This window comes from Macrotis lagotis, chromosome 2 (assembly GCF_037893015.1).
Source record: "Macrotis lagotis isolate mMagLag1 chromosome 2, bilby.v1.9.chrom.fasta, whole genome shotgun sequence".
In the NCBI taxonomy this organism is placed as follows: domain Eukaryota; kingdom Metazoa; phylum Chordata; class Mammalia; order Peramelemorphia; family Peramelidae; genus Macrotis; species Macrotis lagotis.
In genome coordinates, this window is record NC_133659.1 from 185,264,677 (window position 1) to 185,325,624 (window position 60,948).

At 38.8% G+C, this 60,948-nt stretch overlaps 2 protein-coding genes across 6 annotated transcripts; one reads left to right on the forward strand and one right to left on the reverse strand.

The window, feature by feature from the left end:
- Nucleotides 1-36,897: 36,897 nt before the first annotated feature.
- On the reverse strand, nucleotides 36,898-60,043 carry TMEM106A (transmembrane protein 106A). 2 transcript variants are annotated; one of them, XM_074223795.1, is made up of 8 exons: nucleotides 59,965-60,043; nucleotides 59,536-59,756; nucleotides 56,161-56,224; nucleotides 53,419-53,572; nucleotides 52,381-52,521; nucleotides 52,224-52,267; nucleotides 51,460-51,513; nucleotides 36,898-50,781 (listed from the first exon to the last, which is right to left on the reverse strand). In XM_074223795.1, the coding sequence occupies exons 2-8, from the start codon at nucleotides 59,744-59,746 to the stop codon at nucleotides 50,661-50,663; spliced, it is 789 nt and encodes a 262-aa protein (XP_074079896.1). In that variant the 5' UTR covers nucleotides 59,747-59,756; nucleotides 59,965-60,043; the 3' UTR covers nucleotides 36,898-50,660. The 2 variants fall into 2 exon arrangements, with proteins under 2 accessions (XP_074079896.1, XP_074079895.1); XM_074223794.1 differs by lacking the exon at nucleotides 59,965-60,043 and having other exon boundaries at nucleotides 59,536-59,869.
- Nucleotides 37,529-48,563, forward strand: CCDC200 (coiled-coil domain containing 200). 4 transcript variants are annotated; one of them, XM_074223791.1, is made up of 5 exons: nucleotides 37,530-37,858; nucleotides 38,460-38,952; nucleotides 40,810-40,874; nucleotides 44,897-45,034; nucleotides 48,377-48,563. In XM_074223791.1, exons 1-5 carry the CDS (start codon nucleotides 37,781-37,783, stop codon nucleotides 48,401-48,403), a joined length of 801 nt encoding a protein of 266 aa, XP_074079892.1. In that variant the 5' UTR covers nucleotides 37,530-37,780; the 3' UTR covers nucleotides 48,404-48,563. The 4 variants fall into 4 exon arrangements, with proteins under 4 accessions (XP_074079891.1, XP_074079892.1, XP_074079894.1 ...); XM_074223793.1 differs by having other exon boundaries at nucleotides 37,532-37,858; nucleotides 44,968-45,034; XM_074223790.1 differs by lacking the exons at nucleotides 44,897-45,034; nucleotides 48,377-48,563 and adding an exon at nucleotides 47,705-47,899 and having other exon boundaries at nucleotides 37,529-37,858.
- Nucleotides 60,044-60,948: the final 905 nt, after the last annotated feature.

Genomic DNA, 60,948 nt, shown 5'->3' on the forward strand with positions numbered 1-60,948 from the left:
CATTCAATCTGGTGACAGACTTATAACAATATACTACTTTAATTGCCTTAATCAAATGATACTGCTATTTTTTAGTTTGGGCACTATTCTCATATTAAATTCAGGGAGTCCAAATCCCCCCCCCCCCAAAAAAACTGATTGACTTCCTTTAAAAACTGATTTCAGAAGGGTACATTACCTTCTCGGAATTTGATTAAAAGTACTGATATAGTTTTCCATTCAGGTGAGATCAAGAATTTTAGACCAGGACACTTATGTAATATTCTTTCTTTTGTTTTTCATTTTGAATCCCAAATTCTCTCCTTATTCCAACTACTCTCCCACCCATTAAGAAGGCAAGCATTGGTATCAATTATATGTTTAAAATAATGCAAAACATATTTCCACGCAAACCATGTCATAAAAAAGCAATAAAAAGTGAAAAAATTATTCTTCAATTGCATTCAAAATTCATCAGTTCTTTCTTTCTGGGGTTATGTAATATTTTTCATCATGAGTCCTTCAGAATTTTCTTAGATCACTGTACAGATCAGAGTTGGTAAGTCTTTCACAGTTGATCATCTTTATAATACTATTGCTATTGTGTACAATGATCTGATTCTTCTCACTTCATTTTGTTCCTATAAGTCTTTCCAGATTTTCCTGAAATCATCTTATCATTTTTATTACATGATGATCATATATTACAAATTCAGTCATTGACTGAAGAATGATTGTTCAGTCATTCCTTAATTGATGGGCATCTCAATTTTCTATTCTTTGCTACCTCAGGACTGATGTAAATATTTATGTACATATAGGTTCTTTTCCTTTGAAAAGACCTAAATGGGGTATTGCTGGATCAAAGTTTTGTGGCCCTTTGAGCACCACTCTTTATTGTTCTCTAGAATGGTTGGACCAGATTATAACTTCAGCAACAGTATTTTTCCATATTCATTCTAGCATTTGTCATTTTCCTTTTCTGTTGTGTTAGCCAATCTGATTAGTATGAGGTGGTACCTCAAAGTTATTTAATTTGTATTTATCTAATTATTAGGAATTAGAGCATTTTTAAATATGATTTGATTATTTTTTTCTAAAAACTGCCTGTTCATATCCTTTGACATTTATCAATTGGGAATAGCACTTATTTTTTATAAATTTGACTCCATTCCCCAAATACATCATGCTATTTTCTCAATATTTCCTAAAAGAAAAGGAGGTATTAGTAGCCCACTTCTCTCTTTTTAAGATATCTAGATCACATCCTTGGACACATAGAGGGCACCAACCAAAGAAATTACAATTTCTCTTTCCTATACTTTATTGTTCAACCCCAACCTTCCTACAATGTCCCCTTCTTTTCACTAGACACTGAACTCTACCCCTAATACTGCTAGTGGATAGTAAGACTTGGTGACATAAGCACAGCTCCTAGGGAAGCTCCCCAGGTGACTTCTTGACAATATTCAAATGCTTCTTTGAGTCCAGTCAGCAGTAACTGCAGCAGTGTCAAATCCACATCTCTATATCTTCCCTGTCAGAATAATAGGAGATAAGTTATCAGAAGTCTGGCTAAAATCCATTCTAGGTTAATTACACTCAGGGTATTGCTGTCACTTGCTAATTTAGAAATCTCATCAAAAAAGGAAATGAAGTTAGCTTAACATGATCTGTTTTTAATAAAGACATGCTGATTCTTTGTCATCTTTGCTTCCTTTTAGTTGTGCACTGACCATCCCTTTAATGAACCCCCCCCCCAATTTTTCTAGAAATCAAAACCAATTCAACTGGCCTATACTTTGCAGATAGTTCTCTTCTCTTTCTGAAAATCAAGGTATTTGCCCACCTTCAAGTTTATGATACTATTTCAGGATCTTCCTAATATTACTGACAGTGATTCAGCAATCACACTTGCTACTTCTTTCACTGCCTGAGGATGTAGTTTATCTGGGCCTAGAGAGTTGATTCCTCAAGGGTAACAATACTCTTTTACTATTTCCTTACTTAGCTTGGTTGTCAACTCCCTGGTAGACATTTTTATTCTGTAATTTCTAGTGTCAAAGTCATTCTCCTTGGCAAAGAAAACAGAAGCAAAAATCAAAACTGAGCAGCTTAGACTGGAGCCAGGTTATAGGGGATTTTATCTTTATTTATTTATTTATTTTTTAGATTTTTGCAAGGCAAATGGGGTTAAGTGGCTTGCCCAAGGCCACACAGCTAGGTAATTATTAAGTGTCTGAGGTCACATTTGAACTCAGGTACTTCTGATTCCAGGGCTGGTGCTCTATCCACTGTGCCACCTAGCCGCCCCTATAGGGGATTTTAAATACCAAGTAGAGGGGTTTATATTTGATCTAGAGACAATAGGGAACCAATGAAGTCCTTGAGCAGGGGAGTGACATTGACAGACTTTCTTTAAGAATACCACTATGTGATAGAGTGGAGAAGAGAGGCAAGAAGCTACTACAATAGTTTAGAGAAAAGAGATAAGGGTCTGAACTAAGGTGGAAGCTATGTGAACTGAGACGATACAGAGGTGAAGATAACTGGGAGAATGAGGAAAGGATTTTTTTTAGGGTTTTTTTTTTTGCAAGGCAAATGGGGTTAAGTGGCTTGCCCAAGGCCACACAGCTAGGTAATTAATTATTAAGTGTCTGAGATAGGATTTGAACCCAGGTAGGAAAGATTCTTAACAGATATATCACTGAAACTGAGCCTTGAGTGGAGGTAGGAATTCCAGAAGTAGAAGGAAGTGAGGAGAGAGAACAGTTTATGAATGAATTGAGCATTGAGTGGAATTCCAGAAGTAAAGGGAAGTGAAGAAAGAAAACAGTCTTCTAGGAGGAGAGTGGGTAAAGAGAAAGAAAGGACTTGATAGTCCAGGAAATCTTCCTTAGTTATAACATAAAACAAGAATCATGCTCCAACAACTAGCATTAACATTGTCCCAATACGACCCTGAATCTCATACTTATGGAAATTATTAGATGTATGTATACACACACACACACACACATATACATATATATATATATAATATAATTTTAGATATTCTGGAAGCTGACAGTACAGACTGTAATCGTCATTAGAATAGAAATCACCTATAGATACATGCCTGCCAACTAACTTCCTATCAAATGACTCAGTGTCAGAAGTTGATTCAATGTAATCAGTGCAAAGGACAATAAAAAAGAAACTTTGTTATCTGCTTTGCCACTGCAGCCCAAGGATTTTGAAACATTTTCCTCTTTTTAAATTTTTCCAGGGGTTATATTTTGAATTTCAATTTATCTTCCTCCTTTCCTCCCAGCCTTGCTTTAGAGAAAACCAACATTTGATATAGAAATATCTGTGGAACCACACAATACTTACTTCCCCATATTAGTTCTTTCTCTGGAGATGGATAGCACTTTCATTTCAAATTCTGGTGAGCCAATAAGAATGGTCATATTGTTCAGAATACCTTAGTTGTTCATGGTTCTTCAAACAAAATTGCAGTCTACAATGTTCTCTTGGTTCTACTCATTTTATTCTGCTTTATTTCATGTAAATCTTTCCATATCTTTCTAAAACCAATCTGGTCATCATTTCTTATGGCACAGTAGAATTCCATCACAATCATATACCACAACTTATTCTATATTCCTCAGGTAATGGGCATCCTTTCAATTTCTAATTCTTTCCACCACAAAGATAGCTGCTTTAAATATTAGCTTTAAATTAGCTATTAAATATTAGAACATATAAATTCTTTTTCATCTTCACTGATCACCTTGTAAAACAGACCTAATAATGGTATTGCTAAGTCAAAACGTAAATGGAGTTCTCTAACTCTTTGGGCATAACTTCAGATTGCTCTCTGAAATGATTTGATCAATTCAAAATTCTATGAACAGTGCATATCAGTGTCCCAATTTTACCACATTCCTTCTAGCATTTGTCATTTATCTTTCATTTTAAGCAAGATAGTATCTCAAGAGTTGTTTTAATTTACATTTCTCTAGTTAATAATGATTTATAACAGTTTTTTATTTAATTATAAGTAATTTCTTCTTCCCAAAACTTGCTTATTCATATCCTCTATTTATCAATTATTAGTTTGACTCTATTTGCTATATATTTGAAATATAAGGCATTTATCCAAGAAACTAGTTATAATTTTTTCCCCACATTTTTCTCCTTTCCTTCCAATCTTGGCTACATGTTTTATTTATACAAACCCTTTTTAATCTACTGTACTAAAAATTATCCATTTTATATCCCACAATGCCCTTTTATAGGTAATATGTTCCATGCTCCCTTAATTTACTTATGTCATTTCTTTTTATATCTAGGCAGTTTATCCACTTTGACCTTGTCTTGGTAAATGGTATAAGAAATTGAACTATATTTAGTTTCTACCAGACTGCTTTTTGAGTTCTTATCTCAAAAGATCTTTGCATTTATCAAATATGAGGTTACTCTAGTCATTTATTACTGTATATCATATACATACTCTTTTACGTTGATCCACCATGGTATTTCTTAGCTAGTACCAGAAAATTTTGATAATTACCATCATATTACCAGTTTAAAACCTGGTACTATAAACTTCCTTATTTTACATTTTTTTCATCAATTCCTTTGATATTCTATTTCATTTTTATAATAAATTTTTATTCATGTACTTACTCATAATTTTTTTTAGTTAAATTAGGATAGCACTGAATAAGTAGTTTAGGTAGAATTGTCATTCTTATTATATTGGCTCAGTCTACCCATGAACAATGAACATTTCTCCAATTATCAAAATGACTTCAGTTTTATAAACAGTGTTTTATAATTATATTCATATAGTTCCTAGATTCATCCTGGCAGGTATAAAAGTTGGCATTTTATATTGTCAATGGTTATTTTAAATGAAATATCTTTTACTATATTTTCTTGCAGAGCTTTTTTGGTAACACAGAAATACTGATGATTTGTGAGAATTTATTTTATATTTTGCTTAGCTAAAATTACTGTTTCAAGAAATTTTTAGTTGAATTCTACAAGTATATCATCCTATCATCTGTAGAAAGAGATGGGTTTTTTTCCTCATTACCCATTCCTATTCCTTTCATTTCCTTTTCTTCTCTTAATTGTTATTATTGTTAGCATTTCTAGCACAATAATGAAAAATAGTGGTGATAATAAGTATCTTGAGGCTGCTTATCTGGTTTATGTGTGAGCTGAACACTAGCCTGATGATGCCCCCTGCTGTCAGACTCAACTCTTTAAGCTCTAGGAGAGAGAGACAAAGTAACACTATTCTCACAGCTCCTGGCTCCCAAGATAGCCCTTCCAAAGAAAGGGCCTCCCAGATGAAATGGGAACTGGAGTAAATCACAAAATGCCTCCTCTACCTCCCCTACAAGCAACTTGAGCAATATTAAATCAGGTAACAGACAACAGTCAATCCAATATTCTAAATCACACTCAATAAGCAGTTAGTAAAAGTGTAAACTAGAAGTATAAAAAAACAAAGGGAAATAATCCCCAATCTCAGGTTTACAATTTACTTGGATAATACAGTATACAAACTGATAAGTTTGGTGACTATGTATCTTTTCAATCTTCTCACATCTACTTGTCTCCTCTCCCTCAAGTCCATCAAGTTCCCAAGCATTTTCCCAAGTTCAATCATTTTCTTTGGCTCTCCTACAAATCTAGAATTCCTCATCATCTTCCATCTCCTGGCTTCCTTTAGTCTTATCTAAAGTCTCTTCTGTAAGACTTTTCTGGTCTTCTTTAATGCTACAACCTCCTCTCTGTTGATTAGCTTCAGTTAATCCTACATATATCTTGTTTGGCTTTTTTTGTTTTGGGGTTGTGGCTTGCCCAAGTTCACACAGTGTTGGCCACTGGATTTGAATTTAGGTCCTCCTGATTCCAGTGCTGATGTTCTGTTCACTTCAATACCTAATTGTCCTCTGTAGTTTATTTGCATGTAATTGTTTGCAAGTCAGCTCCTCCATCAATCTGTGAAGTTTTTTGTTTTTTTGTTTTTTAGTTTTTGCAAGGCAATGGGGTTAAGTGGCTTGCCCAAGGTCACACGGCTAAGTAATTATTAAGTGTCTGAGGTCAAATTTGAACTCAGGTACTCCTGACTCCAAGGCCAGTGCTCTATCCACTGCACCACCTAGCCGCCCCCCTAATCTGTGAAGTTCTTGAAAACAAGATCTATTGGTTAGGGAGATTTTTTTTTTTAGTCTTAAGGGTTTTTTGGTTTTGTTTCATTTTGATATCTCCAGGACTTTGCAAGTATCTGACATGAACTTAATGCTAGTTGGTTGACTCACTGATTTAGCATGGGGGTAGAGTTGAGTACTAGATTTAAGAGCCAGTAAATCCAAGGCTTGAATCTCACCTTAAATATTTACTGGCTGTGTGACCATGAAAGAATTTAATCAATAAGTATATATTACATATGTACCTAATTTATTCCAGGCACTATAATATTGTTGTTGATCAATAGTGATCATTTGTTTTTTTATTTTTTGGAAGGCTATGGGGTTAAATGACTTGTCCAAGGTCACACAGTTAAGTCATTATTTACTGTCTGAGGTCACATTTGAACTCAGGTCCTCCTGACTCCAGGGCCAGTGCTCTATCCACTGCACTACCTAGCTGACCCCAGGACCTGGGTCTTTCCAACTCTAGCCCCAAAGCTCTTATTGTTAGGAAATTAGAACACCATTTGTAAAGAAGACAGCAATCCACAACACATTCAATTTTGATCTGTGCTTATCATGGATGCAAATGTAAAGCCTATATCAGATTGCCTTCTATGGGGGGAGGGGAGGGAAGGGAGGTAGGGAGAAAATTTGTAAAACTCAAAATCTTGCCAAAAAAAAAAAAAGTTTGGCAGAAACCACTATTGTATATAATTGGAAAACAAAATATATATAAAAAAGAAGGCAGAAATCTCTTCTTCCATGATTTTAGTGAGAAAGCCCTGATCAAAACACACACTCTAATCCACATAATGTGAGTTTAAATGGATCACTCACATATGGATGGATGGATATAGGTATAAATTTATAGGTATTTCTTTGACCTCAGAGAAGATCTATGACATCAAGAGGGTAACACTGACTTGCAGGTAAATTGGGTTAGGTGAGAACCTGGCAATGTCCTGGGATGCAGCATCCTTGGTCTTTCTAAATTAAGATTTTTCCATAGCCCCAGAATGCATGAATGTAAAAATCAAAGACAGTTCCATTTTCTTTTGCTCTTGAAAAAATTTTCTGTTGTGACCATGGGGCTACAGGAAAGAAGCAGAGCCACCAGTCTAATTAGCAATACTATCTACAGAGAGTGATTGTCCTCTTTGCTTAGACTGATATTTTGGAGTATATCCTTCACTTCTGTAGTGTAAGTATCTTCTGTCAAAGGGTTGGCACCAGAGCTAAGACCCAGATCCTGAGCAGCCCCCTAGGATTCAAGATAGGAGAGGACTCAGGGCAGTCAGATCTGAAACAATCTATCTGGGATCATTAGCTTCTGTCAGTTATATCAAGTCACAACAAAGAAGGAAGAAAGACACTTCCTATCCTAACCCCCAACAGCATTTCTTTCTCTTTCTAAATTTATTTATTTTGAATTTTACAATTTTTCACTTAAGCTCCCCCACCCCCACAAAAGGTAGTCTGTCAGCCTTTACATTGTTTCCATGGTATACATTGATCTAAGTTAATGAGATGAGAAGGAAATCCTATCCTTAAAGGGAAAAAAATTAAGTATAAGAGATAGCAAAATTACATAATAAGATAATGGTGTTTTTTTTTTTTAAATTGAAGGTGATAGTATTTGGTCTTTGTTCAAACTCCACAATTCTTTCTCTGGATATAGATGGTATTCTCCATCACAGATATCCCCAACTCCAACAGCATTCCTTTACAGAAGTTTCTTCCAATCTAAGACCTGTGAAAAGAGGATCCCAACTCATAACTCCTATCCCTAATTCTTTTACCACCTGGGATCAGAAGGACTGGCAGAAGATGAACATAATTCTACAGAGTAACTCTTTACAAGCATCTCACTTGTTTTCCAAGCACAATAAAAATATGTAAAGCTACAGTGTGAATTCTTTATGAACTGACATGAAAGGCAGAGTATTAATAGCTTAAGAGTGAAAGGAATTTCCCACATTCTATTCAATGGGGCAGCCAGGAGGGGATAAACCATTTAACTATTTCTATAATTCTCATAATTTGAAGTAATGTTTCATTTTTCTTTTCTCTTAGACCAGGGTTTCTTTTTTTTAATTTATTTTTATTAAAGATATTATTTGAGTTTTACAATATTTCCCCCAATCTTGCTTTCCTCGCCCCCCCCATGGAAAGCACTCTGTCACTTGTACTTTGTTTCCATGTTGTACCTTGATCCGAATTGGGTGTGACGAGAGAGAAATCATATCCTTAAAGAAGAGAAGAGAAGTCTAAGAGGTAACAAGATCAGACAATAAAATATCTGTTTTGTTCTAAATTAAAGGGAATAGTCCTTGCACTTTGTTCAAACTCCACAGCTCCTTATCTGGATACAGATGGCACTCTCCTTTGCAGACAGCTCAAAATTGTTCCTGATTGTTTCACTGATGGAATGTGCAAGTCCTTCAAGGTTGAACATCACTCCCATGTTGCTGTTAGGGTGTACTGTGTTTATCTGGTTCTGTTCATCTCACTCAGCATCAGTTCATGCAAATCCCTCCAGGCTTCCCTGAATTCCCATTCCTCCTGGTTTCTAATAGAACAATAGTGTTCCATGACATACATATACCACAGTTTGCTAAGCCATTCCCCAATTGAAGAACATTTACTTGATTTCCAATTCTTTGCCACCACAAATAGGGCTGCTATAAATATTTTTGTACAAGTAATGTTTTTACCCTTTTTCATCATCTCTTCAGGGTATAGACTCAGTAGTGGCATTGCTGGGTCAAAGGGTATGCATATTTTTGTTGCCCTTTGGGCATAGTTCCAAAAAGGTTTCCAGAAGGGTTGGATGAGTTCACAACTCCACCAATAGTGTAATAGTGTCCCAGATTTCCCATAACCCTTCCAACAATGATCATTATCCTTCCTGGTTATATTGGCCAATCTGAGAGGTGTAAGGTGGTACCTCAGAGAAGCTTTAATTTGCATTTCTCTAATAATTAATGATTTAGAGCATTTTTTTCATACGGCTATGGATTGCTTTGATCTCCTCATCTGTAAATTGCCTTTGCATATCCTTTGACCATTTGTCAATTGGGGAATGGCTTTTTGTTTTAAAAATATGACTCAGTTCTCTGTATATTTTAGAAATGAGTCCTTTGTCAGAATCATTAGTTGTAAAGATTGTTTCCCAATTTACTACATTTCTTTTGATCTTGGTTACATTGGTTTTATCTGTGTAAAAGCTTTTTAATTTAATGTAATTGAAATCATCTTAATTGGTTTTTGGTGATGTTCTACAACTCTTCCTTAGTCATAAATTGCTCCCCTTTCCATAGATCTGACAGGTAAACTAGTCCTTGATCTTCTAATTTGCTTATAGTATTTTTTTTTTATGTCTATGTCCTGTAACTATTTGGATCTTATCTTGGTAAAGGGTGTGAGGTGTTGGTCTAAGTTTCTGCCATACTAATTTCCAATTATCCCAGCAATTTTTATCAAAGAGGGAGTTTTTATCCCAATGGCCAGACTCTTTGGGTTAGACCAGGGTTTCTTAACCATTTTTTGTATCATGGACTGCTTTTGACAGTCTGGTGAAGTCTGTGGGCTTTCTCAAAATAATGGTTTAAAATGCATAAAACAACATGAATAGGATTACAAAGGAAATCAACTATATTGAAATAAAGTGACCAAAATATTTTTTAAAACAAAAAAAAAACTGGAACAAAAACCCCTGGATAATGAGGGAGACTAAACCTGCAAGGTCATATGTTGGTGGAAAAGGAAGAGAACTCTTAACATTAAGAACTGAGCTCCTGCCCCATCTTGATCAATGGCTAAAGTAGAGCACCACCTAGTGGTCAATTATAGACTGCATCATCTTGTGTGTTAATGCGATCAACAACTTTTCCAAGAATCTGCAGAAAGCAGAGTGCCCATACATGAATGAATGAGTGTGTCAGCACTGAAAAGTGTGCACCCTGCACACCCTGCACAAATAGACCCTTCCACAGGAAAATCAATAGGATTTGGTAAATGATTAGATGGGAGTAGAAGAGTGGAGAAGGTGACAGAGAGGAGTCAAGCATGAGACGAAGATTCGAAACCAGGAGAATAGCAACCTCATTGACAAAAAAGGAATAAGGAGATCAGGCTTGTAGACAAAGTTGCTAAACTTGTTTTGGGTGAGACTAAGTGGCATAAGTGGAAATGAGAGCAAATCACAATTGATTACCTGCAATTTTGATTGATTGAAGATAAATTGTCAAATGGTGTTCTCAAAAGAATACAAGAAAAAAAAAATTTTTAAAGATACAAGAAATACAAATAACAAAGAATGTTCCAATTCATTAATAATTGGAGAAATACAAATTTAATGAATATTGAGTTTTCACCTCAGACAAGGATATAAAAGATGAAAATAGTAAATGTAGGAGGATTTCTGGGAAGACAGGCACATTAATACACTCTTTTCCAATTAATACACTCTATTCCAAAGAGATCATAAAAATCAGAAACAGTCTCATATGTGCAAAAATATTTATAGTAGTTCTTTTTGTATTGGCAAAGAACTGGAAATTGAAGGGATGAGCATCAATTGGAGAATAGCTGAACAAGTCATGGTGTAAGAATGTTATGGAGAGAGTACTATTGTTCTGTAAGAAATCATGAGCAAGCCAGACTTTAGAAAAGCATAGAAAGTGAAGTGAGCAGAAACAAGAGAATATTGTTCACATTAACAACAACATTGTGAGATGATCAACTATGATGGATAAAGCTCCTCTCAGCAATTCAATAATCAAAGACAATCCTGAGAGACCTATTATGGAAAATGCTATCCACATACAGAGAAAAAACTATGGAGTCTGAATGAAGAGCAAAGCATATTATGTTCACCTTTTAAAACTTCTTTTATGTTTTTTCTTTCTTTTCCATAGTTTTTTCCCTTAGTTCTAATTCCTCTTTCACAACAGGACCTAATTTGGAAATATGTTAAACAAAATTATACATATACAACTTTTACCAGATTGCTCACCGCCATGGGGAAAGGAGGAGGAAAGGGAGAGTGGTAATGTGGAACTCAAACTTGTAAATGGATGAATGTTGAAAACTACCTTTGCATGTAATTGGAAAAATTAAATAAAATTTAAGAAGAAAACAATTTGAAATTATATTTTGATCCAGAGATATCACAGAGGGAAAGGTCTTTTTGGATACAAAAATAATACAAGCAGCATTTTTTTTGGTAGTAAAAAATTAGTAGGAAAATTGGTACCCATCAACTAGAGAATTGCTGAAGAAATTATGGTTAATGAATGTAATAGAATATCATTATAGTATAGCACAAGAAATGATAAATATTGAGAGTAACTTGGGAAGAATTATAAAAACTAATGTAAAGCAAAATTAGCAGAACCAGGAGAATAATTTTAACCATTAAAATTGAAGAGTAAAAACAAAAAACAAAAAAGGGGTGGCTAGGTGGCACAGTGGATAAAGCATCGGCCTTGGAGTCAGGAGTACCTGGGTTCAAATCAGTCCCAGACACTTAATAATTACCTAGCTGTGTGGCCTTGGGCAAGCCACTTAACCCCATTTGTCTTGCAAAAACCTAAAAAAAAAAAAATTGAAGAATAAACTGGGATTCTCTGGGACACTGAGAAATATTTAAAAAGAAGTTAAACTCCACAGGTTGCCTTGGAATTTCTGGGATTGTTATCATGAGAATGAGCATCCTGTCTCTGGGAGCAGGGTATTGAGCAGAGACAGTTGGAAAAGAGATCAGATAAGAAAGGAGTAAGAATGGTGATAGCATGATAGAAAGCTATAGTTTGATGGTTACCTTTATGAAAGGAAACTAAAACTGGAATGTCAGTGTAAAATAAATAGAGCTCTCCCCTACTCAGACTGGAGTTGAGATCAATCAAGGCAAGTGAAGATCTAATCTCTCTCCTCTCAAATACTCCCTGGACTTTTTTTTTAGTTGTTCTTAATTCCTAAGTTTGATATAAAACTATGACCAGTCATAACACATCAAGCTATATGATTCATGTGACTAATTACATTTGTTGTTGTTCAGTCATTTTGCTAAGACCTTGAATTGGGGGGGGCTGGTTCACAGGGGCTTGAGATCACTAAAGGCTTTACTCACTGGGTGCAGTTTCTCTGTCTTGCCAGTAGGAGGTGCTTATTGCTTTCTCTGGAGTGTCTGTGACCTTGGTTGAGGCCTTCTCCCTTTGCTTGAAGGGAGGAGTTGGAGCTATTGAATTCTTTTGCCTTCAATCAATGGTGCTCTTTACCCTGGGATGAGGTAATTCATCAGCTGGGCTGGTTCTACTGCTCACACACCTGGGCCTGAGGCAGAAGTAGTCTGCAATTGTTTGTTCTGGGAAGAGGTCTGAGCTGTAATGGGACTCAGATTTTCTCAGACCAGAAGAGCCCAGGGATGGTGTCCCCAGATCTCCTGCACCGGAACTCTCCCCCCAGCCCTGTTGGCAAGCTCCAGAGGGACAGCACCAACACCAGTGCTTCTGCTCCCTAGTTGACTCAATTCCCTGCTGTCTAGCCCCACTGCAAATCCAGCAGGTCCAGCTCTCAGGCCCTCAGACTCTGGTTGATCTGGGGTTGATCTCTGAGCCCAGACTCACCCACCGGAATTCATCCAGTGCTGCTCCAGTGCTGCTGGGGGAGACAGATCCTGAGGTAGATGTTCTTTCTCTTGGCTTTTCTTTCTGGGTTTTGTAGGTTAGATTTCTTTTAAGAGGTTTGTTTCATATGATAGATGGGGAAAGATCAGGAGACTTCAGAACTGTGCCTGTCTTCTCCCCGCCATGTTGGCTGGAAGTCCTGTTCAGTCATTTTCAATTATTTCTGACTGGTTGAACATTTCCTTCTCCAAATTATTTTCCAGATGAGGAAATTGAGGTAAACAGGGCAAACAGGTAATTTGCCCAGGGTCACACAGAAGATAAATATCTGAGGCCAAATTTGAATTCAGGTCTTTCTGACTGAACTTCAGATCTGGCACTCTATCCACTGAGTCATCTAGCTGTCTCAATAGCCTGTAGAAACTTAAAATGAAGGAGGTAAATGGTTTTTAGTATCCAGAACTAAATTAAACTAAACAGTTGTTTTTATTCTTACTTTGGGGGGTTCTGTGCCACAATATTGAAAGAATTATATGATTCTGATTTTTTATTAATAATTCTTATAATCTCTTTAATATCAGGAAAAAAAGCACTGTGACTCAAGACCATGCATCCCTCTAGCATAGTAAGTCTTAAAAATAGACTGATAAAAGAGACAGGTAACTCAGGCAAATTTTGTTCCCTCAATCTTTTCTTAAACAATTCAAAGACTTATGGTTACTCTGAATTTGAGGCTGAGTAGAGGTGTAGCCCAAGGAGCACTTTGAAGTGAAGAAATGAGAAAGTCTCTGAACTGTTCCTTTTCCAAAGATGGAAAGTCCCATTTTCCTTTTCCCTTTATAAGTCAATTTTGCCAAACTATGACACCTGATGATTACAAAAAAAATGGGGGGGAAAGGGGAAAAAATGAAAGATTTCAAGATTCTTTCTCCATTCAGTAAGATTAATTGTGGATTTACCATTGTACACCTTAACAGTAATATGGGGGTGATGATCAACATTAATGGACTTGCTCATTCCTTCAGTGCAACAATCAGGCACAATTTTGGGGTATCTACGATGGAGAATACCATCTGTATCCAGAGAAAGAATTGTGAAGTTTGAACAAAGACCAAAGACTATTACCTTTAATCTTTTTTTTGCAAGACAATGGGGTTAAGTGGCTTGCCCAAGGCCACACAACTAGGTAATTATTAAGTGTTTGAGGTCCCATTTGAACTAAGGTACTCCTGACTCCAGAGCCTGTGCTTTATCCAGTGCGCCACCTAGCCACCCCTAACTTTAATTTTTTTAAAAAAAAAAGTTATCTTATTATGCAATTTTGCTCTCTCTTATACTTTTTTTTCCTTTAAGGATGTGATTTCTCTCCCATCACATTCAACTTAGATCAATGTATACCATGGAAACAATGTAAAGACTAACAGACTGCCTTCTGTGGGGGGTGTGGGGAGGGAAGTGAGATTAGGGAAAAAAATTATAAAATTCTAAATAAATTAATTAATTAAAAAAAAGATTAATTGTGGATTTAAACAACCTGATGGCAAAGCAAGGCTTTTTCTCAGTTGATGGGGTGGTGGATAAGAATTATGGAAAGAGGCATATATTTGAAGACATGGAAAATTTGCTGCTGATCTTTGGATTTAATTTGTTATAAGGGAGTCTTGGGGGTAGGGGAATTTGAAGGGTAGAGAGGGCAAGCAGCAGTCTTTGGGAAAAGACAGTAATATGAACGTGTGTGTGTGTGTGTGTGTGTGTGTGTGTGTGTGTGTGTGTGTTTGTATGAATACAAACTTACAGAGATAACTGGATAACATAGTGGATAGAGGGTTGGACCTGGAATCAGGAAGACTTGAGTCAGATACTTGCTAGCCTTGTGACCCTGTGCAAATCACTTAATCTTGTTTGCCTCAGTTTTCTCATCTGGAAAATGATTTGGAGAAGGAAATGGCAAACCATTTCAGAATCTTTGCTAAGAAAATCTCAAATGGGATGGAAATGATTGAATGATAATATATAAATGCTAACTACTTATTTTAAAAGGGAAACTAAAAGGGCTGAGGAACAAGGGCATAAGCAGCATCAACCTACCCTGATTTATAGCCTTCAACTCTACTTTTGGAAAAGGTAAGACTAGTACCATTTTAGTTATATAATAAATTATTTGTCTCAAATTTAAAGTTTTGCTAGGGGGAAAAAATTACAAGTTTACATTTACACTGTAACTGTCATTTGCATGACCTTTGCAATAGCACCCTTTCTAAATGAAAACTTCTCCTTTGCATGGAATGGTTACATTGTTAATAATTGACCTATAGGGAGAGGTGGAAGAACTTAATTTAAATTAATTTAAAAAGTAATTGTTAAGTATCTATTATAGGCAAAGTGAGAGGCAGTATGGAATATGAGAATCCTATATTTAGAGTTAGGAAGACCTGATTACAAAGAAGTGGAATCTAACAGGGTATCCATCAATAGGGCAATGGCTAATCAAGTTATGGTTTGTTGCTTGTCTTTCCTTTGGAAGAGGAGGTGATATCTTGAATCTTGTGTGAATTGGTTTTTTTAAGTGAGTCAAAGTTGTACAAAGTCATCAGCCTCACTCTCTTTATTTTTTTTTATTTTTAAAGATTTTATTTGAGTTTTGAGTTTTATAATTTTTCTCCCAGTCTTACTACCCTCCCCCCACCACGGAAAGCAATCTGTCAGTCTTTATTTTGTTTCCATATTGTACATTGATCCAAATTGAGTGTGATGAGAGAGAAATCACATCCTTAAGGAAGAAACAAAAAGTATAAGAGATAACAAGATCAGACAATAAGATATCTGGGTTTTTTTTCCTAAATTAAAGGGAATAGTCCTTGAAATTTGTTCCAACTCCAGGGCTCTTTATTTGGACACAGATGGTATTTTCCATTGCAGACAGCCCCAAATTGTCCCTGGTTGTTGCACTGATGGAATGAGCAAGTCCATCAAGGTTGATCATCACCCCCATGATGCTGATAGGGTGTATAGTGTTTTTCTAGTTCTACTCATTTCACTTAGCATCAGTTCATGCAAATCCCTCCAGGCTTCCCTGAATTCACATCCCTCCTTGTTTCTAATAGAACAATAGTGTTCCATGACATACGTATACCACAGTTTGCTAAGCCATTCCCCAATTGAAGGACATTTACTTGATTTCCAGTTCTTTGCCACCACAAACAGGGCTGCTATGAATATTTTTGTACAAGTGATGTTTTTACCCTTTTTCATGATCTCTTCAGGGTATAGACCCAGTAGTGGTATTGCTGGATCAAAGGGTATATACTCATTTTTGTTGCTCTTTGGGCCTTGTTCCAAATTTCTCTCCAGAAAGGTTGGATGAGTTCACAGCTCCACCAACAGTGTAATAGTGTCCCAGATTTCCCACAACCCTTCCAACAATGATCATTATCCTTTCTAGTCATATTGGACAGTCTGAGAGGTGTGAGGTGGTAATTCAGAGAAGCTTTGATTTGCATTTCTCTAATAATTAATGATTTAGAGCAAGTTTTCATATGGCTATGGATTGCTTTGATCTCATCTGTAAATTGCCTTTGCATATCCTTTGACCATTTGTCAATTGGGGAATGGCTTTTTTTTTTAAATATGACTCAGTTCTCTGTATATTTTAGAAATGAATCCTTTGTCAGAATCATTAGTTGTAAAGATTGTTTCCCAATTTACTACATTTCTTTTGATTTTGGTTACATTGGTTTTATCTGTAAAAAAGCTTTTTAATTTAATGTAATTGAAATCATCTAGATTGTTTTTGGTGATGTTCTCCAACTCTTCCTTAGTCATAAACTGTTCCTCTTTCCATAGATCTGACAGGTAAACTAGTCCTTGACCTTCTAATTTGCTTATAGTACTGTTTTTTTATGTCTAAATCCTGTAAACATTTGGATCTTATCTTGGTAAAGGGTGTGAAGTGTTGGTCTAATCTAAGTTTCTTCCCTAACTTCCAATTTTCCCAGCAGTTTTTATCAAAGAGAGAGTTTTTATCTGAATAGCTGGACTCTTTGGGTTTATCAAACAGGAGATTACTATAATCATCTCCTGCTTTTGCACCTAGTCTATTCCACTGGTCCACCACTCTATTTCTTAGCCAATACCAGATAGTTTTGATGACTGATGCTTTATAATATAATTTTAGATCAGGTAGGGCTAAGCCCCCTTCCTTTGCACTTTTTTTTCATTAAATTCCTGGAAATTCTTGACTTTTTATTTCTCCATATGAATTTACTTATAATTTTTTCTAATTCATTAAAGTAATTTTTTGGAATTTTGATTGGTAGGGCACTAAACAGGTAGCTTAGTTTTGGCAGAATTGTCATTTTTATTATATTAGCTCTACCTATCCATGAGCAGTTGATATTTGCCCAGTTATTTAAATCTGATTTAATTTGTATGAGAAGTGTTTTATAATTATTTTCAAAAAAGTTTCTGAGTCTGTCTTGGCAAATAGACTCCCAGGTATTTTATATTGTCTGAATTGAATGGGATTTCTCTTTCTAGCTCTTCCTGCTGTATCTTGCTAGACATATACATGTATATATATATATATATATATATATATATATATATATATATATATATATATATATATATATATAAAAGTTGAGGATTTACGAGGGTTTATTTTATAATCTGCAACTTTGCTAAAATGGCTAATTGTTTCCAGTAGTTTTTTGGATGATTTCTTGGGATTCTCTAGGTATATCATCATGTCATCTGCAAAGAGTGAGAGTTTTGTCTCTTCCTTCCCAATTCTAATTCCTTCAGTTTCTTTTTCTTCTCTAATTGCTGAAGCAGCCTCACTCTCTTGTCTTAGAGTCATTGATGGACAAAAATCATTCCAATGCTAGCATCATTAGTGAATGATCCTAACATCTTTAATTGCCCAAGCTCTATACACTCCACAGAACCTGTTTCAGCTGCTTCATTGCATTGGAACAAATTGTTTCCAAGTGCCCATTTTACTAGTGGAAGTTAAGCTGGGGGTGGACATCCCCCTAATTTACTGAGCAATTTGAGGCCTGTCATTTACCCTCAATCTGGTTTAATAGGTCTGTTAAAGATCATTTTATCAGAGCAAGACTAATTTGAATGCAATAGTTTCTTAGAGCCACAGATGAGAATTGGGTAAAGGAGAACACCAAAGATATAAAAGGCTCCATAAGCTTTTGAAAAAGACTCTCTACAAGCCCTCACATCAAAGGGGCTAGTCCTCCCTGAACACTCTAAACATTCTAAACGATAGTATATGACTGTAATGGACTACTATTGTATTGATCCTAGGGATATATGAACTGAGAATGTATGAATTGATGCAAAGTGAAGTGAACAGAACCAGGAGAACAATTTATCCAATGATACAGAGATGAAGAACACAAGAGTACAAAATGATCAATCTAACTAATCTATCTATATGCTGAACCCAAAGAGCAAGATGGAGACCAAAACTGGATAAATTTGAAGATCTTTATTTCTTTTTTTTAAATTTTTTTGTTGCTATTGTTCTATTTTATTTTTCAGCATAGATTTATTTCCTGACGTACATTATGAAGATTACTTGGACAGCATTGTGAAAGATGGATTTGAAAGGGGGCAAACAGGACATAGAAATGTCAATTTGTACAAATAATATTTTTTTATACATTAATAAAATATTCTTGTTTAAGAGTAAACAAAATACCCCCTCCCCAAAAAAATAAAGACTTGCTTGAGCGTAAAGTAAAGGGGAGAGAAAAAAATTAAAATTAAAAAAATAGTAATAATTGTAGGCATGGCCAGGTGGTGCAATGGATGGAGCACCAACCCTGGAGCCAGGAGCACCCGAGCCCATATCCAGCCCCATACACCCAACAATCTCCCAGCCATGTGACATGCAAGCCACCCTAACCCCACTGCCCTGCAAAAAACAAAAAAAGAAAAAAAAAGACCCAAAATAAAATAAAATAGTAATAATAGTAGGGGTGGCTGGGTGGCAGACAGGGCATTGGCCCTTGAGCCAGGAGCACCTGGGTCCAAATCCGGCCTCAGACACCCAACAATCACCCTGCTATGAGGCCCCAGGCAGGCTACTCAGCCCCATTTGCCTTGCACCCCCCCCCCCAAATAATAATAATAAAAAACGTGCTTCAGTCTTTGTTCTAACACCAACAATTCTGTTGCAGGTGGATCATATTCTTTATAAGTCCATCGCAAAAGTTACTTACATATTTTTCCACCATTGCCATTGCTGATCGCAACTCCCTCCTTTCATATTTCCACTACCATGTACTATATTTTCTCTCTCCTTTCACTCTGACTCTGCTGTAGGGTCTCTGAGTGGCACAGCAGACAGATCCCTGGCCCTGGGGCCAAGAGGCCCAAGCCCCCATATCACCCCTTAGGCCCAGCATCCACCCAGCCCTATGATCCTGGACAGGCCATCCAATCCCAGCCCCTTGCAAGAAGTAAAAAAGAAAATGTGTTATATCTGACCACTCTCCCCCCCATGATCTATCCTCTCCTCCTTCATTCACATCCCCACCCCGTCCCCCTGTCCCCCCCTTCTTACTCCAGATGCCTATACCCCATTGAGTTTATATGTTGTTTCCTCTCCTAGCCACCTCTGATGATAGCAAAGATTCCCTCATTCCCCCTTGCCTTCCCCCTTCCATATCATTGCAATAGCTCATTATAACAAAGAAAAATATTATTATATGAACTATCTTGGCTTATTCTCCCTCTCTTTCTTTCTCCCATTATATTTCCCTTTTTTCTATTGACTCCATTTTTACACCATATTTTATCTTCAAATTCAGCTTTCTCCTGTGCTTCAATTATAAAAGCTCCTTCTACCTGCTCTATTAACTGAGAAGGTTCATATGAGTATTATCAGTGTCATTTTTCTATGCAGGAATACATGCAGTTCAATCATTAAGTCCCCCATATTTTCCCCCTCTCCTCCACTCTCTATGCTTCACCTGAGTCCTGTATCTGAAGATCAAACCTTCTGTTCAGCTCTGGCCATTCCAACAGGAACATTTGAAATTCCCCTGGTTCATTGAAAGTCCATCTTTTTCCCTGGAAGAGGACATTCAGTTTTGCTGGGTAGTTGATTCTTGGTTGCATTCTAAGCTCTTTTGCCTTCCAGTATATTATATTCCAAGCCCTACGAGCTTTTAATGTAGTTGCTGCTAAGTCCTGTGAGATCCTGATTGCAGCTCCATGATATTTGAATTGTGTCCTTCTGGCTGCTTGTAATATTTCCTCTTTGACTTGGGAGTTATGGAACTTGGCTATAATATTCCTAGGGGTTGGTTTTTTGGGATCTCTTTCTCAGGGGGCATCGGTGGATTCTCTCCATTTCTATTTTGCCCTCTGCTTCTAGGATATCAGGGCAATTTTTCTGTAATAATTCTTTGAAAATGATGTCAAGGCTCTTTTCCTGATCATGACTTTCAGGTATTCCAATAATTTTTAAATTATCTTTCTTAAATCTGTTTTCCATATCAGTTGTTTTTTCAATGTTTCACATATTCTTCTAATTTTTCATTTTTTTGGTTTTGAAGTATTGAGTCCTGATTTCTCGTAAATTCATCAACCTCCCTGAGTTCTATTGTTTGTCTGAAGGATTTGTTCTCCTCAGAGAGTTTTCTTATTCCATCTGGCCAATTTTGCTTTTTAAAGCATTCTTCTCCTCAATAACTTTTTGAACTGTTTTATCCATTTGACCTAAGCTGGTTTTTAGCATGCTATTTTCTTCAGCATTTTTTTGGATTTCCTTGACTAAGCTGCTGACTTCATTCTCATGTTTTTCCTGCATCTCTGTCCTTTCTTTTCCCAATTTTTCTTCCAACTCCCTCATTTGATTTTCAAAGTCTTTTTTGAGCTCTGTCATAGCCTGAGCCCAATTTCTGTTTTTCTTGGAATCTTTAGATGCAGGAGCTTGTGCTTCCTCATCTTCAGACTTAGTATTTTGATCCTTCTTGGGATCATAGATGGTGTTCCTCTTTTTTCTCTGCTTGCTCATTTTTCCCAGCCTTACCCTGTTTTGGGGGTGTTTCCTGAGCTTTTGGGACACTCCCATAAGGGTCTCAGTGTGTGAGGCTCTGTCCTCCCTCCTGGTCTGTAAATAACCATATGCACCCCCCTCTGCCATGGGGCTGAGGTGGGGGGAGGCCCTGCTGTTCTATTGGGAGGGGGCCTAGACTGTGATCAGGATCTGAATGTGTTCAGAGCCCCAGAGTTCTATTCCAGGGGCAGAGCTCAGCAGTCTTTCTCTCTCTTCACTCCCCTCCCTAGGTTCAATGGGCTCATGCCCTGGGGGCTCCTGCTTACTGGCTCCCCTTGTTTCTGTTTCCTGGATCTGGCCACACTGCTTGCTGTGTGCCCTGAGGGCTGGCTTTCACGTGCTTGCTCTGGCAGAGGTTCCCCCCATGTTCCCTCAAGTTGTACTTGGTGCTCTGGGGGGCATAGGTCAAGAAACTCCCCCGCTTCTGCCAGCACCCTGGGGCTGCCTCTGGGAGGCCCTGGTGGGCCTCCCCTCCAATCCGGGTAGTAGAGCCTTTCTGCTCTTTTCCAGGTTACCTTGAGTAGAACTGCCTCACTGTATCCCTCTGTGGGTTCTCTCTTGAAAATTTAGTTAGAGTCCTTAGTTTCGAAGATTTATGAGAGAGCGCCTAAGACATGATCCTCTCTTGTCGCCATCTTGGCTCTGCCCCTGGAGATCTTTATTTCCCCAGGACTGCCTGGGGATGAAGAGTACCCAAATCAGACAGTACCTGGGTGTTCAAGGGTTAGGGTTTTTATAGTGTTTTTTGGGGGTGGTACTGAGAGCAAGCAGGATACAGAAGCAAAGACAGCAGTTAGATATATTGTCATAAACATATGTAAACATAGGGTTCCATATTAGATAGGGATGGGAAAGGGTCAGGGTCTTTGTGTAATGTTTGAACATTATATGATTTTGAAATTAATGATTTTCTGAGATGGAGGGAGTAACATATTCACGGACTTCCCACAGGTTTGAGGGAGTGGAATTTACTATCTTATGGTTCCAGCTGCATCTGGGGAAGGAGGAGGCAGTCCTGGAATTAACAGATACAGCAAAATAATTAGGCTAACAAGGGTGCTTTATGAGTCTTAGATAAATTCATGGCATATCTGTGACCCCCAGGGTCAAGCACTTGGGTCCTGTCAGACTACTTTCAGACCCAAAGGCATCCAGCCAAAGTCATATTTCTGAGGAATTTCTCTGGGCCCAGGAGGGTGTCAAGGATTCCCTCCATACAGGGATCATACAAATATTAATATTGCAAATTTATGGAATATCTGTGACCCCCAAGGTCAAGCATTTGAGTCTGGTTATTTTCAGACCCAAAGGTGCCTAGACAAATTTATATTTCTAAGGAGTTTCTCAGGGCCCAGAAGTATTCCAGGGACCAGAATTTCACAAATATTGATATTGTACTTCATTCCTCACTTTTTAATGACAATACCTCAGACCCTTGAGGTATTACCTACATAGTCTGGGGAAGCATGTACCACAAGCATCTTTACATAGCATCCAGGTATCATCCTCACATCTCAATTCACTTGTCTCTTTAAGTTGTACAGGCCAGCTAAATCAGAGATAAGACTCTCCTTAGATAGAATATAAACATATCACCCAATATTCTCCCTCCTTTTCTTTCAATGGAAAACATCTGTGTCCTGCCTCTCCTCTTTTTCATGAGGAGAAGGGCATAAGTAGGGTGTCACACTTACAGAATCAAGGGGAGGTTACAAAAACAGATCCCTTGACTATACAATGTATACATAGGTGAGAAATGGTAGAGATGAACTGGTGCAGTGTCTCCTCTCTTCTCTTCTCTCCTGGAGACCTCTAATGTCCTTCTGCATCTTCTGAATCTGTTCCAAAAAGTCCTCTCCAGCTCAGGTGATTAGTTGAGACTTTGTCTTCTGGTAAAGAAACTGCTTAACATTTTACTCAGATTAAAACACATATTTTCATCTCAAGACAATGAGATTTGGAGCTTATTGCAATTTACATTTTTCCTTATTGCCATATTGATACACATACTAACTTTAACATGATAAACTTTCATTAGTGTTTTACTATATGAGCAAACTCCCAATGAGAACTATCATACTGACCTAAGCTTATAACATACATTCAACAGTCATCTTAGTTCAGAGTACCCAGCATATGGTTTAAAAATAAAACAATCTTAGCCTTTGCTCTTATTACTTTTTTTTAGGTTTGGGTTTTGGTTTTTTTTTTTTTTTTTTTTGGTAAGGCAAATGGGGTTAAGTGGCTTGCCTAAGGCCACACAACTTGGTAATTATTAAGTGTCTGAGACCAGATTTGAACCCAGGTACTCCTGACTCCAGGGCTGGTGCTTTATCCACTATGCCACCTAGCTGCCCCTCTTTGCTCTTATTATAATAATGGCTCAAACACCCTTAACCAAAATGAAATTTCTCAAAATATTTTCAAATATACCATTGATTTTCTTTTTCCTGATATACTTATCTGACTCACATTCCTTTCCTTAGGCTAGGCCTTAAAACTGTAATTATCCTAAGAATTTTCCATTCTTCTTCTTACCTAAATTTCCCTTCTAAAAATTAAAGAAATTTCATTCCTATCTTAACATGTAGCTGTTAGCAGGTGTCAGACCCACACACCTAACACACCTAACCTATCTCTGGCTATTAGACCCAATTTATCTAAAACTTCTTTTTCTGTTTTGCTTAGTAGCTATAAAGATCCAGGACATCAAAGGGAAATTTCCTTATAGATACTGAATATCACTGTCCAGGCAGAGGTCATGTGGGTAATCAAATGTCTTGGGCCAGATTTATTCTTCCAGGTGAGACATTATCCAAATGTCATTCTGGGGAAATCAAGTCAAAAGGGTCCAACCTCAGGCCATAGTGAGAAGCCACTCCTTTGGCTGCACATCCCAGTCACCTGACATTTTGGCTTCCTTGGCTGCAAGAACATGACATTTACCCAGTAGCATTTCCTTTTGCTGACCATCCTAGTATCTGATATAAAAAGAAAATTGATTAAAAGTCCCATGATTTAAAATAGTTCTTTTACCTAATTAGATCTCCAAGTGAATCCATTTCATAATTTAGATTGGGGGGGATCACAATCAATCAGCTCCCTTCCTTATACATAGATCACATATATCTACTCTGAGTGTCTCTGTCCTCAGAATACATTAAATAGGGTTACTTTCTAAATGTTCAAAAAGCAGTCAAGTTCTCCCAGTATCTGGAGTATTCCTTGTGAGATTTTAGCTGAAAAGGCAGGGCCATTGTCTGACCTGATTCCTAGCAGGAGGTCAAATCAGGAAGGGGCTCATTCAGAAATTTTGAACTACTTCCAAGGCTGTTTCATTAGCTTCTACCCATTCTAAAAATGTGTCAACAAAAACCAAGAGATACTCAAAACCTGCTGCAGGCAGTTTTACTGTCTCTCTTTCTAGATAAGAATTTTTCTGCCAGTTCCCCACCATCCTCCTGCTACCTTCTTCTCCCCTTTTTATTCAAAGAAGGAATCTTCGGATGGGGGAGTAGGCTGGTTCAGGGGGAAGGGGAGACAGAACAGGATTTTCCCATCTAGGAATGTTCAATACCTTCCTTGTTCTTGTATTCTCCCCTTTTGATCTAGCGAAGGAATCTTCCAAGGGGGATCAGACGGGACCTTGTGACAGGTGGGGGGATGGGGTTTGGAAAATCAGGGGCTGAGATCTTTAAAGTTAACGAAACAGTAATAAGTGTAACACATTAAGAACTAGATTTCACAAAATAATCTTTCCATTATTACATTTATACCTGGACCTACAGATCTAGAGCAAGTTCCAACACATTATTTAAAATTTCAGGGAACCTAGAGGGTCATGCTTTGATAATTTCCCTCATTAATAATCATTAATTCCAGCTTTGACATCATTACAGTAAAATACTTTATATTTCCAAAAGCAGATCACATATTTGACAATGCCCTTCAATCTTACTTATTGTTAAGTCATCTAATTAGAGTTACATAATTTTTAATTTCCTAATCATTTTCCAAAGCCCCTCATATTTATTCAATATCATTGGAAAAGGTATCTTGCAGTTAAGATATAATGTAGACATTAAATTCTTAACCTACATGAAACAACATGCTGACATCTCATTCTCTTAAAGCAACATAAAACAACAGGTTCTCTTAAAGTTAACCTTATAATTAAGTATCTTTTACATACAAACCTCTTCTGAATTTTTCCTTTATAATTTATTTATCTCTTCTCCCAAATACACTTCTATTTTCAAAGAAAATAAGATCCTCTATCAATGTTAGTTTTATACAATAATTTCAACAGCCCAATGTACACCTAGTACCCAAGACAGTGTTACAGTTATATGTATAATTTCCACTTTTTAACAGACAATAAATAAGCTACATTGATCTCACATATCAATATTCCCTTTCATAAACATGAGGTGAAAAACAAAGCCTTTCACAAATTTTCTGGGCCAAAAAGACCTTGAGTATTATAACCCGTTGGCAAGGTATTCTCTAGTTTTTTTCTCATAAAAAATCTTTACAAATGTGATAGATGAAACTTCAATTCATTCATAATCTGTTATTACAAAACAATTTTAAAATTTCAAAAAGTATAGTATAGCTTAAATTATTCTTATACAAAGTTTACTAATTGTACACATCATATTTCAATTACATGCATGTTTTCTTTACTCCCTAAAACTTTAAAATACAAAGAATTAAGACCAATTGTTGCTAAAAATCCTTTCTTATAACTACAAGATTTTCTTCATAATCTCTTAAATTCAAAAAGTCATATTCAAATTAGCTTTAAATCATTTTCTTTTTAAAGCCTAAAAAGTTTGCAAATTCTTCTTATTTTTATCAGTGTAATTCTAACTTCTCAATGCTCTCACTTATAGGAGCTTTCTATTCTCACTAACCAACATTTTTTAATATTAGAACATTCTATGTTCTGGGAATTGGAGATTCCCCCCAATTTGAGATATCAAAGTAATATGTACTAATTCTTTACCTTTACTGTTTATCATTACTCACTCCAGATTTTCCCCAAATACATGAACTATATTCCAATCAGTGTAAAATATTTTTTTTTAGGTTTGTGCAAGGCAAATGGGGTCAAGTGGCTTTCTCAAGGCCACACAGCTAGGTAATTATTAAGTGTCTGAGGCCGGATTTGAACTCAGGTACTCCTGACTCCAGGGCTGGTGCTCTATCCACTGCACTATCTAGTCGCCCTCCACCCCCAATCAGTGTAAAATAGTACCTTCCCCTTGTTTAGTTATTCTAAAGCTAACTCGCAAGTCTGTCCTGACTCCCATGACTCTGGAGGGGCCATAAAACATCAGAATCCAAACTCAAACATAATTTTTTACAAACCCCTTAATTCAGTTGACATGTATCTTTAGATTAGCACGTTATAGGATCAATAATAACGTAACAAAATTAACATTTACCTAACAATTGCTTTCATATCAAACTTTTCACTTTATGGGATTTATTACTTTTCCAATCAATTCATTGCCAAACATTGTAAAAAGTACCAATTTAATGCAATTTTAAAAATCACCCCAACTTCATATAAACACGTATCTCCCTATAGACTTAACAATTCTATACTTTCTTCTTTTCTTACAATGATTTGTAAACCATTTTCTAAAGTTCCCAAAATCCATCTTTGGTGTACAAAGTCAACCCTGATAAAACCTTCTGTCTACATGCTTTTACCACTTTCCATACTTAACAAATGGTTCAAAAAAAATCCCAGTTGGCTCTGTGTCTGGATTTTCTTTCCAGTTCTTTCCAAACCTCTGACCCAGACTATACAGCTCACAGTTTCCTTCGATATACTATTCCACCATTCCTTTTCATTACTCTTCTTGACCTTAATTCATACTATTCTGAACTAGAATCACATAGCTTATACAGCTATATAAACCACAGATACGATTCCACTTTTCACCATACATTTTCCATTCTAAGGTTTTAATATTTAACATTTCTTGATTATAACTGCTAAAATCCTGGAGAAGGCAAACAGTCATTCAAAAATCCCTTAGCCTAGTTAGAATATTCCCTACCCCCCCCTTTTCAAATAGAGTAAACTGAATAACTTTTATAGAGAGACCATCCTAGATTCTTTCTGGGGGGGGGGTTGATCTTCTATTCTTCAACCCTTACATGTTCCATAATTTTCTTCAATAACTAACAATATCTGAATCTATATTGTTAAACTCCTGAAGCTCTAATGATGCTATTTCATTCTGGAAAAATATTAACTATTTAGTTTCCCCTATACAGGCATATCTTGGTAACCACAGTATATATTTTAGGATCAAGCTAACTCTCTTGTCTTTCTGAAATTTATTTTCTCTATTTTCAAATTAAAATAGAATTTCTTTCTATGATTTATTCATTTAACATATTTGGTAATATTTGCTATTTCTTTAACTTCAAAATAAGGTCCCTTTTAACACTTACTTTACTAATTCTTCCTGAAGTAGCTCTCTCTCCTGAAAGGGGGAGGGAGGGGGAAACACTCTGGCAGCACAGAATCAAGGAGAAGGGGAAAGAGAAGGGAACATAAACAAGGAATGGGGGGAGGGCTTCTCAAAATAGTAAAATAACAGGATGAGTAGTTTGGCCTCAGTCAATGTAACACCAAAATCCATTCCTTTCTTAAATAAAAATAAAAAATCCCTCTTGGAAGTGGCTCAAGAGACAGCGGAGGAGTGAAGAGGGAGGGATCATATTACTCATTGAAACACAGGCAGAAAGCAAGCTCAAGGGGAGCGCCAGTGAGGACATTAGATGAATACCCCCTAAAAATAAAAAGCAGCAATTTAAATGAGCCAACCCAAGAAAATTTTTAGGGAAACTTTTCTCCCCATCTAACAAATCAATAGAAGAACCAGAACACACATATAAATAGATAATCTGAACACATAAAGACAGATGAGGCACAAGCACAGATCACACAAACACAATAGAATTTTCCATATTGAGAATTTCAACACATATCAACAAACACAAGCCAATGGCAAATTCCTGACATCTCAGGAATGCTGTGAGGGGAGATTTCAGTGTCGTGTCCAACAATAATCTCTCCCTCCCAAAGGCCAACCAGATGTGTTCCTTGCTATCACAAGGAGCACCCAAAAAGAGGGGACCTGGACATCACGTCTGATACAGAATTGCCCTGCAACCTAATGTCTAGGTTTTGTTTTTTTTTTTTGCAAGGCAATGTGGGCGGGGGAGGTTAAGTGGCTTGCCCAGGGCTACACAGCTAGGTAATTATTAAGTGTCTGAGGCCAGATTTGAACTCAGGTACTCCTGACTCCAGAGCCGGTGGTCTATCCACTGCGCCACCTAGCCACCCCTGCAACCCAATGTCTAGACCCAGAACCAGAACAAGCTTAACTCAGAGGTGTAACAGGATTTCCACTTAGGCCAAATGGGGGATTGCAGTCGAGGAGAGGTTCATACTAAGACTATGTCTGCCTGGTTCTGGGAACCTGGAACATCATCAGGGGCTGGCTCCCCTAGGAAAGGGAGAGATAGTTTGTTCGAACCTAAACTCAAGGCTCCCATGGTCTCCTTTGGTGACACAAAGCACCAAGATGTCACTGGGGCCTCCAAATGCTGAACCCAAAGAGAGAGACAGAGAGCAGAATTGGATAAGTTTGGAGATCTTTATTTCCCAGGGACTGCCTGGGGATGAAGAGTACCCAAATCAGACAGTATCTGGGTGTTTAAGGGTTAGGGTTTTTATAGTGTTTTTTTGGTGGGGGGGTATTACTGAGAGCAAGCAAGATACAGAAGCAAAGACAGCAGTTAGATATATTGTCTTGTCATAAATATATGTAAACATAGGGTTCCATATAGATAGGGGTGGGAAAGGGTCAGGGTCTTTGTGTAATGTTTGAACATATTTTCTGAGATGGAGGGAGTCACATATTCACAGACTTCCTACAGATTTGAGGGAATGGAATTTACTATCTTATGGTTCTGGCTGCATCTGGGGAAGGGGGAGGCAGTCCTGGAATTTAACAGATACAGTAAAATAGTTAGGCTAACAAGGGTGCTTTGTGAATCTTAGACAATTTCATGGTATATCTGTGATCCCCAGGGTCAAGCACTTGGGTCCTGTCAGACTAATTTCAGACCCAAAGGTGCCCAGCCAAAGTTAGATTTCTAAGGAGTTTCTCTGGGCCCAGGAGGGTGTCAAGGACTACTTCCATACAGGGATCACACAAATGTTGATATTGCAAATTTGTGGAATATCTGTGACCCCTCCCAGGGTCAAGCATTTGGGTCCTGTCTGGTTATTTTCAGACCCAAAGGTGCCTAGCCAAATTTATATTTCTAAGGAGTTTCTCAGGGCCCAGAACGATGACCCCTTTCTATACAGGAATTTCAAAAACATTGATATTATACTTCATATACAGATAGTAGATAGTTTCAGAGTTAATTTTCACAGTCTATGCTACTGGCCAAAGTGTAAATTTTCAATCTATAACTAAGGTTTATGAGTTTGGAATTTCTATCTCTCCTATTGTTAATTGGTTTAACAATCACAGGAAGAGAAATGATTAGAAATTAGTAAACTTTGCTAGTTATCTTTATAGGAGCTCATAGGTTTCTGATATTTGTTAAAGGTAAGAGATAGATAACTATCTTCTCCAACAAGATAGCAATGTAAGGATGACATATTTGTGAGCAAATGTGTAACCTGATTCACTAGCCATCAGAAGGCTTAATATCTTTTTTTTGTTCGTTTGTTTTTTAGTTTTTGCAAGGCAATAGGGTTAAGTGGCTTGCCCAAGGCCACATAGCTAGGTAATTATTAAGTGGCTGAGGCTGGATTTGAACTCAGGTACTCCTGACTCCAGGGCTGGTGCTCTATCCACAACACCACCTAGCTGCCCCTATCCTTTTTTGAAAATGTATATATACTCCCTTGTTACTCTGTTTGGAGTGTTTATCTAGTCTAGATGGACTCCACCTATAAATTTATTGGTAAATCTTAGGAGAATCAACTTCTTGACTAACATAGTTATTTTATTTTAACCCTAAATTTTTAAGTTTTATAATATATATACATAAATATGTTTACATATTTTTCTTTTAGACAGTCAATGCTGAAATTTGTTTTATTATACATACTTTTGGGGTTTTTTGCAAGGTAATGGGATTAAGTGACTTGCCCAAGATCATGCAGCTAGGTAATTATTAAGGGTCTGAGGCTAGATTTGAACTCAGGTTCTCCTGACTCCTGAGCTGGCACTCTATCCACTGTACCAACTAGCTGCCCCCTGATTATACATATTTCTAACAGGAGTTTTGGTTTTCTTTCATTCTCAATAAGGGGTTAAGGAAGAGAAAGAACAGATTTTGGTGATTAAAAAATTTTATTTTTAAAAATTCCATCTAACAGATGGTATCTTGTATAACCAAAATGCAATGTAAATTCCTTAAAAGCAGAGCCTGTTTAATTAAAAAAATTTTTTTGCCTGTTTCATTTTTGTCTCCACCCCCCCCCTTAAACATAATACCTTGAAATATAATTGATTGAAGTCACTTAAGTTCTCAGTTGCCCCAACAGTTCTCTGAGCTAAGTTACAGTGGCTGGTCTGCATTGGAGGAACTTATCAGGAATTCCTTCATAGATGAAATCATCTGTCTTGGCTACCCTTCCACAAATCTTCAGAGCAACTGCACTAGGGTTGTCTGCCCTTTGTCAGCTTATAGTACAATAGAGGAATACAAGACTGATTATCCCAAATATCAAGAATTCAAAGAATGTTCTAAGGGAAGAGATCATTTCTAGCTAGGATAAAGGGTAAAGATTTGGGGTGGGGAGGGGAAGAGAGGAGTAGGAAGTGCTTTGTAAATGATAGATGTCTAAATCTGATATTTTTAAATTCTATATTAAAAATTGTTTTATCAACCTCTAATTTAGGTTTGCAAGTCTGAATGTTAACCTCTGTCCTCCATAAGGTCTGTGTCTCTCCAGTTTATAAATCTGAAGGCAGGCTCAGTCTGTGTGAAACAGTCTAGCCCCCCTCTAATTGCATCTGCAAGTTTGATTTTCACAGTTGTACTATCAAAGTAAAGACCATCCTGAGAAGGCAGGAAACTGCTCTGGTTATCTCTAAAAGAGCCTGAATAAATTCTTATAGTTATGACATTTTGGAAAGGGAGAAATCTCAGTGTTTTATATGTCTATCATATCTGATAACAACATAAAATATCAAGTGAGAAGAGGAGATAGTAGTACTGTTGCTAATTGGATCTTTGTCAGTTATGATATAGAACAGATGTTATGGATGGGTTAAAGAATCATAAAGTAATCAATGACACCTTTATGTATTAATGTGTAACCTGATTGGTTGGCCACCAAAATTTTACAAGCCTTTGTGAGAGTTCTATAAATACTGTTTCCTCATTAAGCTTTTGGTTGGTATTTTTTTTATTGTGTTTTGAATTTTGCAGCTTTTCCTCCAATCTCACTTCCCTCCCCCAACCCCCTACAGAAGGCAGTCTGATAGTCTTTACATTGTTTCCATGCTGTACATTGATCAAAACTGAATGTGTTGAGAGAGAAATAATATCCTTAAGGAAAAAAATAAAATATAAGAGATAGCAAAATTAGATAATAAGATACCTTCTTTAAAAAATTAAAGGTAATAGTCTTTGGTCTTTGTTTAAATTCCAAAATTCTTTCTTTGGATACAGATAGTATTGTCTGTTGCAGATACTCTAAAATTGTCCCTGATTTGTTGCACTGATGAAATGAGCAAGTCCATCAAGGTTGATCATCACCCCCATGTTGCTGTTAGGTTGTACAATGTTCTTCTGGTTCTGCTCATCTCACTCAGCATCAGTTCATGCAAATCCCTCCAGGCTTCCCTAAATTCCCATCCCTCCTGGCTTCTCTGAATTCTCATCCCTCCTGGTTTCTAATAGAACAATAGGGTTCTATAACATACATATACCACAATTTGTTCAGCCATTCCTCAATTGATGGACATTCGCTCAATTTTCAATTATAGTTTTCAATTCTTTGCCACCACAAACAGGGCTGCTATGAATATTTTTGTACAAGTGTTGTTTTACCCTTTTTCATGATCTCTTCAGGGTATAGACCCAGTAGTGGTATTGCTGGATCAAAGGGTATGCACATTTTTGTTGCCCTTTGGGCATAATTCCAAATTGCTCTCCAGAAAGGTTGGATGAGTTCACAGCTCCACCCATAATGTATTCATGTCCCAGATTTCCCACATCCCTTCCAACATTGATCATTGTCCTTTCTGGTCATATTGGCCAGTCTGAGAGGTGTGAGGTGGTACCTCAGAGAGGTTTTAATTCACATTTCTCTAATCAGTGATGATTTAGAGAAATTTTTCACATGACTATGGATTGCTTTTGGTTGGTATTTTTAAGGATACTATCCAACCACAGATTGGGTAATATCCTAGAGAATAAAACTTCATGGATAAAACCAACTTTTTGTTATTTCATTTTTAGCTTAAGAAAATTATGGTTAACACAGTATGCTGGGTCTTGAAGGATGGGTAGGACTTCAAAGGGCAAACTAGAGAAGGAAGGTGATAGGGATAGCAAGGAAGCAATGGAGGAGATGGAAACTCATGGGCTAGTCTTACAGAAGTTAGGAAAGTAGATTTTGGAGGAAAGGTGATAAGCTTTGCATTGAACAAGTATGAAATGTCACTGAGATATTCACCAGGTAGAATAATCCAGAAGCTAATCAATATGTGTTAAGTGCTGAGTGTGAGCCAGGTGCTAATCAATGGAGATGCAAATGAGAAAAAGTCAAACCTGCTTTACATTGTGGAGCTGAAACCAAGAGCAGTCCTTGATGGAAAGTTCTGAACCTGGGTTCAAGTTCTGCCACAGACTCATATAAGATACATGAGAATGAGCTGAATGTTATTTCATGGTAATGAAATTACAAATCTGATCATAGCTTTAAAAATTATTTGTAAGGGAAATAATGAAACGTTTGATTTGTGAAGAGCTGGATTGGCTAACCTCAGGTCCTTTCTCTGAAATTCTATATTATTGTAGAAAAAACAAGTTTGTAAATTTTTTCTGGGCAGCTAGTGAAGGGTATAGTGTGCCTGACCTGGAATCATGAAGAGCCATCTTCCTGAGATCAAATCTGACACTAGCTGTGTGACCCTGGGCAAATCACTTAACCCAGTTTGCTTCAGTTTTCTCATCTGTAAAATGAGTTCAAGAGGGAAATAGCAAATCATTCCAGTATCTCTGCCAAGAAAGTGAGACACAACTAAAAAACAACTCAACCTCAACAGATTTCTTTCTTTCCTATTTGACTATGAATTATTATTCACCATTTTTTAAGAGTAAAGATTAAATACTTTTATTCATTTGTTGTTAGGGAAAGGACAATTTTGATATCAATTTATCTCCTAATAATAAAACTATAAATTACTTACAGGAAACACTCCCCAAAATAAACTGAATTTTTGTTGCCTTTGATGGTACAAATTCAAATCATCTCCCTCCAGTTGCCTATGGATCTAAATAAATAAACAAGGAAACAATTCTTGGTGAAACCAAATTTCATCCCTCTGTAAGGAAGGCCAATTTAGCAATAGCAACATGGAAGACAAATCAAAGCTAGGAGAAAGTAAAGGAAACTTGATAGTCCCTAGTAGAAGGAGAAGGAAGACTTGCTCCAGAGAATAGAAGGGGGGAGAAAAGGATTTGTTTACAAAACCAAGTCAGCTCAGATAAAGGTTAAATTGCATTAAATTACAAACAAACTTCAGGGGTTAGTACAAACAAAAATAACCTTCTCATATGACATGTGCATGTTCCCTTCAAATTGGCCCAAAGAACAAACTTATTATTTCAGTTCTAACAAAGACAAGATAGTGATCTGGGGTAGCTGTGGGAATATAAACCAAAAATTTAAATACAGACCCTAGTCAGTCAATTAAATGTCAACCTGCTCAAGAGCTATGGAGACCTGATTCTATTGTAGTAGTGAGCCCACAGTGTAATCCCACAGAATGTGTCCCATAAATAAGGATTTAGGTTTCAAGTTATAGCATATCCCTCCCCTCCCTTCGTCTGAATATGGAAATGCTTCACTATTAGAGTACATGCCCCATTAATATCACTTAAAAATGGAAAAATAACCTTTATTTAAAGAACAAAATAAAACATAAGTTTATGAGATTTCCTATCATAACTGTTCCTCAAAACTTTTAGACAAAAGACAAAGTTGGATCTTTCCAATGATGTGTTCCAACAGGAAATAGTCACTGATGGTTTGGCAGTATGTGAGGAATATAGGGTATTTGACTTCCACAGAATGTAAGAAAAGATTGTTAGTTTAAAAATTATGTACATTACAAAGACTGGGGTCTGCCTGTGGCTGTTGTGCCTACTTGCAGGTATGTGAGTGAAAGACAAAAGAAATGACCCTGACCAATCATTGAGCTAAATGAGGTCCCCTTACCTGACATTAAGACTCCTTATCCAGGGAGAGGTCAAAAACTAGCTCCAACTAGTCAAGGGTTGACCTAGGGCCTTGTCCTCTGCAAGTACGCCTGCTTAATGAAGTTCATACATATTACTATATACTCCCCTATGCCATCAGTATAATGACCAGGGTAGAAAAACATATTAGAGACTGGTATGGGGTGGGTGTATTGATTATATTGTAACCCTAATGATTCAGACCCAATGCTGCCTCAGAGGGAAGAAGAAAGCCTTTCAAACTGCATCTAAGAGTAGACATTGCACAATTCAGGGTCTTTTCTGCTAGAGGAAATGATCCTTTTCTGCAGAAAATTAATAGAAAACTATTTTAATCACTCTAGACTAAGTTTTTACAATTATGAGTCATTTATAACACAGTAGCAGTAACATAAAGCACTATTTCTTCAAAGTACAAATTCATTTACTTACAATTCTATAGTGAGACTCTTACCCATGTTAATCTTTGATCCAGTGTCTTTTTTTCCTGATTACCACCATTTCTTTATTTTTCCATTATTAAATTTTATTTTTCATCTATGGAATAAAATATAACACATATGGTACTATGTACCATAACACAATATAATAAAAAACGATGATCACACATGAAACTGCAAACCTGCTATGCACAATTTGTTATTCCTTCCAAATATGCAATAAAATTATGCTGGTAAAATTCATTTTTTTCTTCCCTCCTCCCCACCCCTAAAGATGGCTACTATAAGACATATATGTATATCTATATCTACCTATCTATATCTATATTTATATCTAGATATAATTATGCTATACACAATTCTATTTATCAGTTTTTTTCCTCTGGATGCAGATAGCATCTTTCATCAGAGATCCTTTATAGTTAATTTGGTTATTAATAATAGTCAAAATAACTTTGTTCAAAGTCTTTCTTATAATATTGTTGTTATTACCATCAGTGTTCTCCTGATTCTACTCATTTTGCTCTTCATTATTTTGTTCATTTCAATTTCAACTTCATTCCAGTTATTTTATTATTTTGCTTTTTGGTGGGTTTTTATTTGTTAGTTTTTACAAATAGTCTCAAAGTATCTTGTCAACTCTTAAAATAAGTTATTAATTATGCCTCATTTTGTGGCTTGCAATGAAAAGATACTCTTGAGAAAAAAAGTCAAAAGTCTTATGGTCCTGAAATTATAGAAATAATTTCAGCTACTCATAACAGACTAGTTTAAAACTTCTCTTCAGGGGGCAGCTAGGTGGCACAGTGGATAGAGCACTGGCCCTGGAGTCAGGAGTTCCTGAGTTCAAATCTGGCTTCAGACACTTAATAATTACCTAGTTGTGTGGCCTTGGGCAAGCCACTTAACCCCATTGCCTTGCAAAAAAAAAAAAATTCTCTTCACAAAGCTCTGAAGAATGCATGGAGGGTACAAACACTGTTCAGATGCATGGTAAGATCTACAGTTATTTTAAACATGAATCCTTAGCATAGACTTTGACAAGGGAATTTGTAAACTAAGACAAAGTTTGCTGCTCTATATATAAAGATACACTGTTTCTTTCCATTGTCCATGACTCCCTAGAAAATAAACTGTGCTTCAGTTATTGCTTATTTAAAACTATATATTTACAAAGTTCTTTAGTACCTCATGCAGAAAAAAATCAAATCATTTAACATGAAATATGATATAAATAAAAATCTTATGAACACAAATCCACATTTGTCATAACAGATAGCAAAGAATAGAACAAAAGCAAGAAAACTGAATGGACAGCTATATACAGTAAATGTTATTTATAAAAGTCTTCTCAGATCAATAGATTCAATGTTTTTTCCCCAAGTCCTCCTTTACTATGACTGGTAATTGTTTTGGTGATTACCATTTCCCTGAGAATACTTTGCTATGTCTGCTTTGTTGACCACTGTACTCTGCATATACTTGTCCATTTCACTAGTTCCCATAGTTATAAGAGTGCCACGGTCACTATATCGCTAATCACCATCCTAGAAGATCACACAGCTCGTAAGTGTCTGAGATCTGGATTTGAACTCAGGCCCTCCTGACTCCATGGTCACTGTTCCATCCATTGGGTCACTTAGCTGGCCCCAGCCTTCAATTCTTTTCTTAGACTGTTTCTCACATACCCCTTACAATTCCTAGGAACTTTCTTCAAATTTCAATTCACGTTATACCTCCTACAAGAGAGATGTCTCCCTTGAAAAACTATAAACATAATTGGAAATAAAAAATTTTAATTTAAAGAAAGAGGGGTTTTTTTTTTTTTAATCAGTTTTTTAGTTGCCTTCCTGGACCCAAATTCCTTGATCTTCACTTTGCATGTATTTTGTATTTTGTATGAGTCAGGTTCATGTCCCTTCACTTGACCTCTTTCAGGGTTCCAGGTCATTTCTTAAAACTTGTAAGTTGTAAAGAAGTTGACCATTGCCTATATTGGTTAGAAGAATTTCCTCACCTGACAGAGTGATGAAATCAGTTTGTTTTTTTAATTGTATTTACTAATAAGTGTTTAATATTTTCTCTCTATAGAATATAAGCTCCTTGAGGGCATTTATTTCATTCTTTGTATTCCTTTGTACCTAAGCAAAGTACTTAGGAGATTAAGGGAGGCTATGCTTTGTTGCAATTCCTTGAGTCAAGTGTGTTCATTGAACTAAATCATCTCTTCTTCATTATAATTCAAAACTTTAAATTCTATCAAAGTTTCATTTAAGTTTTCCAGATTTTTTTAAAACGTAAATTCCCTAAGAGGAGATTCATATATTAATACACTATATGTATTAATTCGTACCTCTATGCAAAGATTTGGTGGAAAGAGAAGCCAGAAAGGAAAGAAACTGAAAGGACCACCTGGGTTTGGTCTCCTTGAAGCTTTTTTCTCAGGATCACCAGTGTTTCTGAGGGAACAAGTCAACCAGATGGAATCTGATATTTATTTTCTCAAGAAACTGAAAGAGAAAGCGACCCTGTGGATGTTTCTAGACCCAGGCCCAAGGACAGGCAGTCCTTGTTCCCTCTCCCCATTTACCCAGACTCACATACACACCCTCTATCCCAGTTGCCCTGACAGCAGTTTACATTGTGAGGTGGCTCTGGTTACAAATGAGGCCTTAACGGGTATCCTTTTTATGGAGGCGGGGACAGTGTGGTGGTGACTTATCTTCTCCTATCCCCTTCCTTCCTTTTTCCCTACCCTTCATTCCTCTCCCTTCCCTTTTCCCTTTCCCTTCGTTTACTTTCTTCCATTCTCCACTCCTTCCCCATCTCCCTTTCCCATCCTTTGCCCCTACTTCTTTCCTCCACACTATCCTCTTTCCCTTACCCTTTTCTCCTTTTTTCTTCCCTTATCCAAATTCCAACACCATGGCCAGCGCTTATCACTGGGAAGCCCGACGTAGACAGATGGCTTTGGACAGGAGGAGACACTGTCAGCTTCAACAGGTAGGTGAGGGAAACCTGGACCGACTGTCTATTCCTTCCCTTTAATCTGTTACCCAGTTCATTTCCCAATGACCAGCAATGTAACTGTGTCTGGGACTTGAAAGAGATTTAAATAATATTAAAAGGAGGAAAACCACAAACTTGGGAATATTTGGGTGGGAAAAAAGAGGGAAGAAGCCAGTACTTTGGAAGCAAACGCCTTATATGCTACAGGTACTTAATAAATGGTTACTGAACTGCCTTGGGGTTTCCTCCAGGATTTTCCTGTCCCTGGTTATTTTTGTTGATTCAGCTGTGTGATCCTTACCATAGGTTAGGAAGTTAAGCTCTGGGACTGTGAGCTTTTAAATAATACTCACTGCTGAAAGTCATTTTTATTACTGGCTTATTTTGTCTCCCCACCATCCCCACTGCCATCTGAGCCCAATTCTCCCCATCTCCACCTCTCCCCCTCCCTGCCTTGGGGCTCAGGAGGACTCTGGAATGTTCCTATAAGCTGGGGCTGGGGGGAGGTTGCTCAGTCATTCAATCACCATCAGCACAGTCCTGGCTGGTCAAGTGAGGTACTGGATGCTGAAGTCAGGTCTCTGGGACATCCCAGGAATTGAAGAACAAAAAGATAGAGAGTGACATGGAAGAACAAAGATACTGCATGGGCCTTGAACCCTATCAGCGGTGTCACTCTTCAAACCCTGAGCCTGAGGTGGTGTTTGGCAGCCCAGAGACCTACCACCGTAACGCTGGTGAGTTCACCACTGGAGAGTTTACAGAAGACAGAGGCACTTTCCAGTTTAATGACCATAAGAAGGGGCACTGCATGTGTCAGTGTCAGTGCCACTGCCACTACCAAGGTCAGGGCCATCAGAGCAGGAGACAAGAGCATGAAGATGACCAGGAGGAGGATGATGATGACATCCAGGACCATGGTAAGAGCCGGGGTCTGGGCAAACAACGCCAGAGCAAGAGCCAGGTCCGGGACCGGGAGCAGGGCAAGAACCGCCATAGCAAAGACCGGCAGACTGGACACCACCATCACAAGATTCATACCTTGGGTCAACCTGTTCCTCCTAACCATACTCACGAGTGCAAACACAGTAAGTCAACTGTCCCTGGAGTTGGGAATGGTGGGGGCCAGGAGGCAGGCTGAGTAGATGGGGACCACCCCATAGGGGGAGGATCATGTTCCCCATTTCCCTATCTTCTGGACAAACAAGCACAGCTTACTAAGGGTTTGTATCTGTCTATAGGACCAGAAAGATGAAAAATCATGGACTCTTACCTTAACTGCTGATGCCCAAGCATTTCTCAGGCATCTTCTGTGTAGAGTGAACTCCTTAAGAGCCTTTCTTTTTATTCCTCCTACTTAGCAGTTTGTTTACTGACAGCCAGGGGCTAGGCTATGCAAAGGAGATGCAACCTGACCAACAAAAACAGTCCATGTCCTCAAGAAATCTCCATTTTATTAGTGGAACAATATGTAGGTAGAGAAATAAATAAAAACTAGACACCCTGGGGAAAAGAACACTGGGTTTAGGGAGGAGAGAGAAGGTGGCAGAAAAAGACAAATAAACTGTATATCAGTTTAGAGTGGGAGCTGATGTAAATATTCTGAGGATTTCCTAGGAAATTTCCACCCAGACTCTGGTTCTGATCTTTCACCCACCATACTCAATCAAGTGTCAAGTCCTTTTACCTCCGTAATCATTTTCTTTTGTCCTCTCCTTTCTATTCCTGCTGATTCTAAAGCCAGACTAGAGCATCAGCTTCTGAACAGATCTCCCAACTTCCAATTTCTCCTCCACCCAACCTGTGAACTGCAGCTAGAATCTTCTTGATTTCATTTGATCACTACTCTGTATCCTTCCCAACTGCCTACTAAACAAAGTCCAAACTGTCAGTCTGGAATTCAAAGCCCTATGACCTAGCACATTCTTCACTTTCTATTCCTTAGTCCACCCTCCTTTCCTTCACTTTGCTCCTCCTCTTCCCTACTATTCATTTAGTTTTCCTATCTCCATCCATATCTTTGCTCACACCTTTCCCTAATTGGGGAAGACTTCTCTCTCTCCTTGCTGTTGAAATAGACTGAACCTTCAAATGTCACTTCTTGCAAAGAACCTTTTCTGAATTCCTTGGCTTTTTTCTTTTTTTACTGTATACTGTTATGTCTGAAATTCCAGAATATGGGACTTTCATACTTGGTAGTTGGATGATTTTTATGTGTGGATACTCCTGTGAATAGTGTCTTTGCAAAAATCTCTCTAAGTCTAGAAATACACTCCCTCTTTACCTCTACCTCTGAAAAATCTTTCATTTCCTTCAAAACACAAGCACCATCCCCTACACAAGGCTTTTTCTAATATTCTCATTACACTCTCCCCACAACTACTTAGTACTGACTTCTATATATGATTTATATTTTAGGTGTGTCCACATTTATATTTCTCCCCTTATCTTCAATAGAATATTCTTAGTTCTTTGACAACAGGGGTTATTTCTATTTAGTCTTTATTTCCCTGTTCATCCAGCCCAGAACCTGGCCCAAAGTAGGTGCTTGAGAGTATGCTAATGAAAAGAATTATAATTCAATTAAGCCTTAGTATTTGATGGGATACATTGCTAAAACCTGGTGGCCAATTCTAGAATAAACCTTTTCCAAATTAATGTTAATTAACTGTGATAACTGGTCATTATGCTAATTAACTATTATTACATCACTATAATTATTGATCATTTGTGTATCAAATACCCCCTTACTAGCTTATGAATTCTATGAGGGCAGGCAGTTATAAATAACTACATGGGATTTAGAGTACTATGGGATTTAGAGTAAAAAGAATCTTGGAGGTCAGATAGCCCTCCTTCTACAGCTAGTAACAGTAGCTACCATACATAATTGATTGAATGAATGGATGGATCTATGTATTAATAACTTGTGCTTTCTATCCCAGTTCAACCCCCAATAGCAGCTGTCCAAGATAATCTTCGCACTTCCAAACGTGGAAAGAGATTCACGGTAAGAATGGGGTAGGGAATGAGTATGAGAGTAAATTGTGAGGAGTACTGTATATGGAGTAGAAAGACTTGGATTCAAATTTGAGCTCTACTACATATGACCTGTGTGACCCTGGGCAGGTCACTCAATCTCTCTGTGCCCCAGTTCCTTCATTTTGTAAACAAAGGATGACATTAGACTCATTGACCAACCTCTAAGATCCCTTTCATCTCTAAATTTATGATGCTAGGAAAACATGAAGCTGTAAGGGGGAGAGGAAAGGGCAAGCAATGCACACATTCTCATCCAGGATAGCTCAAAGTACAGTCCCCTCTTTGGAGCACCTGGCTCTGTTACCTAGCATTTAAGTATCAGTGTCATATTTGTTTCATAACAGTAGTTTGACAGGATCCCTTCTTTGCCTATTATTCCAAATAATTTATTTAATATTGGAATTAGTTCTTTAAATGTTTGCTAGAATTAACTTGTAAATATTTGGTCCTAGTGCTTTCTTTTAGGAAGTTCATTTGAGCTATGTTTTTCTGCCTTTTAATATTCTCAGATAATTTAAAAACAGGAAAATAATTTCACTGCCTTTACATTTATCAATATAATTTGTGTTTAAAATTCCTCTTCCTTAATTAGTAAATCCTTAATCCAATTTTGAGAACTTATTACTAAATATACTAAAAGCCTGAATTTCCATGAGAGATAAATCTGGAAGTCAATCATATACACTGTATATTGTTCTTAGAAAAAAACATTCCAATCCTATCACTTTCTCAAAATTTACTATTTCAATTACTCAGAAAATGTTCACATTACATCTTAGTCTTAATGCTTTGTCTAATCATTCCCCCCTTAGGAGGATATCATTCCTATATTATAATTTGATTGCAAATATGTTATAATTATAAGATATTCATAATTGTGTCCTATTATAATAACTCAGAGATGTTCCAGTACCAATCAGTTATTTAATAGATTTAGTGTGGTACTTACAAAACTTCTTTATTATAGAAATTTGCTATAAAAGGAAAAAGAAATGTCATACATCTTAACAGGAGGAAAAACTCACTTAGTTCTGTTTGATTTCAGGCATAAGTCATATCTGAGAGCTAATGTAATCACAGGGCAAGGCTCAGGACAGCACAATGGGGAAATAGGAGGCTATTACCTAGGCTGTGCCCAGGTCATCCCTAAATTTTTCCCCAAGCACAGACATCCTCCTTTAGCAGTTCCCAGAATACAGGACATATCATTTTCTGCCATTGGCTCCATGATAATTCAGTCAACTATCCCTCTAATCAAAGTTAAAATTACAACGCCAGGAATTTTTACTTTAAATAGCAAATTTCCCTAATAGTTAATATTTCATTTCTTCTTTACTTATAAATTAAAACTGCCCATATTCTGGAACTTCAGACATAAAGTAAATAACCTGATAGTAGACTAATAATTAATAGGCTGAAGCTATATCTTTAAACTACCCTATATATTTTCGTAATAACCAAGAATCTCAAATGGAAAATTTGCAATTATCTACTTTATAACAAAATATACCACATTAAATATGTTTTTCAAATATCCATTTTTAACACATCCTTTTTAAAAGCCCAATTCGTGTAGAACAGTATCCAGATTAAAAAGTTGTTTTGTCCAACAGCATTTCTGTTACAGTGGTCTGTCAAATTTCACGATTTTAAAAAGTTAGAAACACAAACAATAAACTTCAAATGATATCAACTGCATTTTCAAATTATCACATTTAAAATCATTAATCTCCTTATCTTTGACATCTTAAGAGCACTTTAGAGTTATCAGATATGTAACAATTATATTCAATTAAAGAAATAATGTAGTGCTTAACATATGCCAGTCACTGTGGTAAGCATTTTACAATCATTATATATAATTCTGATCTTCACCACAACCCTGGGGGCTTAGTACCATTATTAGTTTTCTCTTACAGAACAGGAAACTGGGGCAAACAGAGATGAGATAACTTGCCTAAGATTACACAGCTAATAAATTTCTACAACTGGAATAATGAGGGAGGGCTCACCAAAGGGCTGAGGTTGGCTGGCCCCTTGTCTCATACTGCCATGCAAGGTAATGCCAGTGGCACCAGGATCTTCCCAGGAAGCAACTGGGCTTGCACTTGAGATACTGACTGGGTTTGGGTGGTGGGAGGCAAGGGGAGAGGAGGGGTGCAACTGAGGTCACTGGCTGCAGAATGAGAATACCAGGGGCTGGGGTGGCTAGTGCCATGGCTTCCTAGTTGTTCCTGTTGGCAGGGCAAAGTGGATACTGGTCATGGGGCCTAACCACCCCAACACACAGAACAGCACTACTGGACCTGATTCACCTGTAGCAGCTGCTGGGCCGGGTGGGCAAGATGATACTGCACTTGAATAATGCCCCCAGGCTTGCCTAGAGGGGCAAGCTGCAGGATGCCTAGGGGCACAGGCCATTGGGATCACTGCTGCACCCCCTCCACCAGTGGGCTGGCCATGGACTTATATAGCTGGAAGGGCAGATCATTTTTCAAGTTTCCCTACATTTTTCCAGCATTTTTTTCAACACCTGTATTTGGGATAACACCTGTATTTTGAGATAAGAGACCCGAAAGGGAGAGTTCCTCACTTGAGGGAGTTACAGGGAATCAAGGAAAGGATTAAGGGAAAAAGACCTAAAGGAATAGTGGACACTTTCAGAGGTGCAGGGTGTTGGGGACAAAAGGGACAAGGAAGAGGAGGGGATTCCCTTTAGGTCAAATGAAATAGATCATACACTAATAAAGGAGTACTTTAGGAATCAGGATAAAGGGATGAAAGTTACTAATCCACTAAAAAGGGAAAGAGGCTCTGAGGCATAGGCTATAATGGCCTTGTTAGCAAGTTCCACAACTGAAATACACTTATGACTCTGGGGAGGGGAATTGGGAAGGGAGAGGGGGCACCAATGTCAACAAGGTCATATACCTCTTGCCCTTTAATGAGCACTGAGACATCTCTAACAGGAGTCATGGGAATTACATTAATGGTCTGAATATCCTCCTCCTTGTGCCACCCCTATACTCTTGCCATCTCACCCTGGAACCTCATCCTGCTAAGTGATCAGGGTTGTGAGGAGGGGGTCCCTCAATATTTTGTGGGGTGTTTTCCCTTTCTCAGCATCTACCCTAGCCTTCAATTTGCACATTGAATTCTGGTGGCCAGGTTTTTTACAATAGAAACAGACTCCTAGTTTGTTGATTAAAGGGACCATACTTTTCTTTCCTAATGGTGAGAAGGGACTTGGGAGGGACAGATTGCTGCAGTTGCAAGGAAAAATTTCTTTTTAACATCTCCAACTTCTTTCTTACCAATATTAATTTCATCCATATTGTGGTCTTGAGGAAGAACCAAAGTCAGAATGTTGCCAATCAGAAATAGTTTAATTTGTTCAGAAACAGGCAGGTGAAGCTTAACAAAATAGGATACAGACTGAAATGTCAAAGAAGGGTTAACAAGAGGTTGTTATAAGGAGCAAACTGTTTACCTATTTTTTTTTCTTTCTTGACTCTGGTATTACTTCCAAACTAGCTGCCTTATTCCATTGCCCTAGAATAATGAAATTATTAATCTACATTTACTTTCAAAACTTTTATAAAATTTAATCATTTTTCCTTAAAACAAATTATACAGAATGCAGGAAAGTGTGGTGAGGGGGCAGCAGGTGAGACAGAGCTGAGTCTTACCTGCTACCTCCTTCACCACACATCCCTGACAGAGTAGTACCCTAAAACTTACTAAGAGATTTTTAGAAGGGAGTGAGTTGCGGAAATTATCCCCAAAGTGTCAGAAGTTCTCTCCTGAAATCTTAAAATAATAAATCTTCAAATTCCTTAATCTGCTAAGATGTTTTTAGCAGTTCTACAAAGTTATCTGACTTTTTTTCTGTAATTCCAACATAGCCAAAGCTGAAATGACAGGAAAAAAGTGTCTTACAGGTTTTTTTTTCTTTTTCTCTTTTCTTATAACCTAATCTCCCGTGGAAAGCGTAAAATGGAAGTTAGTTCTCCTTACTGGGACAATTGGTTCAACTATGAAAGTTCATTTCTCTTTCCCAGTGTTATAAACGCTCTGGCTAAAGTCCTTCGAAGTTTTTCTGACTGGAAGCATTTTAAATCTTTCAAGGTAATAGAAATCTAGCTCACAACTCAAGCATGACAGACATATTTTACAAAGACACAAAATGACAAGTCAGATACAAACAGAAGGCTAGTTCACAACACGGACAATTCTAATTTTAATCAATTCAGATGAAGCACACAAGTTACCAAGGTATATACAACTACAAATTTAACAGGGGCATGTGGTAATGGATCAGAAGTGTGCAGTTAAGAAAGAAAGAATATCCTTACTAGAATGATGTGGGATGAACCAGGTCAAGGAAGGGCCCTGGAGTTTTTCATATAAAGAAAGGAGTGCAACCAAATCAGTGAGCCCTGAGGTGGAGCAGGAACAAGGGCAGAGGACTCACCAAATGAGGGGAAGTTGGACGTCAGAGAAATGGCATCTAGTCTTTTCCCACTGGTACCAGAGTTCAATGACCCAGTTCCATGTCCATCTTACTCCTGAGACTAATTTACATGTCAACCAGATAGGAATCAGTTTAACTTGTGGATGACAAGAGCTGATCAAAGCTGGCTAGAGACAGTTGAGTCAGAAATCAAACAAATTTAATTTCAAAGTGAGGAAAATGCTTGCAATCAAACATATACCTTCCTGAGGAGAGTTTATGTCATATGGCAGAGGTAGGATTTTTAAGTATGAAAATCACAAAAAGGTGTAACCCAACACATCCAATCTTAGGTCTTGAATAAACAGTTTTCACAGCAGGTCCAGGCAAGCAGACATTTTTTGAGAACAAAACAGGTATTCTTGGGTTTTGTAGGAACAATCTCCAAATTATTGGAATTGTTGAGCCTTATAATTGTCTTAAGTCTTAATGGTAGATCATTCAGCTGGGTATAGAAGCACTGTTAATGTTATAGGAACAGGAATACAACACTTGGTTTGGTTCACTTAGCAGTTTACAAGCACAGGAATTGTTCAGTGTCAGGCTATGTGATTGGTCACTTTTTTTTGGTGAGGCAATCAGGGTTAAGTGACTTGCCCAGGGTCACACCACTAGTAAGTGCAAAGTATCTGAGGCTGGATTTGAACTCTGGTCCTCCTCACTCCAGGATCAGTGCTCTATTTACTGTTGCCATAATTGATTTTGGCTCTCAGGTCAGGATCCCCTCAGAAATAGGGAAAATAAGTGTCTATTCTGGGTTTTTGCTATGATTGAGATCATCTAGAGGGTGAATTCAAAATTCAGAGCAGAGTTTGCTCACTGGGTCTTAACTCTGGAAAACAGGGTGTCTCCTAATATCTTGATGGAAGAAAGGAGGGAGGAAGGAAGGAAAAAGGAAATAGGGAGTATGAAGAAAGCTAATTTGAGCAAAAAAGATGACTAGCTCATTTTGAGGCACATTTGAAATGATATAAGAACATCTGGTGGAAATGTCCAACTATTAGATGAAGATGGCAGAAGCAACAAGAACTGGAGATTTTGGGAGTCATTCAGGGAGAGTTGTATCAGCTATGGGAGTGGTAAAAAAGTATAGAGGGGAGGACTAAATGGTTAAGGCCCCCTCTAGCTGTGAATTAGAATTCTAGACCCTTAGATCTGTTATCCTAAGGAGAAGAGTTGAGGTTCTTCTCCAAGACCAGTCTAGTCCCTCTACATATGATCCTGTCCTCTACCCTCTCCAGCAGATTGCCTCTACTTTCCAAAAACCACACTGATAGTGGGTAATGAAATTGGATTTGATGGCATCTTCTAATTCTAACAAGATAATTAAACCCTGCCCCTAGGGTTGGTTCCCCTGAACCAGGTTGGTCCCTGAACCAAGTTAATCCCAGAACCATATGGGTTTAATTTAAATTTATAGGTGGAAATTACAACAAAAGGTAGGGATTAATTGCCTATTACTGGGAAATTGGAAGAGTTCAAGAGAAGGGTGTCAAGTCACAAGGAGTGATCAAATATGTTGAATATGACAGAAAGAACAAGGTGGATGAGGTCTGGCAAAATGCCCTTCATCTATAAAAATGTATAATGATAATGGCCAACCTTGGCTCTGAAGAAGAAATATAAAAATACACCCCAATGTGGCCTCACTTTGAAAGACTTGAGGAAAACCACTAAGTTTCATTCAGTAGGTGTGATAATCAGTTATGTTGAATTGCTTGCCCCCCCACACACTTTTTAAATATTTTCATAAAAGATGGTTTTCTGGGTGAGGGAAGAGGGAAGGAGTAATATAAAAACAAGGTATTAACTATATATAATATATATGTATATTTATATTTACTTATCAGTGACTGATTACAAGTTAATGCGAGTGGGAGAGAAAGGGAGACTTGAGTATAGCAACAATTTTTTACCACCAAATTCTAGAGGGGATGTAACTACAAAGGTTTGAGACAACTGATAGCTGGGTCAATTGGTGGGTGGGAGGAAAGACATGGAGGAAAGGAAAAAATTAAAAGTACTTGGTAGGGCAGCTAGGTGGCACAGTGAATAGAGTCAGACCCCAGAGTCAGAAGTACCGGAGTTCAAAAATGGCTTCAGATACTTAATAATTACTTAGCTGTGTGGCCTTGGGCAAGCCACTTAACGACCCCCCCCCCCCAAAAAAAAGTACTTGATGCAAAAGAAAGGGATAATTGGGATAATTAATAAGTTGAAATACTAGACAAAAATAGAAAACAGGTAGAGGGATATTTTCCAAAGCAAAGATCCCTCTTTTTTAGGAGACAAGGAAAAAGAAAAGGAAACATATTTTGCCTTTATCCTTTGGTGTCAAGCACAAGTGCTCTGAAGGGCCCTTTAAGGTTTGTCAAGCATTTTATAGGGATCACCCTTACCTGATGATACTTAGCATTTACTATTCCTCAGGCACAGTACTAAGTGCCTCCAGTTATCTCATTTGAGTTCAGGGTTGTCAAGTTTCTTCAGTTGTGTCCAACCCTGTTTTGGGGTTTTCTTGGCAGAGATACTGGAATAGTTGGAACTGAAGCAAACAGGGTTAAGTGACTTAACCAGGATCAAAAAGTTAGGAAGCATCTGAGGTTGGATTTGAGCTGGATCTTCCAGATCTAGGCCCAGAGCCTTATCTACTGCACCGCCTGGTTGTCTCCACTCAGGGCAGTAGATGCTATTATTAACCTAACTTTACAGACCAGGAATCTGACTAGAGATTAACCCAGTGATTAGGTATATTGTTTAAACCATTTTATAGATAAGGAAATTGAGATAGAAATCCAGGTTAAGGAACTTGCTCAGAATCACAGGGTTAATCAGTAGTGTCCAAGGTAGGAGCCAAACTTGAGCCTTCCTAAAGCCCAAGTCAAACACTAGCCCCTCCCTCGAGCTCAATAAGGTCCTAACTCTTGCTTGCCGGCTCTCTCCCTTCCCTCCCTCAGGGTATGGAGTATGTCCAGCAGTGGTAGTAGAGAGAGAACCCAGCCTCATACTTTTGTTCATCGAGAGATGAGAACCAATCAGTAATCAATGAAGTTGGCATCTAAAACTTTCCCTTAACAAAATTTTCCCCAACACTGAGGATAATGGCACGCATCAATAAAGACTGTTCTTGAAATGACAAAAGAAGACTCTTGTTGAATGTATGGGGGAAAAATGGAGAGGACAATTGGACAGTTTGGAATGATGCTCCCTCCTGTCCAGCAAACAAAATCAACCATGTTCACGAGCCTCTGGGAGCCTCATTTGGCCTTTCTTAAACCCAAACTGTCCCTGAGTTTGCCTGTCTATGATTTTATTCTAACTTTGCAACTTTTACAAGCCACTCTAAAACTTTGAAAAATGCTTTAAGAATCCTGGGCAGGTTGTTGGACTGGCTAGCAGATGATTTGTTGGTTGGGTTTTTTGGGACACAGGCATTCTTGTAGGGAGGTGGGAAAGAGGCAAGGAAGGTACCAGAGTGTATTCCTTCCCTAGGTATAAAAGCTCCAGGCTAGGGGATGGATGAACAAAGAGGGCCTAAGTGTTTACATAATAAGAGGCACTCTTTAGAAAAGCTGCTCTGCAAGAGGTAACATTAGAGCCTGCTGGCCCTGGAGGTGAGCCTAGGTAAGCTTTCTCTTGGCCTAACTTAGGTATGTCAATAGCCTCCCCCACCCCCATCCCACCCATGCCAAGAAATCAACAGAGAAATCACCTTGACTTACAGGTCAGTCTTAGGGATTTATTTTAGACTTAGTTCTGGCTTCACAATAGAAAGGAAAGGGTGAGGATAAATCCCTCTCTCCCTACTCCCCTAGTTCCCCGATTTCATAATGTCAAAAAGTCTCTGGAAAAGCCGATCCCTGAAGGGTCTGACATAAAGCAGAGATTCAGACAGTGCTGAGAAAAGAGATGGTCTTCCACAGCTCCTTCTGTTCTGCCTCATGATCTGGCAAATCCATTTTGAAGATGGATCCAGCCATCCCCTCATCCCCCCTCCAAAAATAAAAACAAAAACCCATGTTTTCCTCTTTGTCTTTGGAAGATTCAGGGTAACAGGTTAAGGCTAGTTAGTGGCAAAACAAACTCCCATCTCCACCACTGAGGTTAGCCTCTCAAACAGAAGAGAGAGAAACCACCCAGGAGACCACAAACCTGCCTACCCACCTGCTTGTCACCATCAGCCTCCCTTTTATATTTTGAAAGGCTTCAGCATTATATATGGCTTCAGCATTGGTTTAAATTAGTTCAAGGCTCTGCCTCCCCTGTACTTTCTGGAAGCCCTTGCCCCTGAGCCTTCATGACTTCTCATCACCTGCTTCAGAGGGAATGAATCGGGTTATTTTTACAAAGCAGGTAAGAATGTTAGTTGAAGCAGAAATGGAGAGAGAACGAAAGGTGTGAGGGATATTGGGCAGTGACTTCTCCTCTAGTGGCAGAGTACAAAGTTCTAGAGGAAAAGACAGGCCTGACTGGTCTTCATTTATATAATTTTCTCACATGATTCAGTGTGCAGGGTTTTTAGCACATGCTCCAGGGACACAGGGCAGGGCTTAACTGTAGAACTCATAGGGTCTCTCTTAAATGAGGCAGTTTAACAAATAACAGGTTAACAACCAATGCATTTAACTCTTATTTTTCTGTTTCTTTAACTTTTCCTAAGAACCATCACCAAGATTTTTAACGGGCACATGATTTCATCACAAAGAAAAGGGGTTCCCTAATATTCTGAGGTATAATAGACCCCAAAGCTCTTCCTCCCACTAGACAGGAAGGAGCAAATTGAAAGTGCACATGCTAAAAAAAAAAAGTCACATTGAACCACAACTGTATCCATAATACAACTAAACTAAAAAAAACCATCATTGTGTCTTCATCTTAGTGCAGAATTTTGGTTTAAAAAAAAAAAGGTTTAGAAGTATATGAAGGAAGAAAGTCCTGTGTTTTTCTGCAAAGGAGCAAGATGAGTTGTCACCAGGACAGAGACCCTGAATTGAAGAATATCCTAGGCCAGTCTTTTTTTGTTTTTCCCAAGTTACTATATGGTCTGGTGAGAGGCCCTTGAGAACAGGTTACAATCACTGCCTCACCGTTATTTCCATAGTCAATCCAGGGGGTTGGGGAAGGAAGTTGGGTTCTTCAATCACGGACCAAAAAAAGATAATCAATGGAATCCAGACATTTGGCAGATGAAGGCAATAATGAGAAGATAGGAGATTAGGGAGTTGTGAGCAGCAGGCAACATCATGGTGGATGAGGGACCAAAGAGTGAGGGAGTGATGTGTTCCCTCTACAATCCACATAGTTGTAGCTCTGGAATGCCAACTGCTCTGTGTGGCTCAGGTAGGAGCAGGTCAGCGTGCCCCTAGAGAGAAACAAGGCCATTATTTCTCCTTGGACAGGAAATTTTTCACTCCCAAGAGAAACCTGGCCTTCTTGGCCTGTGATTTTTTTTAATCATGATTTATTTATTTTCACATTACTACAGCAATCTTGTTGTAAAAGTAAACATAATCCCTCCCCTCCCCAAAAAGACAGAGAGAAAAAAGTGTACTTCAGTCTGTGTTCAGATACCATCAGCTCTGTCTCTGGGTTGGGTTGCCTTCTTTACCCCAAGTCCATCAGAGAAGTTACTTCAATATTTTTTTCCCACAGTTGCTACTACTAACTGTATTGCCCTCCATTTTATTCCTTCCCACTCCCATTTATTCTATCTTCTCTCTCCTTTTACCTTGTGCCTCTTGGTCTGTTATTTTGGGCTTCAAGAGTCACCTCCCCCTAACCTGCCAACCAACCCTGGGATAGCAATAAATTCATCTCCCCCATTTTAGTTTCCAATAAACCACTGGGCATCTAGGAAGACAATATTTGTTGTATGTATCAAAGGCCTGGAAAGAGAGCTGGGGTCTTCCAATCCAAAGGGCACACTTATAAAATCACCATAGTTACCTCTCCCATGATACCTATCTGTAAGAAGAACAGGTAGAGGCAGTGAGGCTAGAAGGAAAGGTAAGGCAAAGTCCTTGTCCCAAAATATACTTACTCCATGTGCTGAAGTATATTATGGACCTTGATTTTCCCCCAGGTACAGATGTTACTGAGAAATTAAGACAGACAGACAGATAGACACACACACACACACACACACACAAAATCCCAATTATTATTTCTAGTAGCAAGGGTGTCTTATGAGGAGAGGAAATGGGTAAGGAGAGTTGTTGCTAGGTTCTTAAGGCCTCTGACTTGAGAGAGGACTTCTCCTTTTACATAAACTGTATTCATTCACCAGTTATCATCAGCCAAGAAGATACCAGCAACAGGTAGCTGGGAGAGGGCTCTTGGAGGTCCCCTTTGTAGGAGTCAGTGTCTGCTCCCGTCTATCTCATCCCCAACTCCAAGAATGAAACTGACTTTGTATACCCACCTCCCTTAGGTCTTTCTTCCAGGTATCCCCCAAATATTTGCACAACAGCCTCCAGACTACACTAGCATTCTTTCCCAAGGACAGTCTTCCTGAACTGCTTCTGTTGTGTTGTCCTTCAAGCGAGAAGACATCACAATGTGGGGGTTAAGACACAGGATGTTTGACTGTAGTCGGTCAGTCCACTACTAGCTCAGAAGGCTCGGCCACAGGTTGGGCACAAAGTCATGGACAAAAAACTGCTTAAGATTTCCTAAAGTACCCATGGTTAGCCAAATTCAGGTTATTTTTAAAACCATTTGGAGCCTAGTTCCAATTGGAAACTGCCACTTAGAATGCTTAACTCATTTTGTTGGTCAAGGAGGGTTGTTTTTTGCCATACTCACTAGGTGTTTTCATCATCGATCTTGCTGGTTACCTCATAGAATATCTGCCAATGAAACATGTATTGTCAGTCCCAGCTATCATGCTCCACCTTCCCCAGGGCACAGAGGATGGTGTGGTTAGCCAATCTGAGGGATGCCAGCAGGGGAGGAGAGTCACCTGTTCACTGCTCAAAGGACCAATGTGCAAAAGGATGCTTTCTTTCATCTGCCCCACAATGAGTGACAAATGGAGGACCTCAATGTTGAGCTGGGTAACAGTGACTGGGTAGTAGTTGTTATTGGTAATGTTGAGAACATTCTAAAGAAGAAAACAATTGTGTGTGTGAGAAAAAGGGAGAAGAAAGCCAACCAACCATTCCTGGGATGGACAACCGGAACTAGATACAATCCAAAAGCCACATCCTTAAATGTCAGTTCTCAAATTGTAGAGGATCCTACAGTGGGGGAGTCCATAAAAAATTCTCTTATTCTATACCTTAACAGCAACTTTGTAAATGATCAACTAAGACTGACTCAGCTCCACAGGGATCAAAGATAATTCTAATAAGACCTGCAATGGAAAATGCCATCTACATTCAGAGAAAGAACTATGGAATCTGAATGCAGACCAAAGCATAATATTTTCACCTTTTTCCTTGCCATTATTTTCCCCCTTTTATTCTGAATCTTCTTATACACTTTACTAATATGGAAACACGCATTATATAATCATATACATGTATAACCTTGATCATATTACTTATTATCCTAAGGTGCAGGAAAGGAAGGGTGGGAAAGGAGGGAAAAAACATTTACTAAGATGAATGTTGAAAATTATCTTTGAATATAATAAAAATAAATAAATACATGGTTAAAGATCATTGCTGCTTTTCCTAAAAAGCAAAACTGTTTCATGACCCACTTTCACTACTCATGTACTGTCTCTAGACCTTTGGGATTCAAGATTTCCTAACTTTCCCTGATTTCAATTCAGAGAATGTTCTTTCCTCCACTCTGACACCAATCTGAGCTTTGCCTTTAAATTCCCAAACCTCACTTAAAGGTCCTTGCTGACCATAGGATTAGGGTCAATTAGGGTAGACTAGCTCCAACTTGACTCAGAGTGACAGAACTGAACAGCAGGTCAGGAAAAAAAATTAAGAGAAAATCTGTGCCTGATCAAGTCTTAGCCAGAGGGTTCTCAGATATAACAAACCGTCACATTGAGGAGGATGGAGTGACCAGGAAAGGCCACTACTGAAGAACTCAGCCCAGCTGGTTGTACCACAATGGATTGAGGGAACAGAAAGAAGAAGATGAGGCTTGATGTCAGCAGGCAGGTGAGCACGGCCAGGAAAACATAGAGCTTTCTGTGAGAAAATAAGGGAAGTGGGAGGAGAGAAAAGAAGAAGGTTGTGACAAGGGGGGAACTTTCCAGTTTTAGAATCACTGCTGAGGTCAGTTCCATTACAACCAAAATATTTTCCCAACCAAACAAGCATGTTAGACAGCTCAACCTTGCCAGCCAGTATGCTAAGTACTAGGGCTATAAATAGAAAACAGAAAATGATAAAACTAAGGTTTGCTGGGTTTCATTTTTGAATCTGGCAAAGTGTGGTTCAAATGCTAGACTGGAAGCTCCTTGAGAGCAAGGAATACCATTTTTCATCTCTGGATTTCTAGTACAGGGCCTTTTAAAAATTCTGATGCTTGAGAAGTCATCTCACACCTATCAGATTGGCTAAAATGATAGAAGAGGAAAATGACAAATGTTGGAGGGGATGTGAACTGTTGGGAGAACTATGAATTAATTCAACAATTTTGCAGAGGATTCTGGAATTATGACCTGAGGAAGGAAGGGAAAGAACCTTTCTGTCAAACAATTAAAACAAATTCCCACATGTTCACGACTAAAAATGTCTCTCATTCTGCAAATTAATTCATCATCTGTCATATTGAAGGCCCTTAAAGGTTAATGACTACAAAACTAAGCAAGCACTCCAGTCTGCAGAAAATATTATTCATGTTTATATTATGACAAACTCTATACTTCTGTTCTTGGCATGAGTAACTTAAAATAATTCATCATGATAATTAAAAAAAAAAAGCCCTAGTCTGCCCATTCTGTCTGATTGAGAAACAAGGGTCAGAAAGGATCTCCATAGTTGGGAAGCAGCCTAGGTACTGATTCCACTTGGGCCAACTGGCCTGTGACTGCAATGGGATGAATTTCAAACTGATTAGCAGCATCATGTGGCAAGACTTAATGATTGCCCCCAAAATTCTAAAGGGCTACCATAGGAAGAAAAAGCATTTGCTTTCCATCTCCAGGGACATCAAAGCAATCAAGTTTCAATTACAATAGACAGGATGGAAGGAGCCAGAGCCATTTCTCTCCAGGGAAGTCTTTCAGAACAGCAAAGCCCCTTTTTTTGTTGTTGTTGTTGTTGTTCAGCTGTACAACTCTTTGTGACACTATCTGAAGTTTTCTTGGCAAAGATACAAGAAGGTTAGCCATTTTCTTTTCCACTCATCTGACAGATAAGGAAACTGAGGCAAACAGGGTTAAGTGATTTGCCCTGGGTCAAACAGTTAAAAAATGGTCTGAGTCTGGATTTGAACTCAGATCTTCCTGACTCCAGGTTCAGAACTCTAATCTATTGTCCACCTAGCTGCCTTATATTATTTTTTACTGAACTGCCTAAAAGTAGGGACAGGATTAAGAAGAACTTCAGAAGAATTAAATGAACTGGTTTTAAAGAAGGTCACCCTTAACATCTGGAAGCTTCTTATGTGTCAGTGCTTACCTTAAGCAGGCTCTTCTAAGAAAGACATAGGTTTAAGCTGGGGAGAGAGAACAAACCACTGAGGCCCTGGAGATACTGCTCCAAAATAAGAGCAACAGGGCCCAAGGCAGGTATAGTCATGAATGTCCTTGCTGGCTCAAAAGCCTTCAAAGGTTCCCTATTTAGCTATCCTTACCCTGGGACTCATAGGTGGCACAGGGAACAGTTAGTCAAAAATCATTTACTAACCACTTAGTCTATGCCAGACCTATGCCAGAAGTACTGGAGCCTGGGTTCAAGTCTAGCCTCAGAAACGTACTAAGTGGTAAGACCCTGGACAAGTCATTTAATCTCACTCTGCCTCATCTATAAACTAGGGATGATAACAATAGCACTTTGCCCTATTGTGGCATTGTGGGGATCAAGTGAGATACCATATGGGAAATGTTATGTAAGCCATCATCATCATATTATAAAGACCTAGCTTTAGGAAGAACTAATCTCTCCTGGGACATTAGTGATAAGACCTTGAGAAAATCATTTATGTTCTCAGTGTCCCAGGCAACCCCCTAAGACTAGTAGCAAGAGCAATCCACATCAAAGAAATTCTATGTCTGCGTCCCCCCACCCCCAACCCACTCTTCAAAGCAAAACCCTGGCATTCATGGTTCTCTAATCTGATTCCAGTGGACTGTTTCCACCTCACCTCATACTATTAAGTAGACCTATTACTGAAACATGCATTTTTCCACCTAACTGCCTCTGCTAACCTCATATTCTCCATGTTTTTAATATTCTGAGCATTCTTTTTCCATTTTTTTTGTAAGTCTAACTCCTCTTTCAAGAATTAGGTCACCGAAACTGGATTTTAGAAAAACACGCAAAGACAAGGAAATAATGAAGAGAGAACTGAGCAGAACCAAGAAGACACTGAATACAAGTTATTCTTAGTATTCTGAGCATATAAAAACTCTTGTCACACCTCCTTTGTAGATACAAGTCACTGATATCATATTTCATTTTGTTCAGCTCTTCCCCACTAGACTGTAAGCAGCTGGAAGACAGGAATCATGTCTCATTCATTTTCTAAACCAAGTCAGCACTCAGTACAATTATGCAATATAGGAGGGGCTTTGTAAAAGTTTGTGGAATGAATAATAAGAGGTACTTACGTTCTCCTGGGCTTCAGTCTCTGGTCCCCATATGGAATGAGTGCCACTAGCTGATTTTCCAGTTCTGTAGAGGGAAAAAAAAAAATAACAGCTACAGCTTAGTAATTTCATGTGCAATCATCTTTTTTTTTTATTATTATTCTGTTATGGAAATGCTTGTTTTCTTTCACAAATTAAAAATTAAGAAAAAGATAAGTGGGAGGGGCAGCTAGGTGGCGCAAGTGGATAAAGCACCGGCCCTGGAGTCAGGAGTACCTGGGTTCAAATCTGGTCTCAGACACTTAATAATTACCTAGCTGTGTGGCCTTGGGCAAGCCACTTAACCCCATTTGCCTGCAAAAACTAAAAAAAAAAACTAAAAACTAAAAAAACGTGGGAAGGGGTCTTAGGAAATAACTAATTTTTTTTACCTTTTTTTTTTATTTTAAGGCAATGGGGTTAAGTGACTTGCCCAAGGTCAGTCAAACAGCCAGGCAACTGTTAAGTGTCTGAGGCTGGATTTGAACTCAGGTACTCCTGACTCCAGGGCTGGTGGCTCTATCCATTGTGCCACCTAGCCAGCCTGAAATAACTAATTTCTAATCATCACATACAAGCTCTTCAGGAAACCTCCATAATTTCACACAATAAAAGGATAGGACAATTCTATTTTTTGACCCAACACAATTTGGGCCCTAGGGATCCCTGAAAATCAACATTTTGGCTTCTATCCTGGAAAGAATCCTTTAAACCAAAGGATGATAGATCTGGAGCTAGAAAGAACCTTAAGATAGGGAGTGGACAAACAATGTCTCTGTCATACAACCTGACAAGTATTATAAACCTTCATTCTCCTCAGACCCCAACTTCATCTCTCACAAGATGACTCTGCTTTCAAGTTTACTGGAAAAAACAAAACCATCTGTTCAAGGCTTCTCAATCTTTTTTGAGTCATGACCTCACTTGGCCATCTTGGTATGGACCCATGGACCTCTCCTCAGAACAATGTTTTCAAAAGCATAAAATAAAATAAACATTCACAAAGGAAATACATTATATTGAAATACAGTTATTAAAACAATTAGGGAGAAAACAATTCATGGGTTCCAAGTTAAAAACTAATTTATTATAAAGTCCCTCAATTTCTCTACATAATGTAAAAAAACTTCCTTGACATGTTTTTTTGCTTTTTTTTTTCTCCCTTCCCTCTTTCCAAGTTCAGAGGATAAGGTTACTCACATCCTTGGTAAAACTAATCCCCTAATTTGTGCACTATTCTCCCTTCTGCAGGAAGTCCCTTAAAAGGTCTATCTCCTCACTATCTTCATGTCTTCTCTTTCTACTGGCACCTAGCTGTTGGACCAGAACTATCTCATATTTCTCTTTTTCTTAGGTTTGTAAGCTGTATCCCTCCAATAATTAAGCAGCTGGTAGAATTAACTGAGGCTAGACTTGGAGTTAGGAAGACTCATTTTCCTGAGTTGAAATCTGGTCAAATGTATGACCTAGGACTAGTCATCTAACCTATTTGCCTCAGTTTCTCCATCTGGAAAATGAACAGGAGAAGAAATGGCAAACCATTTCCATATCCCAGTCAAGAAACCCCCAAATGGGATCATTAAAAAGTTGGACATAACTGAATAACAACAATCATTCCTTTTTTGTCTTCATAACTCCCCCAACACACACACACACACACACACACACACACACACACACAAACAAAACTCAATACAATGGAGATGCAAAATGATTGTAAAACTGTACTGAATTAAAGACAACACTCCAGATCTTTGCAAGAGAGGAAAGACAAACTTTTGGAAAAAAAATCCTCATACTCTAAACTGGTATTGCCTGGATAAATGAAGAAATTGAAAACACTTAAGAGATTGATGGATTCAACCAAGTTCCCCCTAACAGCCAGTGGGGAATAGACTGCATGCACCCCAGAAAACTCATGGTATGGTGGAAGCAATAGACAGAGTCAAGGTATAATTCATTATCTTTAATCTCAAATCTGCCTGTCTTCCAATCATTATCTTTTTTTTTAGTTTTTTTTTTTTGAGAGGCAAATAGGGTTAAAGTGTCTTGCCCAAGGCCACACAGCTAGGTAATTAAGTGTCTGAGACCGGATTTGAACCCAGGTACTCCTGACTCCAGGGCCGGTGCTTTATCCACTATGCCACCTAGCCCCTGAATCATTACCTTTAAACTCAAACCTGCCCCTCTTCCAAATTTTCCTATTTATGTCAGAGGCACCCCCCACCCTTGCAGTCATCCAGGCTGTCATTCTCCACTCTTCATTCTTCCTTACTTCACACTTCCAATCAATGGTTAAGTCTCGTTGACTCTGTCTCTACATCTTGAATTCACCCCACTTCCTCTCTGCTCAGACCTCATTACCTCTTCTTGCCTGGACTATGGCAAAAGCCTACTAAATTATCTTCCCTGTTTCTCTTTTACATAACTGCCCCAATGATAGGCCTAAAGCACAGGTCTGACCATGTCACTCCCCATCTCAATAATCTATAAAATTTTATTAAGTCCTGACTGTGCCAAGTAAGGCTCCTCTAGGATCCAGTACAGACTCATCTGGCTCCACACAACTTTTCAAGATTATTGTAGAGGTATGTGTGTATATGTGTGTGCTCAAATATATACAGAGATAAACAGACCTCCTCTTCACATACTCCAACCAAACTGGCTTTTTTTTTCCATCCTTCACACCAAATTCCACCTCTTGCCTTTGCTATTTCCCCATAAGAATGCATTCCTTCAGTTCCCTTTAAAGGTCAGCTCGGTCTACTATGTGAGACCCTAGGATGCTAGTGTCTGCTAGAAAAATGAAGCTTATTTCTATGTATACATTTCCCCTCCCCCCACTGTAAGTTCCTTGAAGTCAGGACTGTTTAAGACATTTTTAATCTTTGTGTCTCATACTTAAGGACCAAACTAGTCGATTGACAAGAAAACATATTTGATAAGTATTTTTTTCCTTTCTCTTATCTACACAAATGTACTTTAAAGATAATCACAAGTAAATATCACAATTTTACTTTCAAATAAAAATCTTTATTCTATGGTCATACAGTTTGGTCCTCTGAGTTACTCTTAAACTCTGTTTATTCTAGATGTCTGGATGATTTATTACTTCGGGGCACTAAAATTGAGGGCGTTCAAAGCATGCCTCCTCCCTGGTGCGGGAGCAGCACTCACAGTCACGGGGGACCCTTAGCTCTCCTTCCCCCACGTCTCTGGCACAAACCCCCTGGTCACAGCTTGGACAAGCATCAGAATATACTGGTCCACGAGGGCCGGAGAAGCAAAAGTTAGAGCCTAAAGGCTTCCTTGGGCCTCAGAGTTGTGTTTCGGAGGAAAGGCAAGCGGAGGACTCACCACTCAGGATCTCCCCTGTGCCCTGGCAGGTGGGGCAGGTCACCGCGCTCGAGTCGGCCGAGCCCCAGGCGCAGGGCCCGTAGGTCGGGGCAGACTCGCTGGCCCCGGAGCTGGAGCGGCTGGCGGCTTCGCTGCCCGCGGCCGGGTCCTGGGCCAGGATGGGTTTTCTCTCGCTGTCCTGAGAGCCCAGCCTGGAGACGGTCTCCCCCATCGTCGAGATTCTGCCTTGCGGGAAAACAACACAGTTGCGGGTGAGTTTCTGTGGCGGCGATGCCAGGCTCCCGCGCCCCGGCTCCGTCACTGCTTCGCCGCTGCCCCAGCGTCGCTCCTCCGTTTCACATGTCCTCGGACGCTTTTTGACTTTGCAAATAAAGTTGCGGCGAAGGAGGCGGCGCCCGGCCCCGCGCCCGCTCAGGAGCGGGCGCTCACCTTCCCCTCCGGCACAGGCCGGGCCCTACGCGGCGCCTCCGCCGCCCGAGGCGTTCGCTTCCTGGGGATGACAAAAGCAGAAGTGACGGCTGCGGCTCCCGCCCGAGCTCCGGGCCACGGCGGCCCCTCCCCCCCGGGCCGGGCCGGGCCCTCCTCGAGCCGCTGCTGGGCGGGCGGCGGGCGCAGGTGAGCGCGGTCCGGCCAGGCGCCCCCCCCCCCCCCCCCCCCCCGCTACTTTTCTAGGCGGGACGCGAGGAGGCGGCGGAGGCGCCACCTGTGCGCGGTTTCCAGCCCGGGGCAGGTGTGCGCGGGCCCGGATGGAGAGGGGCGTCCCCGGCCTCGCCCCGCTGCCCGGGGCCCCCGGGGCCCCTTCCCGACGGGCGGCGGAAGGCGACGGAGCCGCGGGTCAGCGGAGTCGGCCGCGGGCCCCGCCCCGAGCCAGCCCGGGCGACCTCCTCCCCCGCCCCGCCCCGCCCCGCCCCGGATCAACCAGCCCAGACTGAGTTTAAAGCGACTTTTATTGACTATTCCAACAAGTTGCGTTACAGCTGCAGGGGCGCGCGGCCCAGCCCGGGGCGTCACGTGCACCCCCACTTTGTAAAGCCCCCGCGGACCCTAACGGGAACAGCCAATCCCAGGTGCCCGGATCGTTCACCCCTCTGCCTAGGAACCCCTATAAAAATACGTTTTAAATAAGAAAATAGGCTCCCTGGCCAAACGATTTGCATCCCACAGCTTTATTTATAGCATTCTGGGTTATACCGTAAATTTTTACTTATTCCTGGCTAATGATTGATTATAATCATCCTGTTAATTATAAATACCAACCAGGTAAATAACACTATTTTAATAACCAATTCCTCCCTCCTTGAATCAAATGCCCGTGCCAGAAGCCAGACTCTACTTATCACGAATACTTCACTAAACTCTCTAGAAGTCTGCACCCTTCTCTCTTCTCACATCACTCAGGACTAGCTGGAATCC

Coding starts and splice junctions, on each gene's coding strand:
- CCDC200 (XM_074223790.1), top strand. CDS start 37,781: ATGGCCAGCGCTTATCACTGGGAAGCCCGACGTAGACAGATGGCTTTG. Junction 37,859..38,459: donor GACACTGTCAGCTTCAACAG/GTAGGTGAGGGA, acceptor GGGACATCCCAG/GAATTGAAGAACAAAAAGAT. Junction 40,875..47,704: donor AACGTGGAAAGAGATTCACG/GTAAGAATGGGG, acceptor CCTCTTTTTTAG/GAGACAAGGAAAAAGAAAAG.
- TMEM106A (XM_074223795.1), bottom strand. CDS start 59,746: ATGGGGGAGACCGTCTCCAGGCTGGGCTCTCAGGACAGCGAGAGAAAA. Junction 52,268..52,380: donor GTCCTTTGAGCAGTGAACAG/GTGACTCTCCTC, acceptor TTTCATTGGCAG/ATATTCTATGAGGTAACCAG. Junction 50,782..51,459: donor AATATACTTCAGCACATGGA/GTAAGTATATTT, acceptor GTTTCTCTCTAG/GGGCACGCTGACCTGCTCCT.